At 43.5% G+C, this 70,122-nt stretch overlaps 6 protein-coding genes and 1 long non-coding RNA gene across 18 annotated transcripts in view; 3 read left to right on the top strand and 4 right to left on the bottom strand.

Moving 5' to 3' along the window:
- tekt3 (tektin 3) overlaps positions 1-6,069 on the bottom strand; it is a 7,102-nt gene extending 1,033 nt beyond the window's left edge. The window contains exons 1-7 of the mRNA XM_060036667.1: positions 5,391-6,069; positions 4,396-4,987; positions 3,282-3,365; positions 3,098-3,168; positions 2,694-2,837; positions 1,889-2,111; positions 1-24 (exon numbers count right to left, since the gene is read on the bottom strand). The exon at positions 1-24 is cut by the window's left edge and continues 131 nt beyond it. Of these exons, the coding sequence (XP_059892650.1) occupies positions 1-24; positions 1,889-2,111; positions 2,694-2,837; positions 3,098-3,168; positions 3,282-3,365; positions 4,396-4,965 (1,116 nt within the window). The 5' untranslated portion in view covers positions 4,966-4,987; positions 5,391-6,069. The remainder of the gene's footprint in view (positions 25-1,888; positions 2,112-2,693; positions 2,838-3,097; positions 3,169-3,281; positions 3,366-4,395; positions 4,988-5,390) is intronic.
- Positions 6,070-26,424: 20,355 nt separating this feature from the next.
- On the top strand, positions 26,425-29,718 carry LOC132446010 (galanin receptor 2a). The gene is made up of 2 exons (XM_060036058.1): positions 26,425-27,586; positions 27,987-29,718. Exons 1-2 carry the CDS (start codon positions 27,219-27,221, stop codon positions 28,636-28,638), a joined length of 1,020 nt encoding a protein of 339 aa, XP_059892041.1. The 5' UTR covers positions 26,425-27,218; the 3' UTR covers positions 28,639-29,718.
- Positions 29,719-32,166: 2,448 nt separating this feature from the next.
- On the bottom strand, positions 32,167-43,878 carry exoc7 (exocyst complex component 7). 11 transcript variants are annotated; one of them, XM_060036054.1, is made up of 22 exons: positions 43,399-43,878; positions 43,161-43,226; positions 42,825-43,009; positions 42,603-42,708; positions 42,041-42,263; positions 41,368-41,535; positions 40,897-40,908; positions 39,636-39,733; positions 38,869-38,932; positions 38,193-38,338; positions 37,221-37,373; positions 36,856-36,954; positions 36,650-36,712; positions 36,174-36,240; positions 35,033-35,071; positions 34,510-34,575; positions 34,286-34,406; positions 33,832-33,927; positions 33,573-33,636; positions 33,372-33,413; positions 33,114-33,247; positions 32,167-32,540 (listed from the first exon to the last, which is right to left on the bottom strand). In XM_060036054.1, the coding sequence occupies exons 1-22, from the start codon at positions 43,456-43,458 to the stop codon at positions 32,438-32,440; spliced, it is 2,175 nt and encodes a 724-aa protein (XP_059892037.1). In that variant the 5' UTR covers positions 43,459-43,878; the 3' UTR covers positions 32,167-32,437. The 11 variants fall into 11 exon arrangements, with proteins under 11 accessions (XP_059892037.1, XP_059892028.1, XP_059892038.1 ...); XM_060036045.1 differs by lacking the exon at positions 38,869-38,932 and having other exon boundaries at positions 39,641-39,733; XM_060036055.1 differs by lacking the exon at positions 40,897-40,908.
- A 147-nt stretch (positions 43,879-44,025) lies between these two features.
- Positions 44,026-46,240, bottom strand: tvp23b (trans-golgi network vesicle protein 23 homolog B (S. cerevisiae)). The gene is made up of 7 exons (XM_060036059.1): positions 46,106-46,240; positions 45,718-45,794; positions 45,479-45,623; positions 45,191-45,280; positions 44,887-45,012; positions 44,663-44,791; positions 44,026-44,563 (listed from the first exon to the last, which is right to left on the bottom strand). The coding sequence occupies exons 1-7, from the start codon at positions 46,115-46,117 to the stop codon at positions 44,537-44,539; spliced, it is 606 nt and encodes a 201-aa protein (XP_059892042.1). The 5' UTR covers positions 46,118-46,240; the 3' UTR covers positions 44,026-44,536.
- A 640-nt stretch (positions 46,241-46,880) lies between these two features.
- ghitm (growth hormone inducible transmembrane protein) lies at positions 46,881-51,293 on the bottom strand. The gene is made up of 9 exons (XM_060036297.1): positions 51,147-51,293; positions 50,759-50,908; positions 50,207-50,309; positions 49,859-49,970; positions 49,331-49,472; positions 48,882-48,990; positions 48,394-48,582; positions 47,696-47,867; positions 46,881-47,513 (listed from the first exon to the last, which is right to left on the bottom strand). Exons 2-9 carry the CDS (start codon positions 50,888-50,890, stop codon positions 47,432-47,434), a joined length of 1,041 nt encoding a protein of 346 aa, XP_059892280.1. The 5' UTR covers positions 50,891-50,908; positions 51,147-51,293; the 3' UTR covers positions 46,881-47,431.
- Positions 51,294-51,700: 407 nt separating this feature from the next.
- LOC132446150 (carbohydrate sulfotransferase 3-like) lies at positions 51,701-57,324 on the top strand. Of its 2 annotated transcripts, none has more exons than XM_060036295.1 (3): positions 51,701-51,983; positions 54,718-54,933; positions 55,150-57,324. In XM_060036295.1, the coding sequence occupies exons 2-3, from the start codon at positions 54,854-54,856 to the stop codon at positions 56,381-56,383; spliced, it is 1,314 nt and encodes a 437-aa protein (XP_059892278.1). In that variant the 5' UTR covers positions 51,701-51,983; positions 54,718-54,853; the 3' UTR covers positions 56,384-57,324. The 2 variants fall into 2 exon arrangements, with proteins under 2 accessions (XP_059892278.1, XP_059892279.1); XM_060036296.1 differs by lacking the exon at positions 51,701-51,983 and adding an exon at positions 51,992-54,504.
- A 6,596-nt stretch (positions 57,325-63,920) lies between these two features.
- Positions 63,921-64,481, top strand: LOC132447099 (uncharacterized). Its single transcript, XR_009523034.1, has 2 exons — positions 63,921-64,145; positions 64,272-64,481. It is a non-coding gene; the product is annotated as an uncharacterized LOC132447099 (long non-coding RNA).
- Positions 64,482-70,122: the final 5,641 nt, after the last annotated feature.

Below are 70,122 nucleotides of genomic sequence, written 5' to 3'. Positions count from 1 at the left end.
TGTCTGGAAGATCTCCTGAAGGGTCTACAGATGCCAACAAGAAGGAGACGAGTCAGCGACTCTGGTTTTTAGTGGTTAAAAAGGAGGAGTACTGAACCGTGTCAGATACTTAACAGTGTCAGATTCTTGCCTCTAACTCAGAGGATTTAATGTGATTCCAGATAATCACCTCTCCCTGCACTCCTAAGTGCCCCTTAAGAGTCAACCAGGTTTTATTAAAGACCGTGTGACTAACATCACAGCTGCTCTTCAGAAAATGAGCCCGCCCAACAGCTGATCTCATTTCAAACCCCATAAGCCCTTCAAAAGTCAACTCCCAGAACAATAGCTTTCAGTGTGGAGCAGGGAATAATATAGCACTCACAAATCAACAAAGTGTCTGTTTAAGGATCCCGCCTTTGGACAGGGGCCCTCACACAATAAATAGAATGGGTTGAGCGTGTGCGTGTCATGATCCCTAACTCGATTATTGACTGACAGCCTCCAGCCACTCCAGAGCAGGGCGTTTCTTAGCATTCAGATACAAGTTTTTCATTTTGTTACTTTAGTATTATTCTTCAATCGTCATTCTTGGGCCTAGTGTCATACTTTTGACCCCGCTACATTTTGAGCGCACATAGTTGGACACACACCGTAAGTCAAGTTTATAAGGAACTGGTCCGCGAGCCAAAATAGGCGCTGGCCAGATTTGAAGTCGGAGAACTAGAAAAACTGCTTTATGATGCAGCGGGAGATGAGTGATGCGGGTGATCCTCAATCAGCTGTTACATTCCTGCCTCTTTGTTTAATTAGCGTCAGAGTTTTGACCGTCCAGACATCAGCTGATTGGTTTAGCAGCTGCTCAGGTTGTTTATAAACTGACAGCTCGCACTGCCTTGCAGTATTTCATGCCAAAGGTGTTTATTAACTGCAGTTGCATTGTCCCGTCACTCTTACCCTTGGAACAATGCATTCTTCTAGGATTTCTCTCATTGGACAGTATTCACAGCACATGAAAACAATACGGATGTATTTTTAAAAGCTAGGGTAACAACACCATGTGTTGGCATGGTAATCTTTCATTTATAATTGAGACCTTTCTTTCCAGTTTATTGTTTCTTGTCTCAAGAACCAGTTTTGAGTATGTATTTTTGTCTACCCCAGCAGTTGGTGGTGAATAGAGAAAAGGCCTGAAGAAATGACGTAAATGAAGATGTGTAAATGAATATTTTGGTATACCAATGGTATGTTATCTAGTGTAGCCTTAAATAAACTAACACTGGTTAAATCCAGGCAAAACAATATACTTTTTGCATAGTAGTTCAGTCACTGAGACATCAAGATCCTCGAAGAGTTAATGATTGCTATAATTACTATATTTTAAAGAAATCCTTGGCTGCACTTGAAAGCCTTGAACATATTTTATATTTCATAATAATTAGTTGAATGTGTTATTTTTTTCAAAGGTTTTATATAGCTGTTTTAATCCTCATATAGGCCGAAGCATCCATGAAGGGCTAACTAGTAAATGCCCAAAATATAATATAGTCCAAAATATAATCTGATGCACATATTTGAATAGAATGGGAATTAGGTTGGGAATATTTGTGAATACATATTCACAAATAAGTTCTCTGGCTCAGTCATTGACATTGACATTGACACTGACACGTGACTCAACAGGTGAGAGCTCCACCCTAGCCATATCAAGTCCCTCTGTCACCTTAGCGAGGTCAAGACATCTAAGCTAAGTCAAGTCACCTCAAACAAGTCAAGACACCTTAACCAAGTCAAGAGACCTTATCCGAGTCAAGTCGACTCAGCCAAGTCCACAAGGCCATTTCAAGTCAAAGTAGCCAGGTCACTGAAGAGGTGTGAGCAAACTTCTACAAGACATTAATCAAGTCACCTTAGCCAGGTGTGTCTGAAGGCTGTTTTTAGTGTCGGCGATCTCTGATATGCGGTTGGTGAAGGCTACGTTGGCGCTGTTGAACTGGGTCCACATGTCATTAGACGTGGTGCTCAGCAGAACCTCGATCTCATCCCTCAGCTTGTGGGAGGCAGCCCGCTGGCTCTGGGACTGCAGGATGTTGTCATCTGTGAACTTGGACCAGGACTCTGGTAGGGAGAGGCTGACAGAGCAGAACAACAGAGACACAGCTTGTATCCACCGTTAAGAGCCTAGCAGGAGGTTTTAGAATTACTATTGCGCAGTAAGGGTTCATTGATTGAATCTTTGGTTGAGTGATCATTCATGTGTTCAATCATATGCATATTCATTGATTAGTTCTTCAATTGGTTAATTGATTAATTGATCAGTGTATTAGTGCAATTTACCAGTCAAATTAGTTATAGCAATAATAAGAATTATTATATAGCTACTTGCTTAATACTACCTGACCTAATATTAATGAACTGTTAATTAATGTACCTTTATTGTAAAGTGTTACCAGTTCATTCATTCATGCATTCATTTATGCATTCATCGATACATACATACTGTACATCACTGGATTAATGGGTGGATTCATTCATCAATTTGGTCATACTCTTTAAAGTATAAATTGAAACATTGGAACATTCATCCATTGTTTTTGTCATATTAATTGTGTCGTCCATTCACTGCTGATATTCCAAACATGCCTCAAGCCATCACAAGTTATTCCTGCATACGCAAACTGATGAAACCATCACAGTGTTGACGGGGAACTCACGAGGGGTCCAGTCTGTCGACTCCTCTGTAGTAGCTGATCCCATCCGAAGTGTTCCTCAGATGGTGACACCTGTCGTCTATCCTCTGGGCGGACACCTTGTCGCTCAGATCCCTCTCCAGCTCATGCTGGGCAGCTCGGTTTGACCTGGGTTAACCCCCGCAGCACAGGCAACAGTTGAAAGGCACGCTGGTATGTCGACAAATTGCTCCTTAAATTCGTCGCCGCCATTGTAAAAGTGTATCGAATGCCCTTGGTGTTACAGTAGGTTAGAGCTGAGCTATTTCAACTGTGTTCATTGCTGTGAGGATTGTATATATGATATGATAAAGGATGGATTCAAACATAAAATAAACGGATGCATATAGATAGAACCTGAAAGCCTATATTTCTGGTCCAAGACTCACGCCAGTTGAGAGATGGCTCTATCCAGATGCCTCCTCATTCTTTCCTGACAGGATTTGATGATTTCCACCTCCTGCATGCCACAACACAACACAGATACACATTCATCATTTTGATGAAGATGATTGAAATCTGCACTGTTCAAACCAATGACACTCAAGGAAACAAGTGATATATGGATAATACCCTTATGAGGTTCTTTTCCACATTATCATGGACCAGGTCAATGGACATCCGCCTCTCTCTGTGATAGAGACACTCTTGGGATACCTGTTGACAAATCAATCCTTAAAGTCAGGTGAAGATCTTCTGCCAACCAGCGAAAGATCAGCAAACACAGATTGGTATACTGATCAGTGCAAAGAATCTGTCTTCTGTGTTGGTCACAAGCACATCACTGAGCGATATCTCAAACAGTCCTATGCAGTGAAATCAAATGTATTGTTGCCTCAGAAAATCGACACAAAGGGCAGCAGAACCAGACTGGAAAATTGATACATGGATGTCCCTATGGCTACTTTATAAACCTTAATCAGGCATTGGAGAACACTACAGGCGTGGGAGTTTTGCGGGTACAGGGGAAGCTGGGAAGATTCAATCAGAGAATTTGTGATGGGATGTAAATTGCAGAGCATTGAAGAAAGGCCTAAGGTTGAGTGATGAGATCCCTTTAGGTTAAGTCATTTTGGGGCAAAGGCTTGAGTAAATAGGAGATTATTACAGTTCCTTGAGGTGAGGGTCAGGTTTAATAGACTGATTAACCCCTCATTTTAGACGAGTGAAAGCGGTCAGATAAAGACTTAAAGAAAAACATTGGTAAGAAGAAGATTAATTGATATTCTGACGTTTGGGTCCTGGCAATCTCCTCCTGCCATCGGATACGCAGGGTATCACCATCTCTCCAGCCAGATCAGGTGGAATACAACCTTGACGCCCAAAAGTATTCAGGGAAAAACAACACATTACCTGGACGCCTCCTATAGAATGTTGCCTTGTAACTTAAACCGGACAGAATGTGACCTGATCAACAGTGAGGGAGGCCCTTGCTCTGTTGTTAACCGATCTATAGGACCCACACTGAGGGGCCCTGCCGGGAATGGCAAGTTAAGGTCCATTCGGTCAATAGATCCATCAATTATACAAACAAATGCAATGCTGGGCTGCGAAGGGGTCGTTGATGGAAGTTACCCATACAGGCGTATTAAAGTACACAGTCCATCGAGGTAGACACTCGATATTACACACACACACACACACACACACGCACACACACATCCGCCCCTGTAAACACAACCCTGACCTGCAGGGGACCCTCGGTCTCGGACAGGGCCCTCTCCAGCCTCCTCTTGACCTCGGCGAGCGCGGCGATCTCCGTCACCATGTTGTCTATCTCGTGGTTGAGCTCCGACCTCCAGAAGACGATGTCGTTCAGGCGCTCCCCGATGTTCTTGCTGGTGTACTCCTGAGTGCGGCGGGTGAGCTGCTCGCGGTCCTGCATCAGCCTCAAGGTGTCCTTCCGCAGCCGCTCCGCGCTGTTCCGGGACGACTCGGACTCGCGGTAGTTGCTCTGGTTGGACTTGTACCAGTCGTCGGGCGTGTAGCGGGTGCTCAGCATGGCTCTGTTGGACGGGTGGTACATGGTGTTGGAGCGCACCAGGTCCAGGTCCCCGTCCCTCCCCTGCCGGATGGACGGGATGGCGCTGCCGGCCCGGGGGTAGTTGTTGCTCCGCCACTGGTGGGAGATGGGGTTGAAGGTGAGGGGGAGCTGGGTGCCGCGGTAGCTGGAGGCCATGGTGGAGATGGCGGGCAGGAAGTGGCTGGTTTTGGGCCGCGCGTACGTGGCTGTCAGGGTGGATCCCAGGAGCTCCATCTTGACTTTGGATTTGATTCCCCTGGTTTTGCAAATATATAAAGTTATTTATCCTTTTTTTAAGAATGTTTAAAAATGTGACAGACCTTCTTGCAATATTCATAATTATACATATTAATGTATTTCACTTGAACAAATGAAGAGTGCAGACAATATGCATGATTCTTATCTGTTTTACTATTGACCCAGTGGTCTATATTCTATTTTATTATGACAAATACAAAATAAAATATATTAACATTGTAGGAGGCCTACTCCTATTCTAAGCATAATCCTTTAAATAGACTTCTAGTCCAAATCAATTTACATTTATTAATTTTCATTTGATTATTTGACATGATTTGAGTTTTAAATTTACCAGGAATTAAGTGCAATTCACAAGTCGAACAATGAACTAAGAAGCAAAGGAAATAATTGTTACTTACCAAAACTAAATAAAATCCGGTTCTGGATAGCTCGGCGTGTCCCACCACTTAGTCGCGCTCACCTGGAAATGAGCTCAAGAACGCATTAAAGGTACACTCTCATGCATTATTGATAGGTCAAGAGTTTCAAGCCATTCATTCAACTTCAAGCTAGCCAATGGGTAGTGGTGGTGGTGGTGGAGAAACTCTAGGCTGCACTCAGCAGCATAGGCTGTCCAAGATTTCTGTTGACACAGAAGCAGTTGCCACGGGTTACAATGGGAGAGGAGTAAAGCTGTTGGATGAGATTTAAGGATTAATTGTGAGCAGGTGCGCTGACTTTACTGAAGAATATATACAAAATTCCTAACTGTCACTGTAACGACAACTAACTTTTTCTAGTTCTGTAATGGGCCTTTTTCATTTGTTATTCCCTGGTTAGAAACGGTTAATTTACGAGATCAGCCCTTATAAATGGTTTGAAAAGGGTAAAGTGTAACCGAACAAGCAGGTCAAGCATAGCTTGTTCCCATGACGTTCTTATTCTCTACGACCTGAGCTTCTCCACCACATAGTTTGGAGGCTTTGACTCATGTTCAGATTACAGTTTATTATGACTACAATCAGATTTTTTTTTCATTCTGAACACGTTTAAGAATCTAGTCTTAAGCCACTTCATGGCTGTATTTGGAGCTAAGATTTATAAGTTAAGAGAGCGTCACCGATGTTTATCCAAAAAGGACAACAGCAAAGTTGATCCTCTCCCTAGGCGTGCGATAACGGGTCGTGTGGGTTACAGCTCCCTGCTCAATGATTCATGTCACAGGAAGAGTCCACGCAAGACACTGCTGCACAGAATAATAATCTGTGTTGTGTTACCTACCTGTGGGAATGGGTATCTTTTACACTAATCTGTTCAGCAGGGGTGGACGGACAGATGATAGCCTGCTTTCCACAGAGGAGCCAGAGGAAGGGTACCAAGGCCTCATTCCTGATATCACCAGATTTGAATGGAGCAATGTTTGACACATTGCTTGTGTTGGCAAGACATAAAAGTACCATGTGTCTAGGCATAATGAATAACATGCCGCAAGCAATGCTTATTTTGAATGTACTGCAGTAAGTGGAAAAATTGACTTGCTTAGTCCTTTTGATAAGCATTTTTGGAAATATTTTTTGTTTAGAGCATGACATCATTATGTTGGTTTAGTGTTGTTTCTGTCATGGAGGGTGATGTCCTCTTGTCCTCAGAGGGCTCCTCCCCATTTGGTGCTCTTCCACCGCAAAGTGTGAGCCAATCAGCGATAGTGTGCTGTGATTGGCTCCCTGGGTGTCTTTTGCTTTTACTAGGAAAACACAGCATCACTGCTTTGCAACAAGCGTCAGAATCCTCGACAGCAGACCGGCTGAGGCACGCCAATCCTTAAGTCAGTCGAGGTTCTCGATGATGTCATGGATGACGTTCGTTGACCAGAGCTGATCCTACATCATGTGCAACACAACAAGTTTCCTCACGTTGATTTATGTTTGTAAATGCAACAAAACACCATTCATGTTCCCCTTGATTACGATGAGTATTGAGCTGGATTGCGGGCATGTCGTCAAAGTCCAGTAGTGAGGAGGCTGGGGTTGATAGCAGGGCTACTCACAGCGGGCCCGGCAACTACTGTCATAAACATAGATGTTTAGATTTAGAAAGGAATGACAAGTCCATTCTCTGACCCTCCCCCAACGAGTTGCCTCAGCATCACTTAACATGGCGAGGTTGAAGAAGGCCACGTCCGAATGCGCAACTATGCCTCCCTGACCTCAGACTCTATAAATACACCCCAGAAAAAGTATCGGAAAGCCATCCCACCAATTTCAAATTCCTCCACTCGGTTGGATAGAGTTCTGAGGGTCCCCGGACCCCCCAGCCCAGAACGATGAGCGAAATATTTATAAAATGTGTGTATTATGTATATACATAGTGCCTTGTGGACTACTCACTTTAGTAGCAGTTCAGAAATTGCTTCCTTTTCTGATTGTTTGTTTTTAATGTTGTTGTTTGTATTTAACAAACCCCAAAAACAAATAGTATGTAATGTAACATGATAAAGATGTTTGGTGTAATGACCAAGTAACAACGTCAGATCAAGCATTCTACAAATTTTGGCTACCAAAAGCTGACCCTTATTTGTACACCTGGCAACCACTTCTAAACGTTGACTCATACAGTTGTTCTCTAAACAAAAACAAAGACCACTTCCTGAAAGTGTGTGAGTATGCCTACGATTGTGACATCTGTTATGATCTGTTCATGAAAAGGTAATGCAGTGCTTCTCTCAATATGTTGGTGGTTTTAAAAGGGGCTGGTATCATAATCCCAGTATGAGGTACTTGACACCTCAAATGGATTTGTCCTACCATGGCCCCCGTATGAGAACTGATACAGACTGGCATTTGGACAGAAGAGACGCTAAGAATGGCTGAACCTAGAGCCAAAGAGATCTCAGGTAACGACGAAGGGCGTATACATGGGGTTTGGATTTCGGTATTTGGTCAATGTGTGTTATGGAGTAACCTAGACTGCCTGAAACACAGTTTAGCCCTGGAAATAAACAACTTTGGAATCCGGGCCCCCACTGCACGTGAGCATGCATACAAACAGACACTTTCCCTCCCATTGACAACACACACACGCACACACACACACACACACACACACACACACACACACACACACACACACACACACACACACACACACACACACACACACACACACACACACACACACACACACACACACAAACACACCCTCACAGCAACAGACAAAAAAGACTCACACCCACACGCCGTTTAAGCCTTGACATTGTTCTTCAAACTTTGCGATTGACCTGACCATGTCACCCGCTTATCAGGTACGAATATACAGGGGAAGGATTTCCGATTGCCGATTACCATTCACACCCAATGAAAACATTTCCTGTTTGGTTGCCTCTCTGGCCTCTCTGTTTTCACATGCCCCTCCCCCCATAGCAACACTGAAAGCTTCCGGCAGGCGAAAATATCTCATCTGGTCTTCCAAGTGCTGATGTTCAAACAATAGTTGTATCACCTGCCTGTCAATGTCTCTCTCTCTCTCTCTCTCTCTCTCTCTCTCTCTCTCTCACACTCTCTCTCAATCTACTCTCGCCCACCCCTAGCATACAGGCCATTGTGATGAAATGGATCACCTTTCATGAATTGTGGATGGTGGCTAGCTATGAGGAGGGCGGCCACACCTGGAGAAAAACACAGGAGAGAAAGCCGAACATGTAACCAAACCTTGCCGAGCTAAATAAATGTTTGAAAACAAATAAACTCATGTGTACGTATTGCCTTAGGGCAATGACAATCAGCAAGAGAGCAGAAAGAGCAGTAACTAACACATTAATGGAACAAAGGAAGAGAATAAAAACCTGCTTGAAAAACGTAGGTTATTTGAACCTGAGGTGGATCATACAAGAGAGTCCACTTCCGAACATGGTCAGGCCTCCTTGAAGTTACTCGGACACGCTATGTGCACACACTTATACTTGTAATCTTTCCACTTTACCAGGACCAAAACCTCTGCTACTCCTTCGCCGTCGTTGCCTCACCCTGTTAAGGCTTCCTTATTCACCAAGTGATCCGAACGCTGTGTACTGTAAAAATGAGTTTGTGCTGATTGTGTTTATTGGATCACTGAACTCAGTTGTTGTCACCTGGCTCATCTGCAGCATGTGCGAGTGATTATGCTCTTACCTCCTGCTGGGTAAGCTACATTCTACCCCAGTCAGCTCAGCACACGCATACTTACTTTTAATTGAGTTACGGCCAAAAATGTCATTAGTTGAGGGAATTAAACGCTGAAGCCAGTAAGATGTTCTTTTTTCCCAGAGTCATCGTTGCCCTTTTTATCTTCAGGTCGCTGACTTGTGCTCCTTCCCTCTGTTTGTGTTGCACCCTCTGTGTCGAGCTTCTGTCTTAACCTAGTTTAGTAAAGAAGACTTTTTCTTTTGTTTGCCTAACTGGAGATAAAGTTCTTGTCACTCCTAGATACCAATGGCAATTCAAATAAAGCCCTCTGGTTTTCTAATTGCTCCCTAAGTCACGTGGAGCATGGCACATTGACCTCTTCACAAACACACCAGCCCTAGTGACTGAACAGTCAAGAGACGTTGAACCATTGGTAGCTGGGACAGTAGATGTTGGTGGTGGGTGATGGGGAACGGTGGCGGAGGTGGTGTTGATGTGTGATAATGATGGTGGCAGTGGTGATGGTAGTGGCGGTGTTGGAGATGGTGTTGTTGGGGTGGTGGTGATGAGGTTGGAGGTGGTGTTCGTGATGGTGGTGTTGGTGGTGGGGATGGTTTTGTTGGGGTGGTGGTGATGAGGTTGGAGGTGGTGTTCGTGATGGTGGTGTTGGTGGTGGGGATGGTTTTGTTGGGGTGGTGGTGATGAGGTTGGAGGTGGTGTTCGTGATGGTGGTGTTGGTGGTGGGGATGGTTTTGTTGGGGTGGTGGTGATGAGGTTGGAGGTGGTGTTCGTGATGGTGGTGTTGGTGGTGGGGATGTTGTTGTTGGAGGTGGTGGTGATGAGGTTGGAGGTGGTGTTCGTGATGGTGGTGTTGGTGGTGGGGATGTTGTTGTTGGAGGTGGAGGTGATGATGTTGGAGTTGGTGATGGTGGTGGTGTTGCAGGGGGTGGTGATACACCAAAAAAAACAAGCTATTCATGGCCGATGTGGCTTGCCCTGACCATCACGGCAGAAGCAGCTTAGTGGGTATATAACACGACAGTTCAGTCGCAGCAGGCTCACAGAGTGGGCGTTGAGGCTGTGAATTCAGGGCTTTGTCCAGCACACGGTCATCACATTCCACTGGAGCCACAGTGCGGAGAGCAGCAGAGGGGAGGGTGGAGGCCAGGGCAGGACATGAGAGAGAGGAGCCAGGAGATCAGCATGATGAGCGGGACCTCCCTCCCCACCCAACCCCTGCTCCACGATGTGACTGGAAGCGACAGGAGAAGGAAAGAGGTGGTCCATAAACAGTGGATGTGTCATGTCACCACCGCTGGAAAGATCACACTGCAGAGGAGCATGGAATCTTCTCACCCTCCTGTAGAGAGCTATTCATATTGCTCTATAAGTGGCAGAAGTTATAAGGGACAGGTATAGAAACATTGTGTACGTTTATTCACACAATGTTCCTCCAGACGGTCATTTGACAGCCATGTGATAGAGGTCTTTGCAGCAATGATTGTCGATTCTGAATCCTCAAACCAAGCCCGTTAATAAGAATATTCCCTGAAGCCCAGCCACCGACTGGTTATCAGGAGGTACTGCACGGCTAATTTGCATTAATGGAGTGCTCTGTTTTGATCTTTGCTTGGATCCTTGCCTTGCAATGGAAGATATGAGTAATTCGCATCACCCAGTCGAAAACATGCGCATGCACTACCCCATCACTCACACACACACACACACACACACACACACACACACACACACACACACACACACACACACACACACACACACACACACACACACACACACACACAGCATTGTGTATAGGTTGCAGAGGCATATATAGCCTAAACATTGAGCCAGTGGAATCCAGCCGTAGAGTTTGCTTTTAATTAGAATTGTTATTATTAGTGGTATTGGTTTGCTGCACATGCATTCCGAAATATATTCGAATTCAAGTTGTTTTGTTTGGTTTTCCGTCAACAGTCTTGAAAAAATTCTCAATGAATTTTGTATGATTTTTTAGAAGCTATTATTAATTATCAATTTCCTGAGTGGCGTGTTTGTTAAAGCTTTGAGATGGATGTCCACTGAGGTTTACTGCGAAGCTGTAGCACTCACTGCTCATTGCTGCTTATGAAGGCTAGCTATTCTTGGCCAGCGGTTTATAAAGCGCAGAACAGTGTAACGTCTCACTGCTGACTCAGGCATGGAGTTATTCACCGGGTGTGGTTGATTGTACTCTAAGCAGACCTCCACCCCAAATTAGGGTAAAAAGGCAGTCCAAGTGGCTCATGTCGAGGGAATTCACCGTGGACCATAAAACCATCAGATCAGCTACACGGTGACTCATGGCGCTGAAAGACTTAAAGATCATGAGCGAGGCACTCCACATTCCACCGGTCTTTCCGAACAGCAAAGGCACAGTTTATCCCGACATGTGGCCAGATGCTGTACAGTTCCTGCACAGAGCCAGAGAATAAAAGAACAATGAGGAGGAGATGCTTAAAAATGATGTATTTCTCCCTTTCCGTTTTTCACACACGCTCTTTCAACCTCGCCCTTATTCTGCTCGCCAAACTTTGACCCCTTGGTTCATGTTCAATGTAGCATCTCTCTCTCTCTCTCTCTCTCTCTCTCTCTCTCTCTCTCTCTCTCTCTCTCTCTCTCTCTCTCTCTCTCTCTCTCTCTCTCTGAAGTCGTTTTTTACAACCATGCTCTGTCTGTGCCAGTTCACACAATGAGTTGTCTGTCACTGTCAATGGGAAAGCAGGCCCTGCACAGCTGGACCTTTGGATGAAACACAGTTCCCTTTAGGCAACAACGGCGAAAGGGGTCCGCATGCTCCAGCACCACATTGACTCTACGACGGTTGCCATGAACCCCTAAGCCCCTACCCCCCTAGCGTTTTACAGGAGTCTGTAGCGTACATTGTTCTCTGTCTCCCTCCAAGAGCAGAGCTAGTATGATAAAATCAAAAGGCTACAGCTTCTCTTCCCTGCCATATAGGCCACATTCCTCTGCATGCCAAGTCCTTCATTTATGAAGGACTTGGCCATTTTTATTTATTCACATATGTCTGGAAACGATTATCAATGATTTCAATTCATAATTTCTCGACGATTGTTATCGAGGACTTCCCAGTATAATAGTAGGACTGTTGTAGGACTGTCTCTAAGTGTCAAAGATCATGACCAACACCATCACCATAGTAGTGGTGCTGGTATGTTGTCCCTCTCTACCCAGCATGTTGTTGACCACTGATAGTGGCTAGCTCTGCCAAATTTGCCAAGCATGTCCCAGAAAAAAAATCAAGTTAAAAACAGACGTGCTATTTCTTTAATGTAGATTAGCAGTCGATGTTCCCGGAACACATAATCTGCATTATTAAAGACCACAAAATGATACCGTTTTTCTGTCAGTTAGCAAAATAATTCACGATAGTTTGGAATTCAAATTCACTGGGAATGCATCGCAGCTGCTGCACCATGCACCACTCTTGCATACTTGCTGCGTGCTGCCAAAGGTCAAGGAGCATGGGCCTTCGTATCGGATGGATTCCCCAGCATGTTCTCAAGTTAAGCTGCATGCATGCCGCACCCTGTTGCTGGGACCAGTTAGCAATGAGTGATTAGACTTGGGCCATTTCTTGAGCATATTCAATACAAACACAGTCTTTATATACAGAGTTCTGATGAGATTATCTACTTCATGAATCTAATTGAGGGTGGATTCCTCTCGAGTTCATCCAGTTCAAACGTAAAATGTTTAGGTATGTAATTTAGTTAGATAGCTTTTCAATCCACCCGCTTTCATACATAATGGATCGATTCAGGTGACATCCTTTTTGGGTGTCGAAATTACACATGCTTTGACATGAAGGATGAACCAGATAATTAAAAGGCACAAAAAGGAGGGCAAGATCTGAGCCCATTGTCCGAAGGCCTTTGCAACCAACCCGCCTTCCAAAATGCCAATGTTGTCTGGTCTGAGTCGACAACAAGCTTTCAAATTGTTCCCTTTCACCCAAATTTGGCCCCGGGCAGAATGGCGCTATTCTTCGAGGGACTGCGTCTAGAACAGACCCAAGAGATAAATCCAAGCAGCTTCCCAGGCATTCTAAGACCCTCCTATTAGGTGGGCGTCTTTGGTATTCTTTGTTCCGTTACAAGAAATAATTCAGACTTTCTCTTTTTTTCACTTTTTGGGCCCAAAATGACACCGTAGGTTGAGTTTACCAGAATGGCCGTGTGGGTCTTCCAAAAGGTCATACATTCAGCGGAGGTTGAAGGTTCTGAGCAGGGTGGATGTATGGGACCAATATGCTCGCTCTGGTCCTTATATGGGCGTTGCACATATGATAGGTGACCTGTACTAAAGTCTGGGCCCCGGACTCTGGCAAGAGGAATGACCAAAGAGACATGTTACCACTTAGGGAATATATTCTTGTGAGGTTCCGATGATGATACTGTTGACAGTGGGAGCATGTGTACTGGTTTGTCAGGTGCATGTGCCACGTGAGCCATACTCTCAGCTATGAATTATCCCCCCCCCCCACCCACGATGCCATGGCATTCGGCACTGTACACCAACTCCTCATGGTGTGTGTAGACAGGACGGGATACAGCAGCTGGGAATGCATATTGACCTCACTGGGAGGAGCCAAGGTCACCATTAGTAGTGAGGTCAAAAGAAAGCTCAGCTCTGTTTTCGGGCCGTGCACCACAGAGATACAAACCCCCTAATTGAGACCAGATATGGTGTACCATATGGTCGTTCATTTGGGAAGGAGATAAAATGTGTACTGTATATTAATCATGAGGTAAGAGGTAAGAGAGCTGTAGGGGGTCCACCAATGAGGTATGTGTATCTGGATGTCACACTAAACCCACGATCATGTTGAGATTCACATGTCAGCGAATAGTCTAGTCAGCTCTCCAGAGATCTATGGCTTAAGAATCTCCTGTTTACAAACAGATTTACCATGTACCAGGTGGTTATGGTTCCAGCCATCACCCTAAGCTATTTCTGTCTACTCTCTATCTCTAACCCTCCTCAAGTGTATTGGCGTTACTGTTTCACTACAGATTCTACCCCTATTGATTGTAACAGAAGCTGTTGCGAATAAAAGTCCATTTGTTTAACACAGCATCCCTTACCCTCTCTCTCTCTCTCTCTCTCTCTCTGTCTCTGTCTCTGTCTCTGTCTCTGTCTCTGTCTCTGTCTCTGTCTCTGTCTCTGTCTCTCTCTCTCTCTCTCTCTCTCTCTCTCTCTCTCTCTCTGTTTTTCCATGAGGTATTAAGGTCGACCACCCAGGGCCTGCGACCGCACACCCACTAGTACAGGAGCCCATGGAGGCCTTTTCCAGTGTTCCCGCCTTGTGTCTCTCTCTCTCTCTCTCTCTCTCTCTCTCTCTCTCTCTCTCTCTCTCTCTCTCTCTCTCTCTCTCTCCCCTTCCCCTCTATTTCCCTACCACGTGGGTCCTGATCATCATCATAACCATCATCATCACGTGCTCGGAAGATATGCTGCCCTCCCACTGCTGAAGATAACAGGGGACAGCTACATTCCAAACCGGGCTTCCTTATGCTCATGTTGGAAATATATAGAGGCCAAACGGTGATCGCTCTTATCTCACAAAACTCTGAGTGCATTCGTGCATTCATTCTACAGCAAGGGTGTCCTCAGTGGGAATCAAACCCTTGCCACCCCTGGAAGTGTTAATGCCATGCCGTCCCGGGTCAGCTTGCTAAGAGCATCCCTATCACCCATGCCCACCCTCCTTATTCCCCCATAGACAGCTGCAGACCACCGACCACTGCTGCACGTGTGCTGAGGGTTAAGGGGTTTTCAAGATGGGTCCCGTTCATCAGCTTTCTTTTTGGCTGTTAGGGAAAACTCAACAGGAACATGAGGTTAATGCAAAAAAAATAAACGTATCGTAAAGCATATGCATCGAGACTGGTGCTCACAGTTCCTCATCTACAGCACGGTCCAGGAGCACTTTGCTGGCTCTCCCGCTCTTTGTAAAAGTATTGTTTGCATCAGCTTAGTAGCGGGGTGTGGTTGAGCAGAGGCTGATTGAATCTATGGATTGATGACGTTGAAGATTCCCATTGCAGGGAAGAGAGTTAAGAGTTTCTGCTTAATATGTTGTTCCTGTTGAGCTTGTTGATCCTGGAAGACTAAATATGATTTAAGAGTATTAAAGGATTTAAATTAGACGTCAAGGATGGATCCACCCAGCTGTCAGGTTGAAGTCCATGACAGAAAATTGCACTGGAAAGATCTATTACTTTCAAGAGCATCTGTGATTGGTCAGTAAGACCAGAAGATGTTGCGCGTCAGAGCCGGGCCTGTTGGAATTCATATCATCGCTATTCATCTAACGCCAACGCTAGGACACACACACACACACACACACACACACACACACACACACACACACACACACACACACACACACACACACACACACACACACACACACACACACACACACACACACACACACACACACACACATATTTGCACCCTGCCCATAATCCCAGAGACTAACTTGGCATATAATGCACACAAACAGACAGTGAAGAATGTGGCATATTGGTGCGACAGCTCAGCAGTCCTGATGCATAACGGGTTCAGTTTCCAGAACCAAATACAATCAGAGTGGTTACACAGGGAAATAAATTGCGTTGTCTCCCCTTGTCCTTAGAAGGCCTGTAGATTCAGTACTCCCTGCACAATTATGTATTGGCATGATGCTTTAACACTGTTTATGATATGTGCACTTCATTGGCCGTGACTCACATGCACGATGCATACAGTAATGCAGACTATTCACACGTACATACAGAAACGTACAGACACTCAGACACACACACACACACACACACACACACACACACACACACACACACACACACACACACACACACACACACACACACATGCTTGCACATACACAAACACACAAATACACAAGTTTGCACAAACACAAACCCACAAGCTTTCACATACACAAACACACAGACAAGCTGGCACATACACACACACAGACACACACACAAACACACACACAAGCTGGCACATGCGCACATACAGACACACACACACACACACACACACACAAGCGGACGCATACACAAACATGCACGCGTGTTTACACACACAAACACAGTCACTCACTTCTAACTTTAATTGCTGCGTGGATGTGCTGGGTTGAAAGAGCTCTCTCAGTAGACTCTATCTGAACCCAGAAAACAATGGGCTGCAGTCGGGACAGTGTCGTCCGTCCACTCCCCCACCGTCACCAGGGTTCATATCCAGTGATAATGTCTCTGTCTGTTGTTTTGATTGTTTTGATTCGCCCTGACATTCTCCCACTTTGCAAATAGATATCATACCATATTCCCACCACTTTTGTTACCCTTGTGCACTGTTTGTGTGTGTGTGTGTGTGTGTGTGTGTGTGTGTGTGTGTGTGTGTGTGTGAACGTGCATGTGTCGCAAGCCTCATTGGTGTGTCTGCATGTGTGTATTTGTCTCTGTCCCTCTCCCTCTGTGTCAGTGCATGTCTCTGTTGTTGTCTGCGTATGACTGTGTACGTGTGTGTATGCGCGTGTGTGTGTGTATATGTGACCGTCTCTGTGACAGTGACTCTGCATTTCTTTTTGAAGAGTCACGCACGATGATGCAACTGCTCCTCCCCATCCTTCCCCCCACCCTCTTGTTAGTAACCAGGCACAGTTGTCCCCCATTCCCCCACTCCCCCACTCCCCCACACCCCGTGAGGTGGAGGGAGGTTTTTTTTCAAGGAGGTTTAGGATGGTTGAGAGGTGGCTCAAGCCGGGAGCAGAGGACGATTTGGTGTTTCACCAAATGTCACCCGTGTCAAATTAGCGATTGATGGCAAATTTGCATTGGCATAACCTCTTGTCTTATCCCGGTGTTTGAGGATGATGCCGAGAGAGGAATCGAAGAGTTGGATTTTCTTTTGCACAGAGGAAGAACAGGTTTAGGTTGAACAGTTGGGACTAGGGGAGCGAGAAACAAGCTATTGCTTCTCTTGGCTGATAGAAACACAGAGGGAGGAAATAGGAGACAGTGACAACCATTGAGTCAGCAGCAAATATTTTTCATACGGGTTTTCATTCAGATTGAGTCCTCCTGTATTGCTGTGGGATGATTAAATGCTGTGTCCAATAATGTACTGTCCTCTATCGATAATATATCGACATCGTATCTGGTTCAAATGCAAGACACCGGGCTCCACAGCCAGTCACGCAGCTCTGTGAAGCTGTCCGGAACAGGGCGTGTCCAGGCCTGGCTATCTATCAAATATAAAGGTTGGGATGAGGGAAAGACACAGAGACTCGGAGAGGATTTATTCAAGGAGAATACTGAGATTGAATTACCTCATCTGCCTGTCTGTCTGCCTGCCTGTCTGTCCCTGTAAGGACAGGCAGGCTGGGTAAGTAGCTAAAAGCCTCACTAAGGGAGACGACCACAGTGGTCCATCACTCATCCCATTACCGTCCATTGAATATTTATCATTGACTCTGACAGACAAAGTCCCATTGGCTGGAAGTGATTAGACTGAAGACCAATCAAAATGGAGGCAGATCCATGGACCCATCCTTGTTGTGATGAAGAGGAGGCTTGTGTGTTTTATGTAGTGATGTGAGTGACATACATTCATGTTGACAGAGTCCGACAAAGTGACAGTGCAGGTTTGTTATGATGTCTGATGGTAGGAGCCAGAGGCAAAACAAATGTGATTAGGACTGATTATAGCACTGCAAGCGAATCGGGTTACGGGCTTTGTCTAGGATGCTGATTGCATTACTGAAAGAATAGATCCATGCCCCCCCCCCCCCCTTTGCAATACATTCAAATAAAGTTTGAATGTATTTCAAAAACGTTGACTGTAGTTGAAAACACACACACACACACACACACACACACACACACACACACACACACACACACACACACACACACACACACACACACACACACACACACACACACACACACAAATGCTAGCAGTGAAAACACCTGAATGCATTCTCATTTCTCACAACAGGAACACAATATATGTGAGGATAAGATCCATACAACAGAGGATTCGAAAATTCCAGATCCTTTTGAAGCTGATTATACACTTCCTGAGATGGTTAGCTACCCCTGTTAGGTGGAAACGAGGGGACAGCAGAATTCAAAACGTCTGCTGGGCAACCGACCAGTCTGGGTTCTGTGTAGACGACAGAGCAGGTGGGGGTCCGGCAGTGCAAGGATTCTCGCGCAGAGGTATCTCTTTAAACATCTTGTCATAGAGCTGGGTTGCAGCAATGTACAAAGTGGAAAATGGATATTGATTGTTACATAAATCAAATGGATGATCATGATATAAAATAGCTTGTGCCGCACAAACATTGACCCTCCCTTCTGTCCGGTTTAGTAGTGTTCAGTAAAGAAAAAAACGCAATCGGTATTACATTGGTTTGGCAGGTTGTCGTTTGTGCATTTATGTGGGGGTTTCCCTTATTTTCTGGCCACAAAAAGCAAGATGTTTTTAGGAGGTAAACATCAACTGGGACGAGTTAAGCCTCCTCACACAATGTATACACCATCTACATGCACGTATGTTTTATCTCAAGCTAACAGATGGTGTAGCACATCCATGCATAGGTTACTATTCGGCCGTCATGACCCTGAGAGCTGATGTGTTGTTCTTCCTCCCACCACTCCTACTCCTCCTCCTCCTCCAAAGAATCCTAATTTGCTCTCTTCCTGTTTTGGGCCTATCCTTCATCCCGTCCTTCTCTCTCTCTCTCTTTCTCTCTTTCTCTTTCTCTCTCTCTCTCTCTCTCTCTCTCTCTCTCTCTCTCTCTCTCTCTCTCTCTCTCTCTCTCTCTCTCTCTCTCTCTCTCTCTCTCTCTCGCTCTCTTGCTCGCTCGCTCTCTTCTTATTTTCTCCTCTACCATGTATTCCTGTCCCTAATGAGCCTCAGAGGCCCATCTTGAGAGGAGCAGGAAAAGGACGATATATCTGCATTCCTCTTTGTCTTTCTCTTGGCAGGTGATGAGGGATCTCATGGGTCATTAGAGTATTTCCTGCGCTGAACGCTATAGGACAGTAAAACACATGCCGGCTGTTGGGCTCGGGTCGGAAAGGGAAATCCAAGCCTGTTGAACTGGGGAGATCATATCTATTTGTTCTTTTTTATCAATCAGTTCAATAAGAATTATGCTTGCTTGCTTTTAATCAGATCAAAGCACAAATGTGGGTTTAAACAAGGTCGTTGTTTTTTTTATTATTATTTTGCCAATGAGTTACCGACATTGTAAAGTCTGTTATCCAAGTATTTGTTAAAACAACAAATCAGTGAATACTTTGGAGTGATTGAGACTTTGTGTGTGTACTGTGCAGAGACGGTGTGAGCTAAGTTGTTAATTGGAGCCGATGGAGAGCAGTTTTGTTTTGCTTAGCCTTGTGCCAGATTGTGTTCTGTGCGAGTGTAAGTGTTCTAGATGTTGCTCTTATTTTAAACAATGGATTGGGGCAAGGAAACTTTGCACGTGTGTGTGTGCGTGTGCGTGTAAATGTGCTTGTGTGTTTGTGTGTGTGTGCGAATGTGCATGTGTGTGTGTGTGTGTGTGTGTTTGTGTGCATGTGTGGGTGTGTGCATGTGTGTGTGTGTGTGTGTATGTGTGTAAGATGGCAGTTGCACGAGACAGAAAGCCAGTGCCCATTTAATGCTGGAAACGCTAAGGGGGAGGCATTGGCCTGGGGTGACCTGGTGTGTACTCCAGTCCCTGAACAAGGGCCAGGCCCAGACTTCCAGCCAACCAATGACAAACGACAATGATAAAACCAAAAAGAAGACAACAAATGTTTGTCGTAAGTCAAAGCACCGGCTCGTGCCATGGTGGCATTCCGAAAACAAACACAAGGTACTTTTACAACGAGACCTCTTGAGAACTCAGACCTACAGCCGAGCTGGGGAAAATGTTTTCAATACTTGATCTTTGGCATTGAAGCGGTGATAGCAGGCAGGAACGCCGCTCGTACGTTGGCGACAGTTCTGGTAACATACGAAGCATCCCGGGCATGCCAAGCTGGGGGGGCCTTCCGCTTATAAATACACACTTCGAGACACGTCTGAAATTCACAGAGGGGTCTTTCACAACCCCGCCCTCCCCGCCCCCCCCCCCCAAGTAAGGGTGAGAATAGAGCATATAATTGACATCAGAAAATCGACTCTTATTTTCAGTTTCCTAAGATAATAGATATTTGAGGTGCAGGATTGAGGAAAGATTCTGAAGAAAGTGCATTACGATAATAACAATGTTATGTGTACCACACAACAATAGTCATAGGTAACACAGAATAACACCATAGTCGCTCATATGTAAGATAAGTATGACAAGTATTTCCAGAAGAAAATACTCTCCACTGTCAAGGAACCACGCCTGGTCAGAGTTTTTTACGGGGAAATCGTAAAAGATTTGAAAGGCCTGGTTGGGTGATAAGGTCTAATGAGTAATGCAGTGTTCATGTGATAGTGTAAACAGAAAGGAAAGGTAGAGCTATCACGGGGATGTCTCAATGATAGATCCAATTTGGGATATGCAAAGTAAAAATGCGAGAAGACCAAGAATGGATCCCTGCGGTGCGCCAATTTTACTGCAGATTTGGAATGTCGGGCATCCCCATGATAGCCGATACCCGAGATGTCCAACACAGCTACCGGTGAATTAAAGACTATCATTAGGTGTATGATTAACAATATTTTTCCAGAGGTATCAGGGAGGCCGGTGTGTGTGTTTGCTGTGTGGGTGGTGGTGGGGGTGGATATCTGGATGGAGGTTGTCATGAGGTTTGTATATCACTTGAAGACAGGTGCGTAACCTGTTCTATGTCTGCCTCATATACTCCTCCGACAACCATGAAGAATGCTCATATCTGTTATGGGAAAAGCTGTTTCTGCTGTTAGTCAGTGCCTAAAGCTAAAAGCAACAGTGGATCCAATAAATATATACCACACATTTTATTCCTTTCAGAGAAGGGCGTAACGGTTTCAGCTTGGGAGGGATCGATATGCACAAGACATGCGTTTATGCACTTTGGTTTAAGGGCTTGGGTTTATGTGTTTTATGTATTTAAAGTGATGGGAGAGATGGCAAATCTCTATTGAGGGAGGACGGAGTTGATTTTGTTCATTCTCCCCTTGGTTGCAATTTTTGGCAGGGACAATTCCCTGGAACCCTTGGCATGATAGGGGTCGTGAGTGTCACTAGTGTCCCAACTAAAATCTCTGTTTACGCTTTCAGATGGCGTTCGAAAGAATGTCTTCATTTAAAACGGCAGTATACGGGAATGCTTTCAGAAGTATTCCCTTTTAAATAGCAGGGTATCTTTGGTGCCCATGTAAACAAACGCTTCACCTTAAGTAGAGGTATGTGGTTGCCCTGTGTGTGGTCCTCGGGAACATTCCTTACCAGGAACTTGCAGAAACCATACTCGCATAGGACTGGTGGAAAACGTTACATGCTACTTTAACATTATTCTTTGGGCGATTTCCCTAGCTTCCCAATGCTTTAACTGTGAACACTAAGACAACATTACTATTTTTGGAATACGGATAAATTGTATTCAGAAGGGTTATGATGCTAGATGTCCAGCAGTTTAGATGTTGCATGAGAATAAATGTATCGCCATCCATGAACCTGTATATCATAAACCACTAAAGAAAGTTCAGGTTTCTACATGCCTTTGAGGTTTACTCTGGGCATCGGTGTTGGCAGTTAGCTACTGAATTCAAAACCATATTCAAAGTAGTACCCGTCACATTGTTAAAATTTTACTATTCAGTCTGGCCAGCCTTCCAGGTGGCTGCCGCTCCTTACATGAAGCAATATTTAAATGTTTACGTTTATTTGTTGTTCCTTGGTTACAGTACCACTATAACCACTCTTGAATTGAATGAAATTGAATTTATACTATGTTGTAAGTTGCCGAACAATGCCAGGCAACCCAATACTTGCTACTATAACTATCATATATTGTTTTGCACTAGTTGAGTCCTGGTTGATATTTCTTTAATTTTGGTCGAATCCCATAGTTTAAAGTTCTTGACACCCTCCAAAGGAATCAGAATAATTCAGCGGTTAATGTTAAGCAATGCAAATCTTTTGCTCTCTGCGTAAGGTTCCATATGTGGAGATATCATGGCAGCATCTAACCCAGCACTCAGGAATGCAGAGGGAGGACAGAAGCATTGTATTGATTTATGAGACGGAAGAATTTAAATATGTTTGTTTATGCATGGCAGCACATGGGACTGGAGCCATTATGAAGGATCGGAACACAAAAACGGAGAGGCCCCTGTAAGATAGTATGTACCACTTTTTAAACACACATTCAACTCCTTGTAGCAACCCAGGTTCAATTCCCACCTGTGGTCCTATATTATGTCATTCCGTCACTTCTCCAAGTCACTTTCCTTTCCAAGAAGCCAGTGTCTTGCCATCGATAAAACGCAACACTCATTGAGAAAGGTTTAAAGGTTAGATTTGGATTCTTTATCAGCCTGCTTTTTTTTCTCCGTAACTCTAGCAATCATCAACGTTTAGTCATCGGAATTTGAATGCTACGCTGTGCGAGGTCACATGACCTACTCAATAAACAAAATAGGAACATTCCACGTTGGGTGGACGAAGGCGTCTGGAGGAGGGAATCTATGTCATTTGGGGGATATCTGGGAGACTGGGGAAGGTCGGGGAGTATCCATCCCGCACTTTCGGACCACATGTATTCAAATCCTACGAGTCTGAGTCAGACTATGAGTAGACGGGACACGCACACACACACCCACACGCACACACACACACACACACACGCACACACACACACGCACACACACCCACAACCACATCTGCCGAAAAATAAACAGTGGAGAGGAAAGGGCGGTGCTGATGATATAGTGGTAAAATATGCATCCATCGGTTCTGTCGTCCCCCCCCCCCCCCCCCAGGCCCCCCTTTGCTTCGTTGTAAATATCCATCTCAGACCCGCCCTCGGCCCCTTCATTTCATTGACGGGGGGAGAGCAGAATATACGGGACACGCCTGTGTGTTCTGTAAACACCCACGCTGCCGCCTCGTCCACTTCCAGCCTCCTCCCCTATGTGTGTGTGTGTGTGTGTGTGTGTGTGTGTGTGTGTGTGTGTGTGTGTGTGTGTGTGTGTGTGTGTGTGTGTGTGTGTGTGTGTGTGTGTGTGTGTGTGTGTGTGTGTGTGTGTGTGTGTGTGTGTGTGTGTGTGGAGTTTGAACCAGCGACGGGCCCCCTCCCTGCTAGGGCTTCCCCTGGGGAAGGAAGCTGACACAGGGTAGGGAGGAAGAGGAGGCGGTGACCGTACCCTGGTCGCGGCCACGGAGGCAGCAGCGTTGACCTTCCACTGACAGCCACCGGGAAACACCAACAGGAAGTCGAAAGGGAATTGTGCATCCGCCTTGCTCACGGTTACAGGCGACAGGAAGCTGGGTGTCAGGGTGTCATCAAGGGTGGGGGGGACGCGGCGCAGTCGCGACGGTTTCTCTGGACCTCGTGACCTTGCGCGTGAGAAACGGCCTAGGAATTTAACTGTTACCGAGTGCCAGTGATGGGTACAAGGATTTGCTTTTTTCATGGTCGTTCTTGAGGTATACTCTGAAAAGACACTTGTAGACGGATGATTCACATCGTTCAGCGTGGTACTTAAGAACTGAAGGTTCTGATGTTTTGTTAGCATGGTAACAATTACAGTTAATTCAAGGGGGTCCAAGTACCTACAATTTGAGTTTCCTGTTATTTCTTCAGAAGTAAATGAAAAAACACGTTTAGGTAAAAAAATACCTCTTTCAGCCAGTCTCTACATTCAACGATAACTACTCTGCATTCCCAAGTATCATCATCGAACCAAACATCCACAAACATTTGCCGTCTCCACAGACCAGGTTTTGCACACTGCGCCTAGCACATACAAGGTGCATCCAGTGAAGCCATTTTGGTTTCCCATAACTACAAACGTAGAGAGACATGTAGTGGAATAACATTCTCCATCCACTTTCTTTCCATCCTAACCACTGCTGGATGTACTCCTTTATCGTTCTTCACGCACCTTCAAACACAAAAGGGGAAAGTATTGATCGGATCTTGATGCTTATTAAGTGTATTGTCATAAAATCGTTCACCCAAACATTAGAGCGAGTATTTCCTTTAATGTCAGTTGTGAATTATTTGTGGGTGTGGATTTCCTGGACACAGAGTCAAACCCACGAGAGCCAAATGCTTTCGAGAAGTGCGTTGGAGCAAAAGCACCAATAGGCCCAGTTGATTCCATCTCCTTTCAGAAAAAATATGGTTTTAATACAGAGCTTTCCATACACTGGTATTGACACACTCAGTGCAATTTCCTAACAGGAAGTGGGAAGAATGTCTGTTGGTGCCATGGATGTGACTTAAGCACTGGTGTGCGGCAACAAGGCGTTGCATTGGAATGCAGACTTTCACATCCTACTCCAACCATAGTTATATTGTTCAGGGAACTGTACTTGTGCGTAGCATCCTGATGTCCTTTAAACTGCCCAGTTACAGTACAGTACAGTGGGGTGGGGTTGGGTGGACGGCACTTGTCCTTGGTTTGCTGTCGGAATTCGTTGTCTAACTACAAGAGAGATATGCTGGTTCATTAGATCACTTCATCTGTATGGCTGTCTGCTACAGAATCCCCTTGTCTGGTGTTTTAAGGACGACACGATAAAAGCCTGCGAGCTCAGCCTGTTCCAAAGCAAAGGATGCCTGATGAAAAAAGGATTTAAAAAAAAAAAAACGGGCGTTTCTTTTTTTTACTTGTCATCTAGTAATTGAACAGTTCAAGCACAACGGTTTCATGTGTGATTGGCTGCCCTCTACTGGTCGATCTGGCTGCCAAGATGATGAAAAGGTGATGCAGAGATTTTCAAAGAGGGAAACTGAGAGACCATTGCCATCATAAATAAACTAAATAATCTCACAGAAGTCACACACTTTCTACAATGTTAAATAAAATGCTATGTTCAATCAGACGTTGTTCGGCATTGATTTATTCATGTGTGGTACCTTACAGGGTGGGACAGGGTGTGTCAATGATTAGACATTGTGGTTTCAGCAAGTACCACATATTCTTTCTCCCCTGGAATTTCTTCTTCTTCATGCCTTTGAGGAATTTAAATCGTCTGCAGCCATTTCAGGAAAATAGAAAGCACTCCGATCAGGACCTTTGGGGCCCCTCCGTTTCCATGCTACTGTTTTTCTAAAAAGCACTTTTCAGAGCTCCTAATTTGTGTCTCTTCCCCACTTCCACATAAACTTGCCTGCTCGGCTAAAAGGCTGCCCAGTAGAAGCGGCTGCAGGAACCATTAGGGAGCCAGACTTGGAGCCGCGGGTTGATGGTCCATTCAAACTGGTTTAAAAGCCATGCTGTGTTACCAGAGGCTGTGAATAGCAGGGTATTTAGGGTCTTAGCTCATGTAAAATTATGGATCCTGAGAAAAAAGAAACTACCGGAATGATTTATTTTCTTTGTATGGAATTTAACTCTACTCCCAATTGTAGCTTGGAAGACTCCTATGCTCAATGACATTCTGAAGTAAACACACTCGCACGGACACACACTCACGCACACAAACAGACACACACAGACCGTCCAATGGCAATTCGCACACCCTCACACACATACACACACACAAACACACATATACATGCACACACACACCCACACACACACACACACACACTCACACTCACACTCACACTCACACACCCCCACACACACACACACACACACAAACACAAACACCACTACACACACAAGCACGTTCTCCCTTGAGAGAATAATGGTTTGTTTGACCCAACTCTCTCATTTGAGGAGATTAATTGTGTGCCGGTAGACTAGCTGAGCTTCACCAAACTAAATATTTAACTGTTTGAGGTGCACCGATGCTCATCTGTACTGCGAGCCGCTCGGCTTCCCTCGGCACACACAGTGATCTGGCCCCTGTCAGCGGATAAGTGAAGCCTGCATGGCTCACGTCATATCATACATAGTACAACAGATGTATTTGTTCCTTTCCTTAACATGGGTTGGAATGTAGTTCCTACAACCACAGTATAAGGAAGACATCGGGCGGATGGTTTACTCATTTGTTTTTACCTTTTTAACTAATGTTTGTTTAATTTGTTTAAAAAAAAGCATTCCCGTGCCAAGACCAAACAAAACTACTGAAGGAATTGAATTGTATACAAATAGGCTTAATTAAAGCCTTGAAGTCATCAGCAAACGTAACATTTAACTCAATCTTATTGATACAATCAGCCCTACATCTGGAAGTGAGGGCTTTCTTCAGAATAAAAAAAAAAAAAGGGAAAAGTAATGTTATCGCTTTCAAAACTTTTTTTCATAAAGTCATCAGCATCAGCTCGGACCAACAGGCTTATTTTAACCGCCCAGAATAAATCGAACAGGCATGTCGGACACACAGATACACTGACGACATCTGGTGGACTGTAGAATGTCCAGCATGCTTGGGCTGAAGAATCACGAACCGGCCAAGTTTCAAACGCGTTGTACAAAATGAGTCCACTTGACGGCGCCAAACACAACCAATCCAGAATCAGAAGATTTCAGACACACACGTGTTCGTCTACTCATCAACCCGGTACCCACCGTGCCCTAATCCAATTAAGATGACAACGTTTGTATAACTAATTATCTGCTATTGTCAGCGAATTGAAACAGCGTCATTACGCTTCGATAAAACGTTAGCTTATTCTAATAGGTCAACGAAGGACAAACTACAAAAGTTGCTGCTTCGGAAATGTGAAGTGGCTGCAGAAGGACGAGACGACCCATGTTTTGCATTGATCGATTGGGATTGTAAACCGTGTGCAGGTCTTTCTTAACGTGCTGCTGCTAACACCCTGGCATGACCAAACGGTGCTGCTCTTGAGGTCATTCGCATCCTATTCTTACCCCCTGCACACTTTTTCCTCAGTGCGCTGGTTTTGGACAATGGGTGTAAATGATGCAAACATGGATCTTTTCTCTTGTAACTCCACCACGGTCGCATGGAAACTCGAGACCGCTTTAATTTCTCTGGCGTTCTCGCTGATTTTCCTGGTCGGCACGGTGGGAAACTGTCTGGTCCTTGCTGTGCTTTTTCGCACTGGGAAGATGAACACCAAGACGACAAGTTTGTTTATTTTTAACCTGGGGATTGCAGACCTGTCTTTTATTGTCTTTTGTGTGCCCTTTCAAGCCACCATTTACACCATGGACGAGTGGGTGTTCGGCCCGGTGTTCTGCAAAGTGGTCCACTTTCTTATATTTCTGACTATGCACGCCAGCATCTTCACCCTGGCAGCTGTGTCATTGGACAGGTGCGTGTGCATTATTTATTAATCTCCGAGATGTGCAAGTCATTGATTCGTAATGCAAAGGGTGTGTCAAAGGCACCATGCAACTTAACTGAATGGGCTGTAAACATTAGAGCTCTATAAACATTTAACAATCACTTATATTATTATTGCCGTTGTGTTTTGCTGTAGTGATTTATTGCAGTGATTCATATGGACTACAATTAATTCATTCTATATACATCAGTACACTTTCATCCAAATTATGTATATTTATTTCCAATTTTTGACCTAAACACATGACAATCTAGACGATTCTCAGCTCGTTTGGCAGCTGCCTAAAGTCTTACGCAAACAAACATATCAAAACCCTTCCATACTTTGCATTAAATATAACCGCTGCGCTGCCGCCCTGTGGAAGCAGGTACCAGGCCATCTGCTACCCGCTGCACTCCAGGCAGATGAGGACGCCCAGGAACGCCCTGGCGTCCATCTCCCTGGTGTGGCTGCTGGCGCTGCTCTTCTCCGGGCCCTACCTCAGCTACTACCGCCAGGTGGAGCTGGGCGGCGGCCGGGCCTGCCTCCCCGTGTGGGAGCCCGCGCCCCGCCTCGCCATGGACATGTGCACCCTGGTCTTCGGCTACCTCCTCCCCTTCGCCGTGCTGGGCGTGACCTACGCGCGCACCGTGCGCCACCTGTGGACCAGCGCCGACCCCCCCCGGACCCCCGACATGTCGGAGTCCCGCCGGGCCAAGCGGCGGGTCACCAAGATGCTCATCGCGGTGGCGGCACTCTTCGGCCTCTGCTGGCTGCCCCACCACCTGCTGGTGCTGTGCATGTGGTTCGGCCCGTTCCCGCTCAACCACACCACCTACGCGCTGCGCATCCTCTCGCACCTGCTGGCCTACATGAACTCCTGCCTCAACCCCGTGGTGTACGCCCTGGTCTCCAGGCACTTCCGCAAGGGCTTCGGCAAGCTGTTCTGCTGCGCGCTGAAGAAGAGGGCGGGGAACAGGCCCCACGCCGCCTCCAGGAAGGCCGTCCACACGGCCAGCAGCGCGGAGACCTCCAACTGAGGAGCTGGCCCGTGGGGAACCCTTGTTCTCCCCCCCCCCCCCCCCCCCCCCCCCCCCCCAACGCGGAGGCGTCGAAGTGCCCTAACATGCATGCACATTCTAGTGTAGTTCCTGTAGTGTAGAGGAAGGTCCTTCTTGTTTACTCATGGTCGGCGAGCTCACCATATGAGGAGGATCCTTCAGAATAAGGTGCGGTTTCCGAGTACTTTGTCCCGGGCTGACCAGAGGAGCCAGGCAAAAATGTTTGTTCCTTTATTCGCAGGCTCTTGAAGGATACCCGAACAACCTGCCCCGTCCTGCTACATGGTTGACTCTTAGTCTTTGACGCTGCTAACTGTATTGCTCTTTGTTTAAATTATCCCAAACAACATTATAACAAAACACCTGTTCTCTACGTTATACAAAACAGAAAGGTACACCTCGACTCCCTCTAAGTTGATCAACAAGGTGTGATGTATGACCTGGGTGAGATTGGCCCCCCAGTTGGTCTGATGGGATCGGTTGTTTTATTGATAGATGAAAGAAGATCATTTAATGCTAATCCCCCCCCCCCCCCCCAACCTTTTCCCGATCAACTCTGGGGAGATATAGACGGAGGCCTTTAAGGGAGGGGATGAGAATAGGGTGAATGTTAAACCATGTAAACAGGAATTAATACATTCTGCTTCATTCCCAATTTGTTGCACGAGTGCAGTGCTAAAGTTGACTATTGCTCATATTATGTACTGGCTAGATGAAGAGACTCTTACTTTCTACACCCTCCTTATGGAATTAGTAGAAAGAGGAGGTTTAAGCTGAATGCAAGTGCTTGCTTTTCTTGCAAAGGAATGTGTTGTCCCTGTGTTTTTATTACTGTGATCTGAGCAAGGTGTACATGTGCATTATTTAACGATACTGCTGTGTATTGATCCATGCCTAGATGGTCACAGATTATGTTGTTAATTTCTGGACAGCGTTAACTTGATGTCAATAGATCAGGAATGAAAGAACCCTTTTGTTTTTTTGTATGATGGCAAAATCCTGTGCTGTACACTGCCTTTTAAGGTCATTGACCTTTTGTTGACGTTGTCCCCTTCACATCAAATACCAACTTGAAATCCCATTTGGGTTGTAAAGCGGATGCTTAAATGAAGACAGCAACGGTTGGAAATGAAATCATCCCATAATGAAAGGGTAGTTAAATGGTTTCAACAAGCGATTACACAGAAAGCCTCCCTATCTGGGAACAAGGCGTTACCAGAATAAACAGCTCTGGAGGCAACGGGGGCAAGCGCCCGGGATGCGATGCGGGTTCTTGGAAAAATAAGGCTGCTTCATTTTCCTGCAACAATACACTGGGTGACAATGTGCTGTTGAAATACTGTAAATATCCTGTATGGCATTGATGATAAGTAGCCTCCTTATTTATTTACGCTATCAGTCATATCCCAAAGGGATTGCTTCAGGGAAAGCTGATGATGTGGATGGGATTTAGAAGGCATTTTAGAGGCCTTCTAATCCAAATTATCTTCATTATCAGCAATGCAAGATATGGTGTGGAGAGTAATCAACATTACTACTGTATTATAAAACTGGCACTCTGAAAAAGCGAAACTAGAAAGGCTATACATTTTCTCTCCCTCACACTAAGAAAGATAACAGCATGCATGAGTCACGGTGACAGAGATTCTGCCTCAAAAGCATCAAGAGAGAGAGAGAGAGAGAGAGAGAGAGCCTAATGGGTTCGAAATAATTATATTTCAAATTACATTTTAGTGCTTTATGGAAATACAACCAGATAATAAACCCTAATAATTGCCGAACTACTCAGATTTTATTGCTCCGGATCTGCTCTTTGGCGCACACACAAAGGAGGATTGTCATACGCGTCATCTTCCACTGTGTGTTTTCAGATAGCAGATCCTATCTATGTTTTTATTGCATCCTTCTAATCCTTAGTGATAACTTGTGACGTTGATGCGTATTGATACTCTGTTGCGTAATCCTGCCGTTCAGAAGCAAATCAACTGCAAGTGTCAAACCCACACACACACACACACACACACACACACACACACACACACACACACACACACACACACACACACACACACATCAACACATCCGCGCATCCGCGCACAGTAGTCGAGAAAGGATGATAACATATGACCATGCGGTTGGAGCCGGGCAGCTGCAGATGCCAGGTTAAGTAGCCAGCCTTCATTAATCACTAAGGAAGACAGATTTACTCGAAGCCTATTGTACATAAGGCCACTTTTGACGTTTTAATCTAAAAAGATCAATGCCAAACTGCAGGCTCCACTTAGCGGTTAAATAACATCGACCTGAAACAGAATGATTGCGCAGGAACTAGTGTCTTGCGTAACCGTCCATATCCCTTATTCATGTATTAAGGAATATTCTTGACTTTGTTTTTATTCAAGGTCTGATAACTTTTTCAGTTGGAAGGCTTTGTGTTGGGGCTTGAGGAACACCTGTCGAATGAGCAAACGAATTGTGCATTGAGTCAACAGAAGTGAGAGCAATGTTTCTTTATTACATCAGAGAGCAATTCACAATAATTCAGATTGTTTATGCAACTTCTGTCGAAGGGGATGTGCCAAAAACGAAACTGGACTTAACATCCAAAGCAACATTAGAATGTTCCAAAACCTTGGAATTTATATGTGATGTGGTGGACTATATTGAGTTGTATGTGGTTTTTGGTATGGTTCTTATCCGTAAGAAAAACAAAAAAAATTTTTGCTTCTGCTGTTGGTTTAGTTGGTCAAACAACGTTAAAGGGACAAAATAAATGTATAAAATACAATACAATAAAATAACAGAAATCACTCATTGTTTTTTTTCTATGTAGTTACATTAATTAAAAAGGTAACCATAACAATCTGTAGGCCTACATCTCTTTCAGACGGAATTGTAACCACCAAAATTGTGTTGTCTGCCACATCACCCATCATTCACAGAACACTTCATAACAAATTTTCCATCTAGGCCAAGTTGCCAAGTGTCCGGAGTTATACAGAGAGCCCCTTCTGTACAAAACAGATTACCTGATGATTGATGCATTGGCAGGCTGTGGGTCTAGTGTGATTCTTCACACCAAGATGCTCACACACCCATCCCATTTATAATGTCACTGATGACCTACATTTAATACATACATTCTTAAAAAGTAAGATCCAATACTAAATCAGACAAACTACTATAAATATACATAGGCTTCTCTACGTTTATAATGACACCTTTATGGCTGCCTACTTGAGCTTAATCGATGCCTGCTTCCTCACAGCTAAAAGGGTCATGGTGTCCATGAGCTGGACACCTCCCCTGACTGCTCCTCCAAGCAGGTATGGTGGACACCGCCGTTGGCTTGTGAATGGGTGAATGTGAGGTTCTAACTGTACTTATTTATTGAGGGAGCACGGGATAGAAAATCGATATAAATGCAGGCCAAGAAGGATTTGTGTATGGATGTGCTGCCTGTCTGCAATAGAACAGGCTCTATTCATCAAAAAACGAAAACAATAATCAGTGATACAGGTTCCCTTTATTCATCTGATTCGATTTGGAGTCATCCAAGTAAATTACATATAAATACATAATTGTCATATATTTGTACAAAAAAAAAATCACACCAACATTCGTTAGGACACATACAGGATCGTGGCATTAGGGGGGGTCTTCAGAGAAGGTTTATTTGTTGTTAGGGGGGGGGGGGGGTGGCTGTAACTAGGGGTTTCTTTAGTGCTGGAGGAAGGGAGGGGTTGGCCGTCCATGTGAGGATTTGTGGGCGGGGCTCTTAAGCAGAGGTGTCAAACAGCCGTTCGATCATGTCCTCCACCTGCTCCGGCCGGTACTTGTGATACTTCTCCGGGTTCTTGGTGAACTGGATGTTGGCGCATCTACGCAACAAAAGAACAACAACAACATGAAGTCGTATCTACCATATCTAGTTGTTTTATTTATTTTAGAATTATATATTCATGCGTCCATCAATATCCATTGTTCTAGAAAAGTGCACCGTCCGTAACGTAATTTTAACAACAAACAAACTACAGGTTCTCATGTGGAAAGTTCGGCACAGCAACATCGGCCCAATAACTCTTTAATGTTTTATTGTTTTTATACTAATTCTATTTCTCCTGTCCTGTAACCCTGTCCTTTGATTTGACACACCCAATTGCCACCTAGGACAAATAAAATGCATGATATTTATACAAAACATATGACTGATATGTATATGTAGAAGTACATATTTGATTCGACATTAAAAAAAGAAAAAATGTGTAACTACTAACTGTGTATTTTTGCTTTTCATATTTTCTTAACACCAACTAATTAGTCGTAGTGCCTTGACTTTTTAACTTCATTGCTCAGAACTACCCTGTGTTTGTTGCATTTGCTAAACAAACCCCTGGCTCTGGAACCTAGGAGCCCTGTGCGTAGCCAGCTGAACACAGCACCCCGCTAGTCACCTGTGCAGGAAGGCCCTGTAGCCCTCAGACACCACCCTCTTCTGGGCCTGGCGGATGAAGTCTCGCTGCTCCTTGTCCGGGATGGCCCAGCCCTTCTGGGTCTTACACAGCTCCTCCAGCCCGTCGTTGAAGCCCTGGTGGTGGGGGTGGAGGTGAGGATTTGTTTATGGAAAAGGGGAGGCTATTTTTAAGCATTTCTTGAAACAATGACCAGAAGCAGTGAGACCCTGCAGTGTGTACCCCTCATCCGGACCTTACCTTGAACTTGTCTTTGATCACTTGCCGCTCTTTGTCTTTGAGCTGAAACGTAGCACATATAAAAGCGTCAACCTTGTTTTCCTGAACGTATAATATTTCTTTCCTTTTGCTTTGCTTGGCCTCTCGGCCATTTTTTTTAATGAGAATCTGTTTATGTCTTTTTAAATCAAAAGAACGAGGCATGATTCCTGGTTGGCTGACCTTGTTGTAAGGCTGGATGACGGGCATGTTCCGGTCGGTCAGATGCTCCGTGACCCTGAACCAGCTGGGAGAGAACACAAGAAGACGTCAGGTCGGGACCCTAGATCACACACTTCCCAGGTGCATTACACAAAGTAGGGATCATCCCCGTTCTGCAGCAGAAGCACACATCAAGGGATGGTCATGCAAACGAAAGGACTAAAGAGGTCTGGTTCCAACGCAAGTCGTTGTTCCTGATGTTGTGTCGTTGTTTTTTTACCTGCGTTGGTACATCTGGATTTGCTGCTCGATCAGCTCCCTGTAGGAAACCTCAGCCTTCTTCTGGGTCACTTTCACCAGGGCGATCAGGTCCGATCTGAGAGGTCACAGGTCACAGAGGGAGGACATGAACAACTTGAGACTAGAGCCTTACTAAAGGGAAACTGTACTGTAGTAATGTAAAAACAGCTGGCCCTGCATCATAGTGGAGCCAAGAAATGTGTATTATTATTAACATATTAAATTAGAACATATTTTTTGTATAATATTATAGTATTATTAAAAACAATTATTCGATTTTGGTATTTGATTACTTAAACCATACTTTGAACAATAGTACATTTTTTTCAAGTTTGATAATGGTATCAGTGTTCTAATTAACACTATAATCACATTGGGAGAATAAATGAGGCAATTGCGTGGAAAAACCCCAACGACAAAACGAGTGCTTATACTTCTCCAGGGACTTGAGGATGTAGTTGTAGTTGTTGTGCAGGAAGATGGCACTCAGAGCAGAGTCCTCATACACCTTGGACTTGCTGAGCAGATTGAGCTGTAGGTTTCCCAGCACCTTGCCTGGACACACACAAACACCACACAAAGCAGAGCGCCACATGTCGTTGTTCCGATGCTGTGCCTGTGAGGGTTTGTTTTTAGCTTTTACTATTATTCCACTTACATATATACGTGCTAAGGAGCCTTTTGCTGAACTCTGAGCTGTAGCTGCTGGCGGAGGAGCTGGTCTCTGGAACAACACGTACATTTATAACACTGTTAACATGAGCAGCGGGCCACCTGATGTGTCAAACATTTGCATTTATACATTTTTTTAAACATTGTTGGATATCGCTCTATTTTCCATTGGCTTAATATTGGGGAAGTTTCCTCTTCCATTAAAGAAACAAACTCACAGATTTCAATTCACCAGACGGTAATGAAACGGTTTCCATGGCAGACCACACAAAGAAACTGCTAGTCATTTGTGTATCAAAGAAACAGAGCTGTGCCACAAACAGGCCTCTCTAACTCATTTTGTTTTTGTTAAAGAGAAGCAATTGTTAAGATCACAATCATCACTGATTAGATTAATCCCTAGGAGAAATAAAAACATGTAAAGCCAAGAAAATATCAACTTCATCAAAAAGAGTAAAACAGGGGGGGGGGGGGTAGGGGGTCTTGTTCCAGGGCCATCTTTTGCTTACCTCGGGGGTCTAAAGGTATATTGTAAGTGTCGCCCAGTACTAAGCGGGCAGAGGCAAGGCGAAAGAGAAAGACAAGAGCCAGAGAAGAAGAGAGAAGAGAAAAAAAAAGGTGCAATAGGTTAGAAGATAATTTTGTTAGTACAGAACAAGCCAAGTAGCGAACAGGGATGAGACAGACAGAGAGACGGACAGGGTGCGATGAGAGGTCAAGACCACATTGCTGGAGGAGAACAGAAAGGGATAGGAGGAGGACGAAGGATGCAGACATTATGCATGGCCAGGAGGAGATGGCGAGGGGAACGGGCGGAAGGAAGAGGAATTCGACTGGATGCTGTTTTTGCAATCAATTATAAAATAAAGTGACAGTGACCTTTGCCAGAGGTTAGATTGGAAAATTGCACGACATTTTTTAAAGGGAAGGTGAACCCCCTGTTTTAGCTCAAATTCGAGCAAATTCTAAAATATAAATCGGGAACATAAAATAAATAAGATAAAACTATGAATTCCGGGAAGGAGGGGGCCAGTTATACCCATGCTGATGACCCACGCCAACTTTGAGAGGTTTATTTAAAGCTATTAGACTACCGTCATTGTGTAGGAGCGTTAAGAGTGATCGATGTACGTATGTATGCATGAAATGCGTAAGACATTACGGCGTTATATCATAAATATCCGAGAAGCTCCGAGAAATATCCATCAAGACGGAGCTCCACACATCCACACACCCCACTAACGGCGTCGCTTTGTTTTGACGTCGATGTGCCTCGGAAAAAAGATTTTGGGTTCACTGCCCCTTTAAAGACTCGTTCCCACTATCTCAATCCCAACGGGAACCTCCATGTGACCATCAGTAGTGCCCCTTTAAGGAACTTCATGCAAGGCAAGCCGAGGAAAGAGACCGATGGCTGGGTCCTGGAACGATTGAGGGGTGAAGGTTGAGAGTATGGACATATAGGACTACAGAAATTATGTATAATGAATCTTTTCAAACCAGTACCCACAATTACAAATGCAGTGATCATTCTTCATGGATTCTTGCGTCTCCTTATTTAAAATTCACATGCATATAAAATGGTATCTTATTCAAGGCTAAGATGATGGAAGCGTGTCTCTGGCGTCCCTCAAAGCGACTTGGCTCTACCTTGAGAGGCCAACATGGCTCCTGCCGTCTCGTGGAAGTCCAGCAGCTGTTGCAGGAACAGGATGGCCTGTGAATATTAGAGGCATAGAGACAAAGGGAGAGAGAGAGAGAGAGAGAGAGAGAGAGAGAGAGAGAGAGAGAGAGAGAGAGAGAGAGAGAGAGAGAGAGAGAGAGAGAGAGAGAGAGAGAGAGAGAGAGAGAGAGAGAGAGAGAGAGAGAGAGAGAGAGAGAGAGATATGATGAAAACATTGACCAGAGCCACTTCAGTCTATTTGACTAAGGTAGTGCTGTTCAATGAGCTGTTACTAAGGGGTCTCTATCCCTGCCTGAGGAAGTAACAACAGCGAGCGAGTGAGCGAGCAAGAGAGAGAGAGAGAGCGAGAGAGCGAGAGACCCTAGTAGGCAGGTGTTTGTGAGTTTGTACTGCTGTGTATACACACAAACACACAACCAGAAGCAACACTGCAATGGCTTACATTGCTTGTCAGTTCGTGGACAGTTCCATCCTTGGGCATGTTGTACTCCTTATCCGGATCGTTCTATGGTAAAAAACAAACATGCAGGGGGGTTAGACAATATATGTTTTGAGAGCTGAATATATACGTACAATAAAATAAAAAGGAATATTCATTGTATTTACTATATTCAACCTAATATCTATGATATATATAAGGGGTCTTGCCTTGATGCTGTCTGCAAACTCCTCCAGAGCTTTGGCTCCTATGCTTTCCATGGAGGTGATCAGAGTGGGCAGTTTGTTCTTAGTGCTAGCCGCCGTCCCCTGGAACCACACCACCAACATAAACAACCAACAACAACAACAACAACAACAACAACAACAACAACAACAACAACAACAACAACAACAACAACAACAACTACAACCAACAACAACAACAACTACAACACCACCAAACGCTGCATCGTCTACCAATGAGTGTCCCTGGGGTCAGCCACGTTTCCTTAGCCTCATTGGTTTCATACCGCCGCTCAGACCATCACTCAGCGCGGCCTGGTACCGTATGCACGGGACGTCCCGGCGCCTACCTGGAGGGTGCTGTCGAAGTCAGACTTGGAGTTCTTCAGGTGCTTGAGGATGGGGAAGATGGTGAGGACGGCCGAGTAGTCGTGCCTCATGATGGCCCTGCGCGCCGCCGACACGATGTTGTCTCCCTCCAGCATCAGGTTGTCCAGCGCCTCCTGTGGCGGGGAGGAGGAAGGTCGCAGGGAAAACGTCAAGGCCCAGGGGAAAACCCAGATTGCCGTGTGTGTGCGTAGGCTGTTGAACAGGGGCGGTTTCCACGGGATACCATATTGTCTATGGCATCCCGTGGAAAGTTTAATGACGCGGGTCACGGGGAGATGACGTGTGTGATGGTGAGATGACGTGTGTCACGGTGAGATGACACAGTCATTGACGTGGCGTTGTCGACCAATTGCAGGCAGCGGTGTGTATATATATATATATATACTGTATATGTATATTCAGATTCAACTTTATTGTCATTGTGCAGAGTACAAGGACAGAGACAACGAAATGTGGTTGAGATCTAAACAGGAGTGCAAAAGATTGTCATCTAGTACAATATATATACACACACACACACACACACACACAGACATACACATATACAAACACACACACACAAAGCCACTACCTCGTATTGTGAACAATCCTTTGTTTCTCATAAGGCTAAAAATAACTAAACTTGTTTTATTACAAAATAATGAGATTCCCCCAAACTCTTGGCTTATAGTTTAAAGTTAGTTTTGTGGTAGCAGAACATTGAAATATAGTCTAAGAGCCCCCGACTTCGTTCTGTGACTTGGCAACAATGAGGAGAAAGTACAACATGCCCTAGGTGTGTCTACATTTGTAACTCAATTCATTTGCAAAAATATGCACCAATTCAAAATCACAGTGGTGCATCTCTCTTTGAACCGAACAAATAACTATCTGAAAAACAGCGTGTTTAAAAGGGATTGAGAAGTTTACGACACAGTGGCGCCAGGGCTGACCTGGATCAGGGAGTCGAAGGTCTTCTTCTGGTGGTGCTCGGGGATGATCTCCGTCAGCAGCGCGTACTCGCTCTGGGCCAGCTTGACGAAGGCGCTGATGCAGTGGATGTACGAGTCGATCTCTATGTCCAGCACGTCGTCCTTCCCTGGGAGGCAGACGGCGGGGGGGGGGGGGTTCAGAGACCGCTCGGCATTTCAAGCGGCCAGGAACGTCATGATGGCGTGTCCATTACTGCACTGGGCTATGACTCATGTAAAAAAACTAGAACAAGCTTTAGACATTATGTTGTGATATTGTGCTCGCGTTCGCTTCTTAAAGATACACTTTCACGTCATGGCTAGGATAACTGTTATCATTATAATAATATACAGTTATAATTTTAAGGATAAGAACTATTGGCCTCTTCTTCCCCTGTTCTCAAAGCTGGTGCTGGCCTAGATTAGTTGGAAGCCATATTATCAGCAGTGTTATAAAATATTATTATCCGACTTATATTGTATAAACACTTAACAAACGATTTCTCGTGGATCATCTTCTCAATCTAAATAATTAGTGTATCTCTTTTGAAACGATTTCATGGTCCTGAACTAACTCCTCTTATCCGATAGCCGTGACGAGGGGCCACAGTGTTTCTCTTCGTGCGTGTGAGGTGGTTCTGGTCGCCGGCCCGCTTACCCGAGGCAGCCCCGTGCTTCTCGTTCAGGGCGTCTGAGTGGTGTTTGACCCGCGGGTCGTGATCTGGTGGTTTGGGTTGGATGGTAGCGGTGGGTTGGGGGTTAGCCTGAGATTTAATGAAACATCACCGGGGGTCCACTGAGGGACGCCCCCCACCCCCCTAGTGTCTGGACTTAACATCTATCTGCGGACCACCACCAAGCACCCGAGAAGAGGGACGGAGAGGAGGAAATGGGAGGGGGGGGGGGGCTAGGGGCGAGAGGGGGGGGCACCCGCTTTGCGTAGAGTGGAGCCCAGGGGGGCATGGACTGAGAGAGCACCCGGAGAGATGTGTGAGTGTAACCGTGTGTGTGTTTGTTTGTAGTTTGTGAAGGCCCTACCCAAAGTGGGTCCGTACCGAACACTGGAATCAGCGGATTCCATTGTTCGGTACGGACCAACTAGGAGGATGATTATAAATGGTCCGCTTCATTCCCAAACGGAGTCATCCATCTATGGTCAAATTTGGAACTCGTGAATCAATGACGTTCCATTCATTCTGCCTTCAAATTATGTCTAAGAGACGGCTAGTGTGTGTGTGTGTGTGTGTGTGTGTGTGTGTGTGTGTGTGTGTGTGTGTGTGTGTGTGTGTGTGTGTGTGTGTGTGTGTGTGTGTGTGTGTGTGTGTGTGTGTGTGTGTGTGTGTGTGTGTGTGTCCCACAGACAGACAGACCAACAGAAGACCAGACAGACACAGAGAGAGACACCGAAGAGTACACCAGAGGTGCGTTACCTTCCATAGGAGTGAGGTTAGAGCCCCCCTTTTTCCCATCCAGCCCATGCTGTGAGTACTGTTTGAGAAGGTTCTGAGCCTTGCGAATGGTCCCTGGTGTCCACCACACACACACAGTGAGGGGGGAGCAAGAGAGTCCCCATGGCAACCACCAGCGTCCCGAAGCAGCCAAAGAGGAGAAACGAGAGCAGGAGGAGGAGGAGGAGGAGGAGGAGGAGGAGGAGGAGGGAAAGAGAAGAAAAAAGAAAGGGGGGGGGGGGGGTAGAGCTAAGGGGTGAGTATTGAAACACGGACAAACACACCATCCCACCACCGGGCAGGACAAGACCCCCAGCCCTGATACACCACAGTAGGACAAGAGCACCGCTATAGAGAGAGACAGGAGCAGCTAGATCTACCATGTGTGTGTCTGTGTACAAAAAACATACAATACCTAACACAAAATTAAAAAAAGGCACAATAAACAGGTTAGGTTTGGGAGTAGGGAAAAAAAACACAAAACCAGCCATTATAATTACAAATACTAATTACATATTGTTATGACAATTATTACAAACATTTTGTTACATGGTTTAGGGATGCACAGAGAAGAGAGAAGACAATTGACAACAATAAAGATTGCAAGTAAAAGAATGCAATGGCGTTAGTGGAGTAGCAAATAAATGAAACCTAATCATAAAAATGTAGAGGGTTATGGTGGACAAAATAATTAATTGTTATTAGAGCAGGCGATGGCTGCAGTCAACGAGTAAGGATTTAATTGCATTTGCCAGAAATGCCTCAATAACATCCAGCGAATCTGCAACTGCGACGATTACGTGTGGAAGCGCATTAAGCAGTGAACTCATGCGGTGAGTCCATGTGGATTCAGTTAGATGATATTAAAGAAGCGGCGTCTTAAATGTCATTAGTGGCGTCTCCACGAACAGCAGGGCAAGCAAAAACCCTGAGCATCAATAAGCTAATTCACCCACAGTTCTTACAACTTAATTCAAAAACAACAGCCAAAGTGGGAGGGAAATACCACTAACCTATGCCATAATGCCACTATAATACCAAATGTATTTACATCTGTGCTATGATGCCACTATGCCCGCTACAACGACTACAACAGCGTTAAAAGTGCAAAAAAAGCAATCTCTTCAGGTGCTGTTGACTAACGTGTACCGCTGCATCCGTCAGACTGCTAGCGAGCAATGGCCGCACAAGACACACACACTTAACAAAGATAAACAACAAGGCCGCCTTCTCGTTACCTGATATGTAGACTGTCATCGCCACACAATGATTTAGAAGGAAAGGAGAGGAGGAAAGGTTAGTGAGGGGTCAGGAGGGTGTATCAGGTCAATGATGGGGATGGAGTGGGGGGCTGGTGGTCGGGGAGGGAGAGAGGGACCAGTGTCGGCTTTTGATCAAAGTAACGCACGCCTCCTGCTGTGCGGTACGTGCACTCTCATCAACTGCCAGGCACATGAGCGACACGACAATAACAATGAAAGAGGGATCCACGAATCAGAGCGGTTTTGACCCTCTTTCGGAGTTGGATTCCGAGCGTGGCATGACGCGTGAAATGGGGCGTGGTGAGCGATCGTAAAAATGAAAGTAATCATTTTAGTTTGGCCTGAATGATCCGGGACCCTGAGTGGTGAAAGCAGTGGGGAGAGCGAAGAAATCACGGGGACCCTGGGAGTTATTTCCCAAAGGGGGGACGGGGACGGGGGACTGACCTGGTCTCTTGGGAGCCTTCTTGGTGGGGGTGTCCTTGCGTTTGGTCTGGACAGCGGGCGAGTACAGCACCCCCGACGAGGCGCTGTTCTTGCGAAAGTGGTCCTTCAAGCCTTTGATGGAGCGGTCAAGCTGGTTGGAGCGGATCTGGAAATACACGTTCATAAAATCTACGGGAAGAGAGTGAGATTGGGGAAAAACAATGCAAGTATTATATAAATTTTTCAAAGGACATTGTTCGGAACTGATGCTGGACAGGACCTGTGAATGGATGCTGACAACACATTCACTCACTTGACTATGGTATAGACAGGATTGTAATGACCGTGCTAACAGGCCTGCTACTGATGTCTTGGGGTTTCTCTGGGAACATTAACTGCATGCATCTGAGTCTTGTTAAAGCTGCCTCCGGGGTACACTTTGTAATGGAGACTCACACAGGGAATTGCTGCCTTCCTCGGGGTGATAATGAAACACCTCAAAATTATTGAATGTGTTTCAACTAGAATTGCCCTCATTTTTGGTGTGTGTGTGTGTGTGTGTGTGTGTGTGTGTGTGAGCTTGTGTGTTTGCACATGTGTGAGCGTGTGCTTGCTAGCGTGTGCAAGGGTTTGTGAGTGTGTTTCGCACGTGATTGTGTGTTCGTTGTGTGCATGCACGCGCAATCCCCTGTACCCTGGTTGCGTCCGTACTCCACCAGCCAGCCGGAGATGCAGATGATGTCCTGCAGCACTGCCTCAGGTAGGTGCTCCAGCATCACCTCCTCCTGGACCTCCAGCTCGTCGTCCACGGTTAGGGCATCCAGGATCAGGATCGGGGGCACGGGCTTACTGTAGCGGGTCAGCAGGTTGCGGAACTCGGCCTCCAGCAGCTCCTTGCCCTTCTCAAAGCGGGCTTTCTGTACGACAAACAAGGGAGAACGAACGATGGCGATGGCTGTTGTCATGGGGAAATTTGGCTTCTGTGAGGTTGCGGAATTTCAATGCAAATACACAACAGAAATAATGCTATTAGAATGGCGCTAGCTCTAGCCAGAGAGTACAGGACATCTGAACCAACTCCTTAATGAGCAGATACCACATTAACCACGAGGCTATTCTGCCCCAAGTTTTGACTTTATGAGTGAAGACTGGAGATTATAAATGAGTGAAAAATACAGTTCAACACGGGGCTAGCCAACATTTTCCTCTTTACAATGAAATTGAAGTGATACAATTTGAAACCCATAAAACTGTACCACTGTGTTGAGTTCTGGACTGTCTGGGTTGTTGTCCTGGAAATACTCCACTGCCTTCTGGATCTTAGCAATACAGGACAGGTATTCTGCCAGTCTGCCCGTTGGACTGGATCGGACAAATTTACATTGTATTGGAATCCAGTTTACTCCATTAAACCGTCAATTGAAAAACAGCCTAATAACACAGATATTACAGTATGTCATAATCAGAAAAACTCTCACCCCTCTCGTATGATCCTGTCGGTGTCTTTAGCAACATGGTAGTAGCTGATGACATGGTCCATGCAGGACAACGTCTTATCCACATTCTCCTGCAGCCGTTGCAGGTTCTCCGTCTGCTTGTGGACCGGTATGATGGAATTCTCCAACTGCATGAGACGGCTTTCAAATGATGACAGAATGGAGACCTGTGACAAAGGAAAAAGAGTATATCGAGCAACCATATTATGAAGCAATGTTTTCTTGTATTGATTACTGTTGGTCAGTTTTGGTGAGTGTATGTGTGTTTGTATGTAGCGGTTTCAATACAGTGATACAGTTGTGTGTATCTCTTCATACCATTCCTTTAGTCAGCTGATCACTCTTCTCCAGATTTTCTCGGATGAATGACAACGTCTCTTGCTCCTGTATTCCACAGTTTGTAGCGAACGACAAACCAAATACAGGCAAGGCATCAGAACAAAGGTATTTCATTTCATTTCATTCAGAGTAAAGCAATGTATAACGCATATTGAAATGCTATCTAGACCGCTATCTAGCTAGTTAACGATTCACACCCATGACACTTATTTCCGACCTGTTTCAGTTTCTCCTCGATCTCTTTTTTCCTTGCGGATGCATCCTCGGTTGGGATCATCTTCAGCTTCGAAGAATATTCCCATTAAATGATGGCAAACTGCGTTATGTATAATCGTAGACTCCTTTAATATTCAAAACAATGACCTCCTGAATTTGCTGTAGAGGAAACGGGTCTCTTCCGCTTCCGCCTCTTGAGTAGCCATTAGGTACAACAAAGACGCCATCTTTGTTGTGGCAAAGAAATTGTATTGCATAAAACCAAAACATAAGGCTTGCCCCTGCTTAATCGGGTCTATGGTATATTCGATTTTGAATCGCATATCTTTAATTATAACATCAATTGTGTCATTTCATCTAACCTGTTCTCTTCAAATAACACAGTACCACGAGAATTTATATTAAATAATTTATAAACTAAATAGTTAATAAGACCATTGTTAACTTATGTCATCCTTGTCATCAATCTTTAAGCAAAAAATATAGTTTGAACACGTATACATGTTCATAATTGACCACAATTATATCCATGTATACAATTTATCATTATATTTAACAGTTTTTTTAGCATGGCAACAGTTGGGAACATTATATAAATGTATTCACAAAGAAGAATATTCCACACAAGTCTCTTTACATTAGTTATTTACAAATGCATTGAATACATTACATTGTTACAGCCATCTTTACTATACCACATGTACAATATGACCATTCATTGAGGAAGATGCAATGAAAGCAAACACTCAAAAACAAAACGTATGGAAAAGAAAGGGGAGGATTCCCATGTCTTGTCATTGCAATGTTGTAAAAATAATTTAGAGTGATTATTTCAAACCAAATGTCCCAAGCCCCAATACTCAGAAGTAGAAAAAAACACATACACACCACATCCCTTTCAGATTAAAAAAGCTGTTGCATCGCAGTCCCGGACTCCACGACAATGGAGGTCAAACAACGTACTGTTTGTTTGATGTAATAGTTAAAAGAAAAATGTATTCAACAACAAAATAAATCTGAACTTCATTTCAATTTGCATTCAGATGCACATTCAATCCCAACAACCATCGTATCCAACAGCTTATAAACTCTATGCCATGGTGTTAAGAAGTATGCAAACTTGGTAGAATCGTCGAGTTTCACATCTCTTCAGTTTTAGACACAGCCTGTGCGGGGGGGAAAAGATATATTGCATTAAAAAAACGCATGAAACAACAATCAAAGCTGACATTCTTGAATTTGGCAAACACCAAAAGTCACAGCACCTGTTTGAGAAACTGCCTGCCCAAATAGTTGGTAGCCATGTTCTTCAGGCTGGTCTTGCCCCCTGCTTTGCATCGCACATATCCGTACAGGTTGGCCCCTTGTAACACCACGCCCATGATCACGACAGCCTGTGTGGGTGAGACAAGAGAATACAAAAAAAGGTTTCCAAGAGTTGCACGTGTGCAGCCTCACAGGAACCTAGCCGTCCAACGCCAACACTTACCAGCCACTTGATCTTAAAGGAGAAGAGGGTGCTGAAGAAGAATACAACCCAGAGAACAGGGCACACCACCAGCCCAAGCCAGAAGATACGTGACTCAGAGTTGCCTGTCTGCTGCTTTCCTGTAGCCTATGGTTGGTGGGAAAAAAAATACAAATGTAAATTGCAAGATACTGGCACACAATGGACATCTCTACAATGCAGCCCACTGAATTAAGATAACCAGAATATTCACATGTTTGGATAGGGATGTTAAAGTAGGGGTTCAATAACAAATAGTTAGTTTGCAGGCTGATGTACACCTCACCTTTCTTGACTCAAACACCCAATGGTTCTCTCCATTGTCATCCACCTGGTTCCACCATCTCAGACCTACCATCAATCTGCCAGTGATGTTCTGTGAATAGATTATGCAATTTCTGTATTTGGGGTTTGCCAGGAAATCACACACACACACACACACACACACACACACACACACACACACACACACACACACACACACACACACACACACACACACACACACACACACACACACACACACGTTCAAGTTTCTGCTTTAAAGATTTTTAATCATGTCATGATGAAGTACCTTTACAGTCCAGAAGTCACAGGACAGCAGGAGGATTATAGTGACCATACAGGCGATGAAGCTGCTACTCCAAACCTCACAGAGCAGGTATGCACAAATCGCAGTAACTCGGAAGAAAAGGTGGAAGAATGACGCTACTGGATGCCTATAAATGTACAAAATAGATGTAAGCATTCAATTTTAATGTTTTGTAATGCACAGTAGATATTAAATTAATATAGAGTTGTAAGAAGACCCACTTCAAGTTAGATTTTTTTGACTTCTGCCCAGAATCCTCCTCTGCATCGAACAGGGACACGTCTTCATCATTGTCGTCCTGGGGGAACACAGTTGATGAGTGACCTGATTGTTTGCATTTAACTTTGGTCGTTTGGCTTTTAAATCAACACATCGTATACTGGATTAAATGAATGAGCCGACCTTTTTTAAAGTAATCAGCTATGAGCTGTACTTAAATTGAGCTTGAACAGCGACCATTACAAGCTTACGAAAAATGAACCACAACGCGGCGACAGCAGATGTCAGTACATTTGAGGAGAATTGTGTCGCATTGATCTATGAACGAGGTAAATTAACACGTTTTGTCCAGATAGCAGATTGTATTAATATAACATAACATAAACTTACTTGTCTCATCATGATGCTTTTAGCAGGGACGTATATTAGCTACTTCCTGATATGTCACAATATTTGACAACACAGAACAACACTCTTGTTCTCTGAAGATTTTGGTTGTGCTCTTTCTCTTTCAGTACATTACTGCCACTATCTGGTCGTTGTAGGAATTTCACTGACACGATTGTGTCCATCGCCTAATAGATATCCAGTCATTTAATCTGAGATGGTATCCCGAATACGGTAATTAAGTACATACATTGGCAGATAAAATATAAAATAGTGTGATAAATAAATGCATATATTCGTCATTCTAGTTAAGTGGTTTTCTTTCCATCTCCATTATGTTGTGCTTGCTTGTTTGGCTCACAAAGTTGGCTATGGTCCAGAATTATAGCCAGCTCTCCTAAAACGTACTCCTGACCTTTATATGGTCTGACTGATATCGCTGTCAATCTTAACAGGGCTGTCATTATCCCTGTGCTTAGCAAAAACAGAAAAGCTCACATAGGAAACATGTCCAGCTTCTTTTGGTTATGAATGAGCAGGTCAACAAGGCTATCTTTAGATCCCCCATTGAGCACTCTCGGGTCAAATTAGACAAGGAGTAAGGTGTTGTTGAGGATAATCTTAACGCCAGGCCAGTTTGTCCAGTTAAAGTGAGTTTCTTAAAGTAAACATCAATTACTTGGTATCAATCACTCAAAATCGTACAATAGTGTACGAATATAACACCCATTTCTTTTTACAGTACATGTTCTCCTAATGCAAACAGAGAAAAAGAGAATTCAAAATTGTATAATCTTTATTGATTTCCGAAATGAATATACAGATCTGGCAGAAGTCTCATTAACCCCATCTTACTAGTAGCATTTGTAGATTGTGTACTGTATAATAATGAGCTAAATACAACACATGTCTGAGCATTTCCACATCTCATTTTCATGAGTTTCCCCTTTGTCTCTTTGCCATAACAGGATGATCCCCTCGTAAAAATAAATAGACATAAAAAATTGGAACACAATTCAGAAATCTCCAAGACCCCAAGAGATGCTGACAAATCTCATCCTCTGCAAGCGAGAGCAATAACAAATACATTTGTATTTTTCACTCTTTTCATAAAACTTTTGAACGCTTATTTGGAATACCAGAATTGACAAGACGAACAAAAGCACTTTTCCCCAGAGCACAGCAAGCGTTTCCACAATGTGTTCATCAACTTGATTTCATTTTAAAACAACAGCGGGCTGGTTGTAGGTATACTGCTAGTAGACTGAACAAGGTGCTTGAGTATTTGACGGTTGATGCAGAAAACAAACACCAGCGGGCGGTGGTCTTCTACTTCTTCCTGCCATTCCCAGAGAGGATCATCACAAGCCTCATGAAGATGTTCAATGTGTCCATGTAGATCCCCATACACCTACAGAAAATAACATAACACATCGTCATGTCTTTCCACAAAGTCTTGTTGACAAAGCATTGTTTTAATCCAAACTATTAATGTGGATATTCAAATACGAGTCATGTTCGTCTAGTGGTGAGGATGAGTGAATCCCAGTGAAGCTTACATTGGCTTCACATTCCAGATTCACAGCGACTTACGCGTTGATGGGGTCGAATTTCTGAACACCGTACAGCGGGTATGTCTCTGCCTTCTTGATGACCTTCTGCGTGTCGTAGAGGAGGAACAAACTGAAGAGGACCAGGCCTCCGTAGACCGCCACAGAGTACAGGCCTGCTCCGAACATGGAGGTGGGGGGCAAGAACATGGAGCCTGGATGTGGACCGAAAGACGAGGGAGGAGAGTAAATAACCACGTCAATAGGCAGGTGGTTATGGTGACGCTTCGCATTAAAAGCGGTTGATAAAGAACTAAAACAGTAAAAATTAAATAAAGAAGATGAAGCTGAAGGACAGTAAACTTTTGGTGTCTCACAATGCAATTGGAATTAGATCCTTGGGGTCACAATTTGATCAAATCTAAACATTGATTCAGTACTTACGAGTCCCAAATCCTAATCGATTCAGTACATCGGAGTACTTATTTCAAAATCTACTTCCAAGCGCTGTGCGCAAAGAAAGGCTTTGTGGCAAATAGTGGCATGAAAGCAGAGTTAAGTGTATAGAAGATTGTCATTTTGGTATTTGAAGAAGTGATTCCATTAAGGTAAACACAAAAAGGCAAACCTTAAACAAAAAGGCATTATAAAAATATGTGAATTGTGATTCATTATTGTTTTAACTGTGTTAATCGATTTATTCCCCCACCCCTACTGAAGATCTTATGACGTTTTACAAACCGATGGAAGAGGCGAACACCACTCCGAAGCCCACCGCCAAAGGGCCGCCCATGTTGAGGAACTTCTCGCTGGGCGCGCACATGGCCACGGTGGAGAGGCCTCCAACGATGCCCGCCGTGTACCAGGCGGCCCTCAACATCAGGGGCCCCCCCAGGAGGGTCATGGGGGCTATGACTGCACCCATCACACCTTAGGGATGAGGAATAAGTTAAGTGATGGTTTTTCATAGTCACCCCAATAAATGTACATTTGTGCCTAATCATTCATGGTCTGGCCTTCAAGTTTAGTTTCTGTCTAGAGTTAAATTAAAGTTGCAAGCTGCTCAATAATGCGTAGTAATATGTGGACTAATATTTCAGTCGGTAAGACACAGGGGATAAAAATTTTTTAGCGTTACACATCATCTAAACTTAACAGCCAAATCACTGCGCTCTAGAAGTAACAACGGTTACATACTGACAACATACGCTGTCTGATAAGAGACATACTTGCATGGAGGATCCAGGCAAGGTGTTTGGGCATAGGGCTCTGCTCATACGATATGGACCTGACCAGCATTCCAGCGCCAATCATTGCTGCGAACGTAGCTCCCATTGCCTGTGAACGTAAGCAATGTATTAGAATGCTGAATAGAAATATCCAGTTATTAAATGACAAAGGCAATACTAATAACGAGTGGGGAAAAAACCCAGATAAGCACAGGGCTGACTGCCTGTCAAAGTAGGAAATGTAAGAAAGGCATATAAAATATATATATCAGGAGAACTGGAATAAAACTTATTACAAGCTACAACGGTAACACGGTAACACGAAACTCCGAACCTGATCCGAAACTAAATGTGTCTGGAGAAGGCTAAGGCAGACAAGCGCAGGTAGATAAGCAGACAAGTGGATGATCACAACCAGGACATTGCGTGATGGAAAGAGGCTGACTTACGAGCCAGGAACCCCTCATCATGAGACCCATGAGCGCGGGCGTCCGGCTCACTAACACGGCAGACAGGGCTGTGAAGCCAACGCTGCCCGCAAAGTACATGTAGGTGGAGTGGATCCTGTCCTTCACGTACTGCGGCCAGATCCTGCAGAGGAGACAAGACCACGGTGATGACGGTGGCATCAATAAAGAAACACGTCCAATGCTTTCCTGAATAGCCAAATGATTTAGGATGTACTTCATATATTGGTGGCGTAGGTTAATACTTGCTAGCGTAGGGTTTTATATCTTTCAAATTATTCCTAACATTTTAAATAATCGATCAAAATTGTGATAGTTTAACAGCATTAAACTACAAACTACTTTTTTTGGATTGGTTTGCAAGTCAATTAGATAAATAGTATATTCAGGTGCGCCATGCATGCGATCATCAAAGTATAAATCATAATGACAGTATTGTTTGCCAGTATCTGGTGTGTCTTGTATCTGTGAAGACGCCTGACAATAGTGTGCCTGTTTAGGTTGACTTACACTGCTTTTTCAATTGCACCGATTTCGTTAGACATGCCTAGTCCGTAATAGCACAGTGCGCCAAGACCGACAGCTGCTCCTCCAGCCAGGATCATCCTTCCCATGCCATCAACTACAGACAAAGTCAACAACACATTTAGTGCTTCACTTAATCCACTTTGACAATCAGATTCAACTGCACTATTAACTAATGATACAAGTAAAATATGCTTCAAGAACGGTGGTATAAGAAGATTGTGGCTCCAAAACTCTAAGAAAGACATGAAGGTGTTTTTTTCGGTCTGTATTGACAACACTTCAGTCTACACACTAAGTAAGGGATTTGATGGGTTAAGTGGCTGTATTCACTTTTCATGGCAGTCTCTGATGCTGGCTCAAAGGCTGCTTCCTTGAGCTGATCTCTGGTGGTCTTGCTGCGACGGAAACCAAACCTGGCCTTGGTGGAATAACCCTAATAAAGGAAAAAGTACACACATGCCAACAAAACATTACAAACATTAACCATTTCTTAATGTAAGTTATATAAATTATATGATAACATACCATCATTTGAAGCTTCGTAAACTATATTGATATTAGATCAGTAAGGGTATGATCAGATTTACAACTACATATTCCAAAACTAAGTAGAGTAATTCCTGGCCAATTATGTTTAATGCTAAGGCAGGAATCGGGATCATAAGGTTCCCCCCATTCGATCCACATTAGCTAGCAATGAAGAACACATTAAAAAATATGTGGCTGCTGGATGCAAGCCCCAACTTCCAGTGTCTGGAAGTGGTAGAGACCATATTTTAAGAAAACACATAGAAGTGGGGAGTCAAGATGCCTAGATAGGTGGCACTGCTTAATCAAACGAATACAAACAAGGCAGACCTCAACAATGGAAATGAAATATACCTGATGGTTCCTGAGCAAAGGTTGCCATGTGGGCATAGCCTGGCTTCTCAGGGCAGAAGTGCCCTGTGCCAACACGGGATGGAGCCCCGCCACCGGGAGAGCCCTCAGGCAGGCTAGTCTCGCCACCAACATTGTGATTTGTTTTGCTCTCTGTTGACAAACGTAGAACAATAAACAGTTGACAACATAATAGGTATATACAAGATTCCAGTCAAATATGTTTGTCAAACAGTTTTGACCCCAACAGATAAGAGCATGTTTAATCACATTGGCGTAACCACATAATAACAAAATATAGGATGTACATGGATAACATGACACCTAATATACGGCATTCCCATCATTAACCTTGTTAGACGGTCAAAATAATTGTATTCGTATTACTTACCAACACAGATTAGATAATTGTTCACCTTTCTTGATGTAAGTGCGCAAGCTACTGACGCAACAGAATTTGCAACCTTCCTGAAGAGTCTCTTATTACGTCATTACTAATGGACCGATGCTGGGAATTGTAGTTCGTTTGGAACAGCTATGTAATATATTGGCCTACAGATAACACACAACACACTAAAATGTATATAACTTTATATATTACATTTAAATATAATAAACTACATTTTCGCATACCTTTTTATGTCATACCCGAAATAATCCAGAAATGTAAACGCACAACGTAATGTTGTACACTAGATGGTAGTATTTGCCTCCTTAATTTCTAAGTAAATAATTAGCGCAGTAATAGTATGTACTCACTGAATATGACTTTCTAATTCGTATTTTAAAATATTAAAACAAAAAAAACATAAATAGTTATTGTCCATTTTTGTCCATAATGAACAAACCAATAAACAAGGCTCTTTACGTGAAGGTAGACAGCATCGAGCAAGTAGGCCTCCTGCTGGTGTTTTGTTTGACCTAAGTTTCCCCTGTGATTGAGTGAGTTGCAATTGCCGACTTGAACGATCTCAAACTGGAGAGGGGTTGGGAAAATGAGAGCGCAACAAGACGTAACTATCGAGAACTAATACTTTTTTTAAATTTTAGTTCTTGTTATATCAATATCGATAATTTAAATGTTAATAGATTTTTGACAGAATGGGGATATTTTACCTTTCTGGAGTCGCCAACGAAGGACAAACTTAACTTTAGGGACTGTTTCATAGAGGATGTAAGCGGTCACGCTATCTTTCGCAGCAACTTGTTGCGTTGAACAGATTGAACGGTGGGTATTGCCTGATGACTTTGCGTCTATTACCATACTTCGCAAACGATGTTTATAGTTTGAACACACTTTCACAAAAAAACGATTTCCTATCATTTATAGGTCTACCCCAAACGTGTGTAAACTATGTTTGTTTTTTGCAATATAACTTAACTCAACTGATTTCAAATGGCATCTTAATACATTCAGCTTCATTGTTTCCTCATGTACAGTTGTGTGAGATGGCACATTCAGTGGGGTGCGTTTGAGCAAATGTGTCCTATTATATTTAACGCACGAAATAGTGTGCTTCAGCCTACACCCTCCATAGAAACCGAATTACAATTGGTATGGCTGACTGATGTTCAATTTTCCTGTCACAAAGGATTTACATTAAATAATAGGCAGCTATTAATATAATTTGTAACAAGGTGATAAATTGTGCATTCACGGTTTCGTTATGAGCAGATGATCAAATGTGTCTCATGCCTCAGTGGCTTTTGAATATTCAGAAATGTCAGCTAATGGTGGTTTTACACAAGACAAAAAATTTGTGAAAAAAGCTTAGGTAATTTGGGAGGATCTAGCATACCATATAAATGATGAAACCTGCAGCCACATACTTTGGTGAACTAGAATATTGCTTTATATTCCTTCTTTCCATCTCTGAAACATATTTGAGAAGAAGATGCATATTTTTTCCGCCACGGCTATAGTCAAATTTTACCAAACATAGTATTGAGAGTATGTTTATTAATAATATGTATGACTGTCATTTTTTTATTTAATCACAATCAAAGGTGACCTATATCAGTATAGGTAGGTCACAATTCCCCCGAATGTTTTATTAAAGTCAGTGAGCTATGGGGGAAATAAAACTAGAAAAAAAGGCTTCATTGTAGCGCATCCATGGTTTCTGAGTTCATGGTTATTTATTTATTTCTTCAGATACACTGTCAGCGTTTCCATCCAAAATAAAAGAGTAATTGGTCTACGGGGAGCATGTTGTGTCTCCGAGCATACACGACCAGCAACATATTGTTAGCTTAGTCATTGATAACCATGACGTGTGAGTGATTCTTTGAGTTCATGCCTTGCCTTTTGGCCTTTGGGACACTATGCTCTGTCAGAGGGCCTTGTGTTTTTTCCGTATGCACCGTGGTGGTGTACAACAGAGATCTGAGATTCCCTCCTTATGGGAGACCCCGGCCCACCCGCCTGAGATATCCCCCCAACCGTCCCTCAGTACAAACCGCCATTCACCATTTCATAAGCCGTCGTCATCGTTGCGTATTGACAGTGTTACACGGGACCCCTAAACCTTCCCATACCATCTCACAGAATTTCACAGGCCGTGTCCAACTATTTCCAATGTTTAGTTTGTGGGCCTTTAGGAGTGGGGCTACGTTGCCCGGACTATGTCCCCGGGTTAAAGGTCGCAGCAGCAGGATGTGAGAACTGGACGTCCAGACGTGTAGAAGAGTTGAACACGGTACAGCAGTCTGCCGCCATGTTACAGCCATGCTACAGCCATGTTACAGCCATGTTACAAGCATCACGATACTTTCCCTTCCTACAGAAGGCTGGTTTTAATGGGAAATCTAAAAGCCTCCCCTACTGTGTGGTTGCCATGGCGTTGACTTATGGTCGTTAGTCTGACTATTTGATACTTTAACAAGTAAGCCATTGATATCCTCAATACTCGTGTGTCCCCTTATGCGGTTGTTGAAGTCATGGTCCATTTACATATTGCGTTACATATTTGGCATGTTTTGTTGCAGGGGCTACAGTCTTGTATTGAAATCCGAGTGGCAGGCATTGTGGCTCAATGTTGATGCCGGAATTTCAACAGTGTTCTTTTATGGGCCCCTTCTATTATAAAAAAAGAACCCAGCTGTGGTAGAAACACCAACTTCAAGCAGTATTTTTTTTGGTTTCCATATTAGTTGAAGGTTTTTTTTTATTTGACTTGAGTATCAGCTGCCATGCTCTAGGGTGAATATCTCCTCCCACTATGGACATACAGGAGCAGCTGGGAAAAGCCTGTTTGTATGTGCCCACTGGTGGGGTGAAGGGACACAACACAGTTTGAGGAGGCTCAGACGTAACAGGACTGTGTATGGTCTGTTGTCTATATTGAAGAGCCAAAATGATAGTGTATAGACAGAATGTTCCTTGCCAATTCTGCCAGCCAGCTGAGGATCTTTCGACCAATTTTGGCAATGAGCTGCAAAGGTTTAAAGGTCAACGTTGCTCTTTTGTGGTGCATCTGGTCATGCTTGGTGGGTGGCCATGCTTCTGTAGTTCCCTGGTGTGTTTAAAGATAACATGGTCCTCCACACAAGCTGACTCAATACGTTTCCAAAGAAGCTCTCTTTCAAGACCCTTTTATTTAGATACATATAATCAAAATCAGTTTCAAAAGTCTTAATCTCTATATCCAACTCAAGAAAGGGGAAGTACCAAAATAGTTTTTACAGCTGTATTTTGATGTGCATGACTAAGCATCATCAGCAAGGGCTCAAGCAACTACAACCTTAAGGTAAATATGGATATTGGGTAAAATTGGGGTCTTAATATACAATTATTACCAATATTATTTTTGTGTACGTCCGTCACAATTGGTGAAAACAACTGACAAATGATAGTGTCATCAAACCAGAAACCGAAAACCGACGCTGCATATTTAAGGACAGTTGAAGTTCTATAATTTCCTCCACTGTGACTGACAGTTTATTGTTCATTTCATTTACAGGAAGAAGCATCAGCCACAATGGGGAATGTAAATAACCGGAGGGCTCTTTAAGAAGTCCACTGAACGCTCTCGAGATTGGCAGAACCTATTAAGAAGCAGTCTGTAACAGTATATCCAACCACATCTACATCCAAGGATGAGGATCAAATACACAATATCCATTGTCTTTTTCTTGGCACTTGTTATTATCGAGAAGGAAAACAACATAATTTCAAGGTAAGCCTATTTCAGTGATCAATGAAGCGCTTTTGTGTTTTCTTCAACAGCCTATCATTTTCTTTAACCATTTTGCGCCAGGACAGCTCACTAACCTGACATCCATTTAGCAACATAAAACGTCTATTTGTCCTGTGCTAAGTTCCACTTCAAGGACCGCTTACTATTCGTGTTAACCAAGTAACGTGCCATTGTGACTCCTCCCCATGTGTTCAGGGTGTCCGATAAGCTCACCTTAAGGCAGACGCCTCGCACCCCTCTGGAGCCCGTGCTGTCCTCCCGTGAACTCCTGAGACACAACGGCTCAGCGAGCTTGAGCCACGCGTCCCCCCGCGAGCCCAACCCGGCCTTCACCCTGTTGAAGCGGCACTTGGAGAACCGCACCCAGCACCAGCCGGAGGGCTCGGGCGGCCGGAAGCACATCCTCCTGCTGTCCACCACCCGCTCGGGCTCCTCGTTCATGGGCGAGTTCTTCAACCAGCAGAGCGACAACATGTTCTACCTGTATGAGCCGCTGTGGCACGTGGAGAAGAGGCTGACCCTGGCGACCGGCGGCGTCAACAGCACGGCGGCCAACTGGGCCTACCCGGAGGTCCTCCGGCGGCTCTTCCTCTGTGACTTCTCCCTGCTGGAGAGGTTCATCGAGCCGGCACCGGTGGCCCACGTCACCGCCGACCTCTTCCGCAGGAGCTCCAGCAGCTCCCTGTGTGAGGACTCTGTGTGCAGTCCGTCAGTCAAAGGCGTGTTCGAGCACCACTCCTGCAAGAACCGACGCTGCGGCCCTCTCAACCTCACCCTGGCCTCGGAGTCCTGCCTGCAGAAGGCGCACAGGGCCATCAAGCTGGTCAGGGTGCGGCAACTGCAAACCCTGCGCCTGCTGGCCGAGGAACCGGGCCTGGACGTCAGGTTCATCCAGCTGGTGCGGGACCCCAGGGCCGTGCTGGCGTCTCGCATCGTGGCCTTCGCCGACCGATACAAGAACTGGAAGCAGTGGGCCGAGGATGGGGACGTGCCCATCGACGACGTGGAGGTTAGTAAGCTCAAAGGGAACTGCAACAACCTGAGGATGTCGGCCGAACTGGGCCTGAGGCAGCCACCGTGGCTGCGTCGGCGCTACATGTTGGTGCGCTATGAGGACATCGCCCGGTTCCCCCTGCAGAAGGCTGTGGAGATGTACAATTTTGCTGGAATTCCGTTTACTCCAAAGGTGAAGGCCTGGATTCTCAGCAACACACAGGCCTCCAAGGAGACCGGTGGCATTTATTCAACGCAGAAGAAATCCTCGGAACAAGTAGAAAAATGGCGGGCGAATATACCTTTCAAGATAGCTCAGGTCGTTCAGAAGGTTTGTGGGTCGACGTTGAAACTGTTTGGCTACAAGTTTGTAAGCAGTGAAGAAATGTTAACAGACAAATCAATAAGTTTGATTGAAAATAAGTTTTTTAACTAGGTAGGACTTGCAAACCTTGGAACCCTCAAGAGAAAGTGTTTGGGCTTGAAAGATAGATAATTATTTATGAGGGGCTGCTAGCCTCAAAAAGATCTTGTCTGATAATACGCTCTTTAAAGTGCTTTACTATTTAAATGAAAGAATGTTAATAGACCATTGTCTTTAACAGTCATATTGCGTATTGTTTGTTCTTGTGGGGTCTTTGTGGTGGGACAACACTGTTCCTTTCTGTTGGTAGGAAAGGAAACTATTGCGGTAATCTGTTAGTGTCTGTGCATGTGAAAACATAGCTTTTAAGAAAGCTGAAAGAGATATTACTGTACCTATGTACTGTAGATGTAGGGGGGGGGGGTCACTTGAAGAAACGCTTATGATCAAATAATGTGCAGTCAACAGAAGTTGCTTTTTATACCAATGAGATCTGTAGTGAAATGTACTACATTGCCCAGCTCCAACAATGAGTGGCCTTGTAAACTTTATTGAAGCAGGAAAAGCCCATTGCCTAGCCATGTTAACCTAAAACTAATAATAAGTGGTTTTGTTTTATGCTTATTTATTTTTCCTGCTGTTTAACCATCCTTATGGACTCCAGGTTTGTGGGCACAATGTAAATCACTCCTTCCTTCTGCACGCTTTAGGCACTTTCTGTTTCACGTTCTAATGTCGATCTGCAGGTAGCTGTACAAGAAGAGAAAAGCAGGCTGTTGGGATCCATTCTGTAGGAGCAGCTGTTTAGGTTGCTCAAATGTATGCTGACGTTTGAATCTGCAGCTGGCTTGCAGGGTTCTGTGAGGATTGTGTGGAAGGTGTGTGTCACTGTTGACATAAGCCTCATGGCTAGTGTCTTTCAAACAGGGGGTTGATCTCCAGGTCTGTCAGGCTGTAAGTCAACATACACTCCTTCATGTGCATTTTGTCACAATAAATGTCAACTTCCAGTTGTTGCATGTTATGTTATTTTTGTTCTGATGTGGGTTATATTAGGATCATGCCATGTAATGCTTCTTCTTCTATAACCAGGGTTGTGTGGTTTTACCAATACATAAACTTGTACTACTTACTTCATATCAACCAGGGACCAGGATAGTGGTTAGAGTGTCTGACTCGCAGCTAAATGGTTCTGGGTTCAACTTCAAACCCAAATGTCCACTGCCTTCCAGTATACCTGCTTGAGCAAACTGACATAACCTTTGCCTGCTCCTGATTGAATTAATCCGAACTCACTGTCAGTTGATAGAGTTTACTTGACAACTTAATAGTAAATGGTACAAAACTTAAATGCAGTATCCAATGACAACATATTTTGAAACTGAAGATATGATCAACTCTAAAAGATTTGCACATATTCCCCAATGAATGTCAGGTCAGGAATAGAATGGTGTTTCATTGGATCTATTATTAACAATAAATAGTCAGTGCGGATGAGACGATATTTATTTCTCGATTTTTCTCTTTACAATAGACCCAGTGAATTCAGGTTTATGGGCAAACTCCCTAATCCCAGTTACAGTCTCCAAGTATTTTTCAGGCCTGTTCAGGATGACCTGACCCCACCCACCCATTCTGTACCTTTCCCACCACATGTTTGTGAGTCAGGCTGGTCAAGCACAGGGAGTTAGTCTTGGACGGAACGAGCCACAGGGACCGTTCGGAGGAAGCAGGGCTAACTTCCAGTATGTTTACCACTGTGGGGCGCGTATCTATTTAGGTTCCTGTACCCAGCAATTACCCCAGCACTACACATAATGTGGTCAAAGCCATTTTCCTCCACCTGACCCCGCCCGCCTGCCTCAACCCCAGGAGGATATTCTCTCTCTCTCTCTCTCTCTCTCTCTCTCTCTCTCTCTCTCTCTCTCTCTCTCTCTCTCTCTCTCTCTCTCTCTCTCTCTCTCATATTTAAATATGCACACAGTCTTTCTCTCTGCAACTCTCCCAGCCTCTTCTCTTTGTATCCTTTGACTTCATTCTCCCTGTCTGTTTCCCACTCTCTCCCTTTCAACTCCCTGTCCATCTTTTTATTTCTCTCCATGCACCTGTTTTTTCATTTCCCTTATCCTTGTCTCTCCTACATTTCCCCTTGTTATCTACACATCATTGTACCTCTCTATGTCCCATTCTCCGCTCGGTTTTAGGCTTTGTTTGTTTGTTAGCTTACTAACAAAGTCACATTCCTGTTCCACCTCAGTGACACCGACTTCCCCCCGCCCCGCCACCCCACTTCCCCTTCGTCACTGGCCCATTTCTAAATGCAGGGTGAGGTCGCTCCATGTCGGCAGCAGTGTCTTAGATACGTCGCACGGTGACCAAGGAAAAATCTAATGAAGAGAAGCGGGCCATTCATAAACTCTTATATTGGAGTCGCTTCATGTGGGACATGTGTGGAGGGTGGAGTTACCGCCACCATATGGTAAGGGGCAAATATAGAATAGCATAACCACTTTATGCAGAATTAACCCCCCTCCTCCTTCATTGCAATTTGAAATAAAATAAGGGTATTTAGGTAACCCCACCCTCCTGCCCTTAGTTATTTGGTGCACCGCCACATCAAACGCGAGGGGGTTGAAAATAGGCAGCCTTGAGCAGGAGATCAGAAGGTTGCCTTAATCTGTAAATGCACGTAGGACCGCTTCATACGCATAACACTCGTGTCAGAGCTAGACTTAAAACACAGGGCCCTCTTTTGCCCTTATAACAGTTGAACGTCTCAGAGTCTTAAATCAATTGACACCACAGGTCGTGATCGCGCTGCATAAAAGGCTGTGTGTGGAAAAACTGTTGAGAATTGCTGGGCTCTGCTAGAACAAGCTCACCTACAAAAAGAAACGTGTTCCTCGTTGTGTAATATTTAATTACTAGTCTCCCCTACCTCTTCTCTGCATATGTCTTTATGGGGGTAGGGCTCTCTGAAGTTCAATTAGCATCCTACTGGGTTAGTTGAAATCATTGGAAGCGGTTGCCACTGATTAGAGTGGGTAAATAACACCATTCAATTAGCGATTTCCCTCTTCTCTATTTGATCAGTGAATCGAAAAAATATATATCAACATTTTTCTGAGCACCGTTAGTGCTACATTCATCACTCTGTACATTCTGATCAATTTGGTTACTTCTAGTAAGAGCTGATAATCTGGGATTTGACCGGGCCTCCAACCCTGAACTATCACTATTCTATAAACAGAAGGACCCAGAACTATCACTTTAATACATCAATTGGTTAACTTTTTAGGAATCAGAAATCAGAAAAGAGAAACAGTCTCCCTCAAAGGTTAACTTGATTCCAACACGTACACCTAGACATCAAGCGTGACAGTTGAGAGACAAACAGGCACCCACATGCCCATGGGCTTGACAAAGGTTGTCAGATCCAACACGACCACACAAAGCCCAAACCAAACTGGTCTTTCTGTATTGTATCCATCTGTTTCGGCTTAAATCTTTCTTAGGCTGTTGTGTTCAGCACCCTTTAGCCTCTAGCAGCCTAAATGGCTATCTTTTTAATGTTGGCATGAAAAAAACCTGTTTTATTGCAGCCTTTTTTATGACATAGGATTAAGTATCACGCCATCTTCTGTCTGGCTGTTAAAAAAAGTTAATTGTACACTGTTGCAGGCAGAAATTGTACCCCAGAGTTACTACGAATTCCAATCTATTCCTTCTTTGTTTTAAACTGCCAACATAGACACGGTTACACAAATCAAACTTAAGTCAGTTAGTTAAAATGTTTTGTTGCACTGAATTGAAACTACAGCATGTATTATGTTAACGAGGAAAGTGAGCGAAAAAAGCTGAAACAACGTCACATGAAGACTTTATCGTATTGCTCAATATGAAAATTACTCCAGGTTGTTTTTTTAGGCCAAGTGATATTGCAAAACTTGTGAATGCATCACATCAGGCACATCAGGCCATTGAAACGATAAAGGGCATATTAAGGGAAGCCATGACGCCCATGAAAACACCAACCGAAGGACATGTGACCACGATGACTGCTCGCAGTAGCTCTGCATTTAGATTCAGCCAAAGGAGGGAAAACTCCACATGGGATGTGGGTTCTAGATGAGGGTATATAGTGGCAAGCTGTCTGACCATTACAGCCACCAAGGAATGTGCAAAAGACACAAAATAACAATCAGTATTATGGCAGTGGTCATGGAAGTTATATAGATATGTATGTTTATATATATATTTCTGGTGCTGAATGACATCCTTTGCATGAGAACTATGTTTTTTATGAAAACAGTTCAACACCCAGAACCCACAACACCAGAAATAAAGTGTCACTGTGGAAAATTGTGTTAATTATATTTAAAATACACACCTGCAACCATGTGGTAAACCATTACTTTAAACACTGCTGTGTGGTACAGGCCATCTGTTTTTGGATGGAGTGGGGCTACAGAGGGATCAAGGTTGGTTGAGTAAGAGCACAAAACTGGTCCTAAAATGACACGTGATGTGACGTACACTTGGGACACCAACCTCCTCCTCTGCCCAATGCTCTCCTTCCCCCCCGGTTAAAAGGTTGCATATTTCTGATTCCACCTTAGTGCTTCTCATATGCCGATGCGTTCATTGGCTTCCTAATCTACCCACCTATTTTCTTATTTTTTATCTCAAACTATCATAGCTGAAACATGAGACCTTCCAAATATGTGTGGATAATCTCATGGGAAATTAAGCAGTTACGGTATTTAAAACGGGATAGGCCTATAAAGTACACAGTGTGTGTTTTTGAGTCAAGTTGTGTGAATGAAAACAGGTTGTTTTTGTGCTGCCGTGTAATAATCTACAATGCTCTGAAATTGTCAGGTTCCGTCATGTTAGAACCTACTTTAATAACAGCAAAAATAGCATGAGAGAGAGAGAGAGAGAGAGAGAGAGAGAGAGAGAGAGAGAGAGAGAGAGAGAGTCTCTCTCTCTTACTCTCTCTAGCAGGTGGCAGAATGCAACAAGGAGAAAAAGCATGGCGGTGCCTCACAGTGAACCGATCCCATAGGTCTTATTCACCTTGCCATCTTTGTGTCAAACAATAGCTCGGTGAGGTGAACTGAATGTGGAATTCAGTCCCCCCTACCGAGCTGAACGCTGGAACGAGGTATTTGCTGGTTGAATAAAGCCCATTGTGAGATTTACTGTCCCTTTCTTGATTCTCAGAGGGAAGATAAACACTTGATGTATATTCAAAGCTTGGAGCAACATTCCTGAGGGTACACAAGAGCACCAGTTGAAGACTAAGTGGACAGGGCTGAGTTTAATCAAGCACATACCCAAATGTAATATGTCATGTGATGGTGTGACTTGTGATCAAGTCTAAAATATCCTAAGAGTTTGGAGAGCGATACCCTCACATCTTTCATATTTTCTGAAGTATATCCTGTATTTAGATGTGATACAAACATGAATAGAAATTGGAGGATAATCTAAACTTAAATTTGCAGTAGTACTACTTTGGGGGATAATTCAGGTTGGGGAAGGGTCTTTAACAGATGAATGTGTTTCCTCAGCGTGCTCTGACTGGGAACACAGAGCTCCAGTATTTCATTAACCTAAGAGCATCTCAATAGTTTCTTTTGTGTGGGCAAAAAGCACAGGGAGAAGAGAAGGGGTAAAAAATGTAAAACTAGCGACCATTGGTCACCGTTGGTCCCACAATAAACCGTATTTTGGCAACACTCCAAAAACCGAGCATTCAACAAAAACTCACCATAAATACCTCTGCTATACAGTTTGGAAGCCTTTTGAGATGGAGTAGCCCAATAGATAGAGCTAAGGGTGGAATTCGGGGACAGTGTGGAAGGAGCCCACGGTAGGACACCGGCTATGAGGCAATGACCACTAATAGATTAATATTTATTCTCCACCGCCTAATGACAGGTCTGTTAGCACAACAGATGTTATGGTGGCAACCGTGTGTTTTAGACAGCCACGCAACGCTGTCTGCTCTCCCGCCACAGGACTGGCAGATGAAGGGGAAGAAGAGAATCCTTAAGAGCAGGGCAGTGTACGCTAAAGAGTGACCATTATAAGAGGCCTTGGTGGGATTCCATGTTTAGATGTTTCTCCAAGGATGCCAGCAGAGGACAAAATAGATGCTGAAGGCGTTTAAAACACTGCTCTTGGTTTCCACTTTTCTTCTTTTCTTTTCACCGCTGTCTCTTTCCCTGTGACTAAAGAAGAATGATGAAGCCACCATAGGAACTGTTTGTGTTAGACACACACACATTGTGTGTGTGTGTGTGTGTGTGTGTGTGTGTGTGTGTGTGTGTGTGTGTGTTTGTGTATGTGTATGAGATTGCTAGTGTGTTTGTGTGTGTGCGTGTGTGTGCGTGTGCGTGTGTGTGTGTGTGTGCGCGTGTGCGTGTGTGTGTGTGTGTTTCTATTCTATTCTATACAGTGTTACCCCTTATGTTTCATTTGATAAAAACAACAGTGTTACCCCTCATGTTTCATTTGATTAAAACGACAGTGTTACCCCTTGTGTTTTTTTCATGACGACCGATAAAAAACAACAGTGTTACCCCTTGTGTTTTTTCCAACCCTTATGAATTTTTCATGACGACAGATAAAAAACGACAGAGTTACCCTTTACGTTTCATTTGATAAAAACAACAGTGTTACCCCTCATGTATTTTTCATGACGACCGATAAAAAACAACGGTGCAACCCCTTGTGTTTTTTTTCATGACGACCAATAAAAAACAACGGTGCAACCCCTTATGTTTTTTTTTAATGACGACCGATGAATGGTGTCACCCCTCATGTTTCATTTGATAAAAACGACAGTGTTACCCCTTGTGTTTTTTTTCATGACGACCAAAGAAAAACAACAGTGTTACCCAATATGTGTTTTTCCCATGCTGACTGATGAAAAACAACAGTGTTACCCCTTATATTTTATTTGACAAGGACAATTATTTATATTTTTCAAATGTTTTTTTTCATGACGACCAATAAAAAACAACAGTGTTACCCCTTATGTTTTTTTTCATGACGACCGATGAAAAACGACAGTGTTACCAACAGTCTTACCCCTTATGTTTTTTTTCATGACGACCGATGAGTGGTGTTACCCCTCATGTTTCATTTGATTAAAACAACAGTGTTACCCCATGTGTTTTTTTTCATGACGACCAAAGAAAAACAACAGTGTTACCCCTTATGTGTTTTTCCCATGCTGACTGATGAAAAACAAGAGTGTTACCCCTTATATTTTATTTGACAAGGACAATTATTAATATTTTTCAAATATGTTTTTTTTCATGACGACCAATAAAAAACAACAGTGTAACCCCCTTATGTTTTTTTTCATGACGACCGATAAAAAACAACAGTGTTACCCCTTATGGGTTTTTCATGACGACAGATAAAAAACGACAGTGTTACCCCTTATGGGTTTTCCCATGATGACCAATAAAAAACAACAGTGTTACCCCTTATGTTTTTTTCATGACGACCGATAAAAAACAACAGTGTTACCCCTTGTGTTTTTTTTCATGATGACCGATGAAAAACAACAGTGTTACCCCTTGTGTTTTTTTTCATGACAACCAATAAAACTACCAGTGGTACCCCTGTCGACGTTTTTGCAGGGATCCGAACCTGAGCAGTTTGGTGTATTAACCTCCGAACTTATCAATGCACCATCAAGACACAGAATGAAGTCAATACAATGGATATACTTGACTTTATAATTCGCATGAAATAGAGATAAGAGTCTTCCAACAGAGGACATCAACCGGACTTGAACCCCGGTCTCCAGGGGGTAAGCTCACAGCTCTCTCCACTTTCCACTGAGATTTGTAAAAGTAGTTTGTCTGTGGTTACATATGACAATGCAATAGACATGAGAGCATTACGTATCAAATCAAAGATATTGTGTTTTCCACAGAAATTGAGCCGCGGTCGCCAGTGGGTTAGGCAGAATACACTCCACTGCACCACTGAGGCGATGACAATACACAATGATCAATCATCAATAAAGAGGATATACATGACATTAAAATGTATGTGTGTTTTTCTATTATTTCCCTTATGTTTTTTTTCATGACGACCAATAAAATACGACAGTGTTACCCCTTATGTTTTTTTCATGACGACCGATAAAAAACAACAGCGTTACCCCTTGTGTTTTTTTACATGACGACCGATAAAAAAGAACAGTGTTACCCCTTGTGTTTTTTTTCATGACGACCGATAAAAAACAACAATGTTACCCCTTATGTTTTTTTTCATGACGACCGATAAAAAACGATAGTGTTACCCCCTATGTTTTTTTCCCATGATGACCAATAAAAAACAACAGTGTTGCCCCTTATGTTTTTTTTCATGACGACCGATAAAAAACGATAGTGTTACCCCCTATGTTTTTTTTCATGACGACCGATAAAAAACAACAGTGTTACCGTTTATGTTTTTTTCATGACGACCGATAACAAAAAAACAGTGTTACCCCTCATGTTTTTTTCATGACGACCGATAAAAAACAACAGTGTTACCCCTTGTGTTTTTTTACATGACGACCAATAAAAAACAACACTGTTACCCCTTATGTTTTTTTTATGACGACCGATAAAAAAACGACAGTGTTACCCCTTATGGGTTTTTCATGACGACAGATAAAAAATGACAGTGTTACCCTTTACGTTTCATTTGATAAAAACGACAGAGTTACCCCTTTTTTTTTTTTCATGACGACCGATAAAAAACAACAGTGTTACCCCTTGTGTTTTTTTACATGACGACCAATAAAAAACAACACTGTTACCCCTTATGTTTTTTTTCATGACGACCGATAAAAAAACGACAGTGTTACCCCTTATGGGTTTTTCATGACGACAGATAAAAAACGACAGTGTTACCCTTTACGTTTCATTTGATAAAAACGACAGAGTTACCCCTTTTTTTTTTTTTCATGACGACCGATAAAAAACAACAGTGTTACCCCTTGTGTTTTTTTACATGACGACCAATAAAAAACAACAGTGTTACCCCTTATGTTTTTTTTCATGACGACCGATAAAAAACAACAGTGTTACCCCTTATGTTTTTTTCATGACGACCGATAACAAAAAAACAGTGTTACCCCTTGTGTTTTTTTTCATGACGACCAATAAAAAACAACAGTGTGACCCCTTGTGTTTTTTTTCATGACGACCGAAAAAAAACGACAGTGTTACCCCTTATGGGTTTTTCATGATGACAGATAAAAAACGACGGTGTTACCCCTTATGTTTTTTTTCATGACGACCGATAAAAAACAACAGTGTTACCCCATATGTTTTTTTCATGACGACCGATAAAAAACAACAGTGTTACCCCTTAATGTTTTTTTTCATGACGACCGATAAAAAACAACAGTGTTACCCCTTATGTTTTTTTCATGACGACCGATAAAAAACAACAGTGTTACCCCTTGTGTTTTTTTACATGACGACCAATAAAAAAACAACACTGTTACCCCTTATGTTTTTTTTCATGACGACCGATAAAAAAACGACAGTGTTACCCCTTATGGGTTTTTCATGACGACAGATAAAAAACGACAGTGTTACCCTTTACGTTTCATTTGAAAAAAACAACACTGTTACCCCTTATGTTTTTTTCATGACGACCGATAAAAAACAACAGTGTTACCCCATGTGTTTTTTTTCATGACGACCAATAAAACTACCAGTGGTACCCCTGTCGACGTTTTTGCAGGGATCCGAACCTGCGCAGTGTGGTGTATTAACCTCCGAACTTATCAATGCACCATCAAGACACAGAACAAAGTCAATACAATTGTTATACTTGACTTTATAATTCGCATGAAATAGAGATAAGAGTCTTCCAACAGAGGACATCAACCGGACTTGAACCCCGGTCTCCAGGGGGTTAGCTCACAGCTCTCTCCACTTTCCACTTTCCACTGAGATTTGTAAAAGTAGTTTGTCTGTGGTTACATATGACTGTGCAATAGACATGAGAGCATTCCGTATCAAATCAAAGATATTGTGTTTTCCACAGAAATTGAGCCGCGGTCGCCAGTGGGTTAGGCAGAGTACACTCCACAGCACCACTGAGGCGATGACAATACACAATGATCAATGATCAATGAAGAGGATATACATGACATTAAAATGTATGTGTGTTTTTCTATTATTTCACTTATGTTTTTTTTCATGACGACCAGTAAAATACGACAGTGTTACCCCTTATGTTTTTTTCATGACGACCGATAAAAAACAACAGTGTTACCCCTTGTGTTTTTTTTCATGACGACCGATAAAAAACAACAGTGTTACCCCTTGTGTTTTTTTCCCATGATGACCAATAAAAAACAACAGTGTTACCCCTTATGTTTTTTTCATTAAAGGCACCCAGTGCAACTTTATGTGAACATTCAATGAAAAATAAACATTCAATTTCTAGTCTTTTTTACACGTAGTAAGTTTCAATAACTCCATACCATTACATATCGACATTCAAGGAGCAAAGATGAGACGTTGTTGTGTGGTGAGAACTGATAGAAAATCGTAAACAACAACAATCGCCGGTGGGGAGAAGCCATTTTTCCATTGACTGGAAGCCTGCTTTATTTATTGTAGGTTACAAAAAATAAAGAAAATGGCGGCATTGTTGTTGTTATCGATTTTGTATCAGTTCTCACCACACAACGACGTCTCATCTTTGCTGCTTAAATGTCGGTATGTAATGGTATGGAGTTATTGAAACTTACTACGTTTAAAAAAGACTAGAAATTGAATGTTTATTTTTAAGCCTCGAAAGTTGCACTGGGTGCCTTTAAGACCGATAAAAAACAACAGTGTTACCCCTTATGTTTTTTTTCATGACGACCGATAAAAAACAACAGTGTTACCCCTTATGTTTTTTTCCCATGATGACCGATGAAAAACAACAGTGTTACCCCTTATGTTTTTTTTCATGACGACCGATAAAAAACAACAGTGTTACCCCTTATGTTTTTTTCATGACGACCGATAAAAAACAACAGTGTTACCCCTTGTGTTTTTTTTCATGACGACCAATAAAAAACAACAGTGTTACCCCTTATGTTTTTTTTCATGACGACCGATAAAAAACGACAGTGTTACCCCATTTTTTTTTTCATGACGACCGATAAAAAACAACAGTGTTACCCCTTGTGTTTTTTTACATGACGACCAATAAAAAACGACAGTGTTACCCCTTATGTTTTTTTCATGACGACCGATAAAAAACAACAGTGTTACCCCTTGTGTTTTCTTTCATGACGACCAATAAAAAACAACAGTGTTACCCCTTGTGTTTTTTTTCATGTCAACCAATAAAAATACCAGTGGTACCCCTGTCTACGTTTTTGCAGGGATCCGAACCTGAGCTTTTTCTTGTATTAACCTCCGAACTTATCAATGCACCATCAAGACACAGAATAAAGTCAATACAATGGTTATACTTGACTTTATAATTCGCATGAAATAGAGATAAAAGTCTTCCAACAGAGGACATCAACCGGACTTGAACCCCGGTCTCCAGGGGGTTAGCTCACAGCTCTCTCCACTTTCCACTGAGATTTGTAAAATTAGTTTGTCTGTGGTTACATATGACAGTGCAATAGACATGAGAGCATTACATATCAAATCAAAGATATTGTGTTTTCCACAGAAATTGAGCCGCCGTCGCCAGTGGGTTAGGCAGAGTACACTCCACTGCACCACTGAGGCGATGACAATACACAATGATCAATCATCAATAAAGAGGATATACATGACATTAAAATGTATGTGTGTTTTTCTATTATTTCCCTTATGTTTTTTTTCATGACGACCAATAAAATACGACAGTGTTACCGCTTATGTTTTTTCATGACGACCGATAAAAAACAACAGTGTTACCCCTTGTGTTTTTTTACATGACGACCGATAAAAAACAACAGTGTTACCCCTTATGTTTTTTTTTCATGACGACCGATAAAAAACAACAGTGTTACCCCTTATGTTTTTTTCCCATGATGACCAATAAAAAACAACAGTGTTACCCCTTATGTTTTTTTCATGACGACCGATAAAAAACAACAGTGTTACCGTTTATGTTTTTTTCATGACGACCGATAACAAAAAAACAGTGTTACCCCTTATGTTTTTTTCATGACGACCGATAAAAAACAACAGTGTTACCCCTTGTGTTTTTTTACATGACGACCAATAAAAAACAACACTGTTACCCCTTATGTTTTTTTTCATGACGACCGATAAAAAAACGACAGTGTTACCCCTTATGGGTTTTTCATGACGACAGATAAAAAATGACAGTGTTACCCTTTACGTTTCATTTGATAAAAACGACAGAGTTACCCCTTTTTTTTTTTTCATGACAACCGATAAAAAACAACAGTGTTACCCCTTGTGTTTTTTTACATGACGACCAATAAAAAACAACACTGTTACCCCTTATGTTTTTTTTCATGACGACCGATAAAAAAACGACAGTGTTACCCCTTATGGGTTTTTCATGACGACAGATAAAAAACGACAGTGTTACCCTTTACGTTTCATTTGATAAAAACGACAGAGTTACCCCTTTTTTTTTTTTTCATAACGACCGATAAAAAACAACAGTGTTACCCCTTGTGTTTTTTTACATGACGACCAATAAAAAACAACAGTGTTACCCCTTATGTTTTTTTTCATGACGACCGATAAAAAACAACAGTGTTACCCCTTATGTTTTTTTCATGACGACCGATAACAAAAAAACAGTGTTACCCCTTGTGTTTTTTTTCATGACGACCAATAAAAAACAACAGTGTGACCCCTTGTGTTTTTTTTCATGACGACCGAAAAAAAACGACAGTGTTACCCCTTATGGGTTTTTCATGATGACAGATAAAAAACGACGGTGTTACCCCTTATGTTTTTTTTCATGACGACCGATAAAAAACAACAGTGTTACCCCATATGTTTTTTTCATGACGACCGATAAAAAACAACAGTGTTACCCCTTAATGTTTTTTTTCATGACGACCGATAAAAAACAACAGTGTTACCCCTTATGTTTTTTTCATGACGACCGATAAAAAACAACAGTGTTACCCCTTGTGTTTTTTTACATGACGACCAATAAAAAAACAACACTGTTACCCCTTATGTTTTTTTTCATGACGACCGATAAAAAAACGACAGTGTTACCCCTTATGGGTTTTTCATGACGACAGATAAAAAACGACAGTGTTACCCTTTACGTTTCATTTGAAAAAAACAACACTGTTACCCCTTATGTTTTTTTCATGACGACCGATAAAAAACAACAGTGTTACCCCATGTGTTTTTTTTCATGACGACCAATAAAACTACCAGTGGTACCCCTGTCGACGTTTTTGCAGGGATCCGAACCTGCGCAGTGTGGTGTATTAACCTCCGAACTTATCAATGCACCATCAAGACACAGAACAAAGTCAATACAATTGTTATACTTGACTTTATAATTCGCATGAAATAGAGATAAGAGTCTTCCAACAGAGGACATCAACCGGACTTGAACCCCGGTCTCCAGGGGGTTAGCTCACAGCTCTCTCCACTTTCCACTTTCCACTGAGATTTGTAAAAGTAGTTTGTCTGTGGTTACATATGACTGTGCAATAGACATGAGAGCATTCCGTATCAAATCAAAGATATTGTGTTTTCCACAGAAATTGAGCCGCGGTCGCCAGTGGGTTAGGCAGAGTACACTCCACAGCACCACTGAGGCGATGACAATACACA

This window comes from Gadus macrocephalus, chromosome 18 (assembly GCF_031168955.1).
Source record: "Gadus macrocephalus chromosome 18, ASM3116895v1".
Lineage (NCBI taxonomy): Eukaryota > Metazoa > Chordata > Actinopteri > Gadiformes > Gadidae > Gadus > Gadus macrocephalus.
Note: the sequence above shows the minus strand (reverse complement) of the source record. Positions and strands in the feature narration are given on the sequence as shown.

What these genes read in the sequence shown, in the direction of transcription:
- LOC132446010 (XM_060036058.1), top strand. Translation starts at nt 27,219, where the DNA reads ATGGGTGTAAATGATGCAAACATGGATCTTTTCTCTTGTAACTCCACC. An exon ending in GCAGCTGTGTCATTGGACAG is followed by an intron (nt 27,587 to 27,986) that starts GTGCGTGTGCAT and finishes CTGTGGAAGCAG; the next exon opens with GTACCAGGCCATCTGCTACC.
- exoc7 (XM_060036054.1), bottom strand. Translation starts at nt 43,458, where the DNA reads ATGATCCCAACCGAGGATGCATCCGCAAGGAAAAAAGAGATCGAGGAG. An exon ending in TCACTCCTATGGAAGGTAAC is followed by an intron (nt 38,933 to 39,635) that starts GCACCTCTGGTG and finishes CCCAAACCACCA; the next exon opens with GATCACGACCCGCGGGTCAA. An exon ending in ATCCTCAAGTCCCTGGAGAA is followed by an intron (nt 33,928 to 34,285) that starts GTATAAGCACTC and finishes GTGACCTCTCAG; the next exon opens with ATCGGACCTGATCGCCCTGG.
- tvp23b (XM_060036059.1), bottom strand. An exon ending in GGGTGTTTGAGTCAAGAAAG is followed by an intron (nt 45,013 to 45,190) that starts GTGAGGTGTACA and finishes CACCAACCATAG; the next exon opens with GCTACAGGAAAGCAGCAGAC. An exon ending in GCAGGCAGTTTCTCAAACAG is followed by an intron (nt 44,564 to 44,662) that starts GTGCTGTGACTT and finishes CCCCCCGCACAG; the next exon opens with GCTGTGTCTAAAACTGAAGA.
- ghitm (XM_060036297.1), bottom strand. Translation starts at nt 50,890, where the DNA reads ATGTTGGTGGCGAGACTAGCCTGCCTGAGGGCTCTCCCGGTGGCGGGG. An exon ending in CTTTGCTCAGGAACCATCAG is followed by an intron (nt 50,310 to 50,758) that starts GTATATTTCATT and finishes TTCCTTTATTAG; the next exon opens with GGTTATTCCACCAAGGCCAG. An exon ending in ATCAGAGACTGCCATGAAAA is followed by an intron (nt 49,971 to 50,206) that starts GTGAATACAGCC and finishes CTTTGTCTGTAG; the next exon opens with TTGATGGCATGGGAAGGATG.
- LOC132446150 (XM_060036295.1), top strand. Translation starts at nt 54,854, where the DNA reads ATGAGGATCAAATACACAATATCCATTGTCTTTTTCTTGGCACTTGTT. An exon ending in GAAAACAACATAATTTCAAG is followed by an intron (nt 54,934 to 55,149) that starts GTAAGCCTATTT and finishes CCATGTGTTCAG; the next exon opens with GGTGTCCGATAAGCTCACCT.